General features: G+C 48.3%; 1 protein-coding gene and 2 long non-coding RNA genes across 3 annotated transcripts in view; 1 reads left to right on the forward strand and 2 right to left on the reverse strand.

Moving 5' to 3' along the window:
- Positions 1-1,043, reverse strand: part of LOC136006944 (uncharacterized) — a 5,673-nt gene extending 4,630 nt beyond the window's left edge. The window contains exon 1 of the long non-coding RNA XR_010609352.1: positions 874-1,043. This is a non-coding gene — a long non-coding RNA (uncharacterized LOC136006944). The remainder of the gene's footprint in view (positions 1-873) is intronic.
- A 25,583-nt stretch (positions 1,044-26,626) lies between these two features.
- On the reverse strand, positions 26,627-46,231 carry LOC136006943 (S-adenosyl-L-methionine-dependent tRNA 4-demethylwyosine synthase TYW1-like). The gene is made up of 8 exons (XM_065664954.1): positions 46,150-46,231; positions 44,922-45,082; positions 44,092-44,232; positions 43,260-43,361; positions 42,278-42,472; positions 40,835-41,116; positions 39,474-39,596; positions 26,627-29,407 (listed from the first exon to the last, which is right to left on the reverse strand). The coding sequence occupies exons 2-8, from the start codon at positions 45,066-45,068 to the stop codon at positions 29,174-29,176; spliced, it is 1,224 nt and encodes a 407-aa protein (XP_065521026.1). The 5' UTR covers positions 45,069-45,082; positions 46,150-46,231; the 3' UTR covers positions 26,627-29,173.
- Positions 46,232-69,467: 23,236 nt separating this feature from the next.
- LOC136006942 (uncharacterized) overlaps positions 69,468-71,329 on the forward strand; it is a 2,682-nt gene continuing 820 nt past the window's right edge. The window contains exons 1-3 of the long non-coding RNA XR_010609351.1: positions 69,468-70,278; positions 70,379-70,495; positions 70,572-71,329. The exon at positions 70,572-71,329 is cut by the window's right edge and continues 820 nt beyond it. This is a non-coding gene — a long non-coding RNA (uncharacterized LOC136006942). The remainder of the gene's footprint in view (positions 70,279-70,378; positions 70,496-70,571) is intronic.

Consider the following 71,329-nt stretch of genomic DNA (forward strand, 5'->3'; position numbering starts at 1 on the left):
GGTTAATATGAGGCGGGTGAGACTCTTGACATCATTGGGGAGTAACAACCCCCCCCCAGATATAATCCAACATTTGTTTAGCAGGCTCCCCCTGAATACCACATTCGCTCACTGTCGCTCGCAGCTGCGACAGCAATTTCCAATCTAACGGTGTGATACTAGCTGTAAGGCCACCCTGAGGCCCCTGCTGATAGGTCACCGGGAATGCCTGTAACATATCAGCGGCAGCCTCAAGATCCCCCTCCTGGGCAGCCTGTGCTGCTATCTTTTTCCATGTACGTTCATGATCAATACCCATGCCCTTGTTGCCAACTTGCAGGTTTCCCTCCTCCACCAGCTCACCCACATCCCCAGATTCTGCGCTCCCGGGGGGCAGCTTTTCAGCCGGACCCCGGGAAGCAAGGACCGAGGAGGAGGGAGAGCCGGTGGGCGGTTTTTCAGCCGGACCCCAGGAAACAAGGACCGGGGGGGCGGTGGGCGGTATATAAACCGTATTGGTGAGGGGCAGCAAGGGCCACGGGTCACCCACCCCCCCCCACCCCGAGGTGTTAGAGGAGACAGCGCCTAGCTGCTCAGTGACAGCTTTCGCCGCCTTCTGCTCGGCACGGTGCTGATCTAACGCGTTAGCAACTACCCGCCAGGTTTTTCCCAAATGTTTTGCCGTTTTATCACCGTCAAGGGTGGCTACCCACAGCTTATCTCCTAGTTTCTGCCACTCGTCATGGTCAAAGATCGTATTTGGGTCGAGGAAACAACCTTTCGCTACTCCATAAGTTATCACTCCTGCTAATTCCCTCTTTAACTCCTTCTCCTTAATACCACGCTTTTCTAAAAAGCAATTTAATAAATTCAGGGCAGCTTGCCTCTCCATACCCCCTTTTAAGGTACTCGTGCTCCGTTGCCCTACGGGGCTTCGGCTGCTCCTCCTCCTTGGTGCAACGCTGCCAATGCAGCCACTGCAAGTCCGGCGGTGCCCAGATCTATATGGTAGTCCTTTCGCGTGATGTGCCGCTTTGACCCTCCGGGCCAAGATCGGAGCCAAGTGCCACTTTTTCACGGCCGTGGTGTCGGTACCCTCCGCTCCATGTTCAAATCACGTCGGGGTCACCATTTGTCGTGAAAGGAAGACTTGGACGACTCGATATGAGTTACCAGCAAGCTTCGTTTGGGCTTCTACCTTCGGTTAATATAACTGAATATGCAAATACTAGGCACTTGATTGGTTCTGGCACAAATAAGGCATTGTGAAAGCTCTATATTTTTGCAGCTACACCATGCACCCCCCCACCATCCTCCTTCTCATGCACTTATCACTTAGTGGCCTTGGCTGTGATTGGTCATAGTATGTTGCTATTTGCTGGTGTCCTTCAGTTCCTCATTATCTGGCATGAGAGGTTTGCACCACGTTCTACACAGATGTCTTGTTTCAGCTCGTTGACGGGAACGTGACCTTTTGACCTTTTTCGACAAGCCAATCCTCCACACTCAAGAACTCCAGGTCAGAGAAAACCAGAGACAAACAGAACTCCCAACTACTTTATTAATATAGGAAACTATAGAGATCGTCAAGGATACTTCTCATGGCTGCTTATCTTACCAACCCCAAGGACCCCGTGAAGACCACCAGCAAACCAGCACCAAGAATCATCATGGCCATGCGAGGTGGCACGCTCAACCTTAGCGAGCGTCCCCACGCAGGCATTGTTCACCTGGGTGGGATGAACTGCTGCCTCCCTCACATAGCATGAGGCTTGGGCTTTCATGCTCACCAAAATGCATGCTCATTGCGACACAGGGGCCCAGCCCACGTCGCAAGAAGTGGCCAACAATATCTAGGAAGGTCTGCAAGGCTCAGGACTTTCCCAGGCAGTTCGAAAGCACAACTTCCTGGGTAGGAAACAAAGCTGGACTTGTCTTGAAACAGCCAAAACACCACTCTCTACGAGGGGCCAAAGACAACAACAGCACTTGCCCACCCTTGTGTGTTTCACCACGGAACATTACCTATTTTCCCTGACACAACACCCCAGACTTAAGCCCCACAAATGGCACCTTTTCATCCTGGAATTTAACTCTGAGCCACTACTTTCACTAAAGCTGACCACTCCCCTCCCAGGCACCTCTAAGTGTGTTCTCAGACATTCAGACATTCTGGCTCAGATACTACATAGCAACACCACGTTTCAAACCTCTTCCTGCCATTCTGACACTGTCCCCCACCCTCGCCTCCTGCAGGAGCCCCTCTACTTAGCATGCATATTGCCATGCATCTTGAGGCAGCCTCACTGCTCAGAACTCCCACAGCAGACTCCTGCAGTGTTGCAGCCGTTGCCAAGTTCCTCTTCATCTACCAGAAACAAAGGGGAACATGCCGCGCTGGTTGTCATTTCCACCACCCAGCCATTGAGCTCTGCCTGTTTCTTACCAACCCTCAGCCTCCTTCAAAGCTCCTGAACACTGTCCTCGTATGTCCCAAAGAGATTCCTGTGTCTGACACCTGGCCTCTCCTGCCTTCCATGACCTAGGAGTGCAACAGATGCAAGTGACTATGGTTCTCGCAAAAGTGAATGACTCCACAATCCTTCTTATCTCCCTGACTCACCTCAAGCATTCATTCAGCTCCAAAGGTCGAGGGCAAGACCTGCAATACCAAACACAAATACTGAACCCCTTTGCCATGCTCTTCTCAACACTGAGCTGCCGCACTCACGCACAAGCTTCTTACCTCCTCATAGCTGGAAAAGCAACCTGGAGCAACACCCCAGAAGACTACTGATGAGGCGACTGAAACAGAAGCTCTACTCTGTTTATGCTTATAAATAGTGAAAAGAAATGCCTGATACATTTTTTAAACAACCAACAGAAGCAGTCAGGATATAAAGGATACGATCCGAAAAGCAGACTTCGTACCTTTACTTCAAGCAGTGATGTGGAAGCTCCAATGCATATCACAAGGCAATGCATGCAATAAAACAGTTAAGTTGTACTAACCTGCCCACTGTAAAATAAGGTTATAAAATAGCCCACTTTTTTTTCTTCCTCCCCATGGTACATTCTGAACCCATTCCTGCTAACCTGATGTTGTTCCCCACACCTCTACTGCCCAAAACTTGCCTTTTTGCTTTGTTTTCTGTAGTGCTATAGGTCTCAAACCTGAGCTATTGGTCAACTCCCATACTAGACACTTGGGTACTTACTGCATCCACCCAATTACTTTTCATTATCTGCAATAACAGTGGTAAGAAGAGAAAGAAAAAAAGAAAAACCAAAAATGCAGCTAAACAACAGTCTATAGACAGAGAAATAGAGGAAAATGCCCTGAAGTATTAGTTACCTGCAGACTATAAGGAACAAACTCCTTCTACATTTTAAACTTTTAAAATGAGAAATACACAAGCTGAAAAGTACTCTTTAACCTCTCCCTGCCAAAAAAACCACCAGTTTTTTAACAGCTTTTGCATCCCAAAACAACACTGAAATTATGCTTTGGTCTTCTTCAAATCCAAGCATACAACTTAGTTTTTAAAAGAGCACAGACACAAAGGCATCCTTAAGAAAAACTCCTAGCCACCTAACTGGTATGTTTTTGCAGTAACCCCAACCATGACCATTATATACGAAATTAAACAGAAACAAAAAACAAGCAATGAGAACATACACTAAAAACAATCTTGGCCATAACTTCTCTGACTGAGAACAACTAAAAAAATCTGCTTAGTTCAACACCACCAATAAAAACAGCACCTCAAAGAAAACCACAACACAAAAAAGTTTATTGGTACATGCACATATAAATACTAAAGTAGCTTACAACACTTAGCTCAAAAAAAAACATTTCAAAGAACAAAAGCAGAAACAAAACACAAAGAATCAAAATCACAAAACACACCAAACACCTTACCTTCAAAAGAGACAAACCCTAAAGATGCACCTTGTTAGGAAGCTGTGCCTTATATACCCCAGGACCTACCCACAACCCCTCCCTCAATGCCCTGGCTCAGGGGTGGGACAAACCAGCAGCTGAGATAAAAACAGCCTGACAAGGTACACCTGTGTCTTTTTTTTTTTCTGGGTTTGGTTTCGTGGCTGCTCTCTGGCTTTAACTTTTTGGCTTTCTTTTTCGGGCTTAGATTTACATTCAAAAGTCACACACTGCACAGCTTCACTCTAAAGCAGCTAGACTCAGAATTACATTTGGTTTCAGACCATGTAGGGTTTTTCTGTCTCAGATTCTGGGGCTCAGACTTACAAAGGCTTACTTCCACACAGACTGGCTCAGATTCATGTATTTAAACTGCACAGACACTAAAGCTCAGACTTAGGCTCATATTTACTTAGGCTCAATCTGGTATTGACTGACTCACACATCCACGCAAACCTCAGACTGAGATCTAACGCAGACTCCCTGGCTCAGACTCACTCTGATAATGGGAGGAAATGGTGGAGAGTGATAGGCGACCAATGTTAGGTATCGGCTCCTCTGGGACCCCCTCAGAGCCACTCGTGTCCCTATGGGGGACCCACCCCCTTCAGATGGCTTCGGCTCTGCTCGGTTCCCTTCAGGCAGGGCCGCCCCTTTGGGATCCTCCGGCTCCTCTGGTTCCCTTTGTAACAGCAGCCCCGCCCCAACGGGACTACCCCTCTGCCGCTGCCAGGCTGCACCTGACCCCCTAGGTGCCCGGTTCTTCGGTTACTGCCCTAGCGGAGCCATGCCGTGCCGTAAAGAGCCGTGCTGTGCCGAGCAGTGCGGAGTTGTGCCCAGTTATGGAGGGTAAGGGGAGGACATGGATGGTGATAGCCGGGCAATGTTAGGTGTCGACTACTCTGGGACCCCCTCAGAGCCACTAGGGTCCCTTTGGGCGGCTCTGCTTCCATCCTGTGGATTCGGCATCACTCGGCTCCATTCCGGCAGCTCTGACCCTTCGGAAGGCTTCGGCTCCTCTCGGGTCCCATCGGTCGGCTCCGCCCCTTTGGGCTGCTTCAGCTCCGCTCGGTTCCCTTCGTGACAGCAGAACCCTCCCCGCCGCGACTCCCCCCCTCCTGCTGCCAGGCTGCCCCAGACCCCCTCTGTGCCCCGATTCCTCGGTTCTCCCCCGTGCGGAGCAGAGCTTTGCCGAGTTGTGCGCAGTTGTGGAGGGTAATGGGAAGAAATGGAGGGTGATTCGCGGACAACGTTAGGTGTCTGTTCCTCTGGGACCCCCTCGGAGCCACTCGGGTCCCTTCGGGGTACCCGCATCCTTCCGGTGGCTTCGGCTCCGCTAGGTTCCCTTCGGGCGGCCCCCTCCCTTTGGGCTGCTTTGGCTCTGCTTGGTTCCCTTCGTGACAGCAGCCCCGCCCAGCCGCGACTACCCCCCTGCCGCTGCTGGGTTGCCCCAGACTCCCTCGGTGACGGGGTTTTACGGTTCTCCCCCTGGCAGAGCCGAACATTGCCGAGCCGAGCCCTGCCGTGCCGTGCTGAGTTGTGCGCAGTTATGGATGGTAAAGGGAGGAAATGGAGAGTGATAGGCTGGCAATGTTAGGTGTCGGCTTCTCTTGGACCCCCTCGGAGCCACTCAGGTCCCTTCGGGTGGCCACGCCCCCCCTTCAGGTGGCTTCGGCTCCGCTCGGTTCCCTTCGGGCGGCTCCCTCCCTTTAGGCTGCTTCGGCTTGCCGAGCCAAACTTTGCCGAGCCGAGCCCTGCCGAGCCGTGACGAGCCGTGCCGAGGTGGGCGCAATTACGGAGGGCAATGGGAGGAAATGGAGGGTGATAAGCGGGCAATGTTAGGTGTCGGCTCCTCTGTGACCCTCTCGAAGCCACTCGGGCCCTTCGGGGGAGCCGCCTCCTTCGGCTAGCTTCGGCTCCGCTGGGCTCCATTCCGCTGGCACGGCCCCATTCGGGAGGCTCCGGCTCCGCCCCTTTGGGCTGCTTCAGCTCCGCTCAGTTCCCTTCGTGGCAGCAGCCCCTCCGCGCCGCGACTCCCCCTCTCCCGATGCCGGGCTGCTCCAGACACCCTCGGTAACCCGGTTTCTCAGTTCTCCCAACTGAGCCGAGCCGAGCCGTGCCGTGCCGAGCCAAGCCGTCTTATGTGGAGCCGAAACATACCGAGTTGTGCCCAGTTATGCAGGGTAATGAGAGGAAATGGAGGGTGATAGGCGGGCAATGTTAGGTGTCGGCTCCTCTGGGACCCCCTCGGAGCCACTCGAGTCCATTCGGGTGGCCCCGCCCTCTTCGGGTGGTGTCGGCTCCGCTCGGTTCCCTTCGGGCGGCTCCCTCCCTTTGGGCTGCTTTGGCTCCTCTCGATTCCCATTGTGAACAGCAGCCCCACCAGGCCGCGACTACCCCCCTGCCGCTGCCGGCTGCCCCTGATGCCCTCAGTGCCGCGGTTCTTCGGTTCTACCCCTGGCAGAGCCGAGCTTTGCCGACCTGAGCCATGCCAAGCCGAGCCAAGTCTTGCCGTGCCGAGTTGTCCGAAGTTATGGAGGGTAATGGGAGGAAATGGAGGGTGACAGGCGGGCAATGTTAGATGTCGACTCCTCTGAGACCCTCTCGGAGCCACTCGGGCCCTTCGGGGGACCAGCCCCCTTCGGGTGGTGTCGGCTCCGCTCGGTTCCCTTCGTGGCAGCAGCCCCTCCTCGCTGCAACTCCCCCCCTCCCACTGCCGGGCTGCTCCAGACCCCCTCGGTGTCCTGGTTCCTCTGTTCTCCGCCGTGCGGATCCGAGGTTTGCCGAGCCAAGCCGAGTCATGCCGAGCCGAGCCGAGTCATGCTGTGCCGAGCCGAGTCGTGCCGTGCCGAGCCGAGCCGTGCCGTCTCGTGCGGAGCCAAACCGTGCCGAGTTGTGCCCAGTTATGCAGGGTAAGGGGAGGAAATGGAGGGTGATAGGCGGGCTATGTTAGGTGTCGGCTCCTCTGGGACACCCTCGGAGCCACTCGGGATCCTTCGGGGGACCCGCCCCCTTCGGGTAGCTTCGACTCCGATCAGCTCCATTCTGGAGACTTTTCCTCCTTCGGGAGGCTTCGGCTCCACTTGGGCCCCTTATAAGTCTTCGGCTCTGCTCGGGTCCCTTCCGGAGTCTTCGGCTCCTCACCGGTAGCTTCGGGAGGCTCCGGCTCCACCCCTTTGGGCTGCTTCGGCTCCACTTGGTTCCCTTCGTGGCAGCAGCCCCTCCGCACCGCGACTCCCCCTCTCCCGATGCCGGGCTGCTCCAGACCCCCTCGGTAACCCGGTTCCTTGGTTCTCCCCTCTGTGGATCCGAGGTTTTCCCAACCGAGCCGAGTCGTGCCGTGCTGAGCCGACTCGTGCCATGCAGAGCCGAACCGTGCCTAGTTGAGCCCAGTTATGCAGGGTAATGGGAGGAAATGGAGGGTGATAAGCGGGCAATGTTAGGTGTCGGCTCTTCTGGGACCCCCTCGGAGCCACTCGAATCCATTCGGGTGGCCCCGCACCCTTCGGGTGGCTTCGGATCCGCTCGGTTCCCTTCGGGCAGCACCCTCCCTTTGGGTTGCTTCGGCTCCGCTCGGTTCCCTTCGTGACAGCAGCCCCACCGGCCGCGACTACCCCCGTGCCGCTGCTGGGCTGCCCCAGACTCCCTCGGTGCCCCGATTTTTCGATTCTCCCCCTGGCAGAGCCGAACATTGCTGGGCCGAGCCGTGCTGAGTTGTGCGCAGTTGTGGAGGGCAATGGGAAGAAATGGAGGGTGATTCGCGAGCAACGTTAGGTGTCAGCTCCTCTGGGACCCCCTCGGAGCCATTCGGGAACCTTCGGGCGGCCACGCCCCCTTCAGGTGGCTTCGGCTCCGCTGGGTTCCCTTCGTGACAGCAGCCCCGCCCAGCCGTGACTACCCCCCTGCCGCTGCCGGGCTGCCCCAGACCCCCTCGGTGACGGGGTTCTTCGGTTCTCCCCCTGGCAGAGCCGAGCTTTGCTGAGCCGAGCTTTGCCGAGCCAAGCTTTGCCGAGCCGAGCCCTGCCGAGCCGTGCCGAGGTGGGCGCAATTACGGAGGGTAATGGGAGGAAATGGAGGGTGATAACCAGGCAATGTTAGGTGAGGGCTCCTCTGGGACCCCCTCGGAGCCACTCGAGTCCATTCGGGCGGCCCCGCACCCTTCGGGTGGCTTCGGCTCCACTCAGTTCCCTTCAGGCAGCTCCCTCTCTTTAGGCTGCTTCGGCTCCTCTCGGTACCCTTCGTGACAGCAGCCCCGCCCGGCTGCGACTACCCCCCTGCCCCTGCCGGGCTGCCCGAGACCCCCTTGGTGACGCGGTTCTTCGGTTCTTCCCTGGCAGAGCCGAGCTGAGTCGAGCCGTGCTGAGTTGTCCGAAGTTATGGAGGGTAAGGGGAGGAAATGGAGGGTGATAGGCGGGCAATGTTAGGTGTCAGCTCCTCTGGGACCCCCTTGGAGCCACTCGGGTCCCTTCGGGCGGTCCCGCCCCTTTCGGGTGGCTTCGACTCCAATTGGCTCCATTCTGGAGACGCTTCCTCCTTCGGGAGGCTTCGGCTCCCCTCTGGTCCCTGCGGAAGGCTTCGCCTCTGCTCGGGTCCCTTCCAGAGGCCTCAGCTCCGAACCGGTAGCTTTGGGTGCCTCCGCCCCCTTCGGGAGTCTCCGGCTCTGCCCCTTTGGGCTGCTTCGGCTCTGCTCGGTTCCCTTCGTGGCAGCAGCCCCTCTTCGCCGCGACTCCCCCTCTCCCAATGCCGGGCTGCTCCAGACCCCCTCGGTAACCCGGTTCTTCGGTTCTCCCCTGTGCAAATCTGAGGTTTTCCCAACCGAGCCGAGTCGTGCTGTCTCATGCGGAGCCGAACCATGCCGAGTTGTGCCCAGTTATGCAGGGTAATGAGAGGAAATGGAGGGTGATAGGCGGGCAATGTTAGGTGTCGGCTCTTCTGGGACCCCCTCGGAGCCACTCGGGTCCCTTCAGGGGACCCGCCCCCTTCGGGTGGCTTCAGCTCCGCTCGGTTCCCTTTGCACGGCTCCCTCCCTTTCGGCTGCTTCAGCTCTGCTCGGTTCCCTTCGTGACAGAAGCCCCGTCCGGCTGTAACTACCCCCCTGCCGCTGCCGGGCTGCCCCAGATGCCCTCGGTGGTGGTGTTCCTCGGTTACCCCCCCTTGACAGAGCCAAGCTTTGTGGAGCAGAGACTTGCCGTGCCGAGTTGTGCGCAGTTATGGAGGGTAATGGGAGGAAATGGAGGGTGATAAGTTGGCAATGTTAGGTGTCGGCTCCTCTGGGACCCCCTCGGAGCCACTCGAGTCTATTCGGGCTGCCCCGCCCTCTTCGGGTGGCTTCGGCTCCGCTCGGTTCTCTTCGGGCGGCTCTCCCACTATGAGCTGTTTCGGCTCTGCCCGGTTACCTTCGTGACAGCAGCCCTGCCCGGCCGCGACTACCCCCGTGCCGCTGCTGGGCTGACCTAGACCCCTTCGGTGCCACGGTTCTTCGGTTCCCCCCCGGCGGAGCCGAGATTTGCCAAGCCCAGCCGAGTCTTGCCGTGCCCAGCTGAGCCGTGCCGAGTTGTCCGCAGTTATGTATGGTAATGGGAGGAAATGGAGGGTGATAGGCGGGCAATGTCAGGTGTCGGCTCCTCTGGGAGCCCCTCGTAGAAACCCGGTTCCCCTCGGGCGGCCCCGCCCCCTTCGGGTGGCTTCAGCTTCGCCCCATTACCTTTGTGACAGTAGCCCCGCCTCGCTGTGACTACCCCTGTGCCGCTGCCGGGCTGCCCCAGACCCCCTCGGTGCCTCAGTGCCCCGGTTTTTTGGTTCCTCCCCTGATGGAGCCGAGTTTTGCCGAGCCCAGCCGAGCCCAGCCGAACCGAGCCATGCCGTGCCGTGCCGAGCTGTGCGCAGTTCTGCCCAGTTATGCAGGGTAATGGGTGGAAATGGAGGGTGATAGGTGGGCAATGTTAGGTGTCGGCTCCTCTGGCACCCCCTCAGAGCTACTCAGGTATCTTCGGGCGGCCCCGCCCCCTTCGGGTTGTTAGCATAAGAATAAACATTAACCACCAGAATGGTTATATGAGGTGCTTTATTGCAGCACTGGGAAACCAGGGGCACGCGCCCAAATCTGGCTTTGACCTCGTCACATCGCGTTCGCAATTTATACACTAAAAATTTGGTCGGTAATACATATGCAACACGGATTACATCATTAACTAATACATATGCATCAAGGATTAGCACATCAGTCTATTACGACATCAGCCTCTTCTGCGCTTGCGCTGCCCCCTCTGGTGGTCGCATTGGTGAAGTAAGGAGTCTTCCTCGGATGAAGTAAGGAGTCTTCCTCACTGTACTTTTCACCTTTCCGTTCTTTAGACATATCCCAAACATTATGTGGACGCCAGCATTCTCTTATTCTCACTTGACTACCCTTGGTGTGTCCATAATTTCTGCTTTGATAGACTTTCACAATACTTTCTTAAATCCACCCATATACCCTTCACCATATATGGTTATGTTAGCTCTTGCCACCAAGCCTACCATTGTAACATTGGTTACTGAATAACCATGGTATGAAACTACAAACAATACTGCAAAATTACAGTATTTCCAAAACCACACTATTGATTTATAAATTTCTCAAATATAATCATTTCTACTATTTATATAGTTATCATAAAAATTTCGCCCTTTTCTAACACCAGCAGCCTGGGGAGCACCGTGAGAGGAATTCAGCACAAACAAAAGAATGGGTCTCAAACACAGCAGCACTAATAGATTTTATTTTGACCATATTGAGTTGTACAGCACATTTTGTTTGTCACAATGCTGTGGAACTGAATTTAGAGGTTTTTGGCCAGCAGCATGTGATGCTGAACTCACAAGAGCTAAAAGCAGTTTGGACTAACGGCCTGAACGGAAGGGCTAGGAATACCTAGTTTCTGGCTTCTCCATCGCAGGCAGTCATTCCAAGACGTGCAAAACAGGAGCAAACCCAGTTTCTTCTGCCAGCCCAATGGGCACTCTCCCATGTCTGGCAGTGACTGCATGCTACAAGGCGGGGGAGAATCTGAAGCAAGGTGCCTTCTCTTCCCAAAGCCATCTTGGTTGTTCCCAGTATGGAAAAGAAGCAGAGTCCAAGGAAGTACAGGGTCTTCAGATAATGCTAGCTTTGCTTGCACTATTGGAATTTACAAAACCAGAGTCTGACATATCAAAGTGCAGGAAAGGGTCATTATTCCACTCCCTCCCACAGAGATGACAAACCATTAGCAAAGAATTTGGGAGATCACAACAGCGCAAAGTACTTTGCCTTGTTAGTAGAACCAAACATCCTCACAGGTCCTCCTCACACACACGAAGTCTCAGCTCTTGAGGTGCAGAATTTATCAGCCATTTTCATTTAGCTGGAAAACCCCTCTGGGTTTCTGCAGAGAAATACCCACTTTGAAACTCTTCTTCCTCATTAACACCACAGATCTCTTAGAAAGGAGGTGAGACTGGTGCTGCCTGAGGGATCTAGGGATTAAAAGCCCACCCAAAGCCCACCTTCTTCCTAAACCTTTTTTCTTTCTAAACCCACTCCCTTTTCCTCAGAGTGAGTTGGGGTTCCTGCACTCTGCTTTAAAGAAGCAGAGAGGCAGTTACAAGTTGGCAACTCTAAACTTTGACCACTGAACAGGAAACAAAAACCAGTCAAATTCAAGAGGCATTTTAGGTAGTGCTGGGGCAAGTCAGAGGGGCTGTTTCCAGCACTGAACAGATGCACATGTCCTGTTGATCACTGCAGCTTGGCTGTACCTGCTGAAGCAAAAAGCACAGAGCACAGTGTCTGGGGGCTGTAAAAACTTTCGTGCATGCTTTTAGAGCTGTCATCTTCTCTTTTCTTGTTGCCAAATTGCGCACTATTTTTGAAGGTGGTGGTTAACATCACATCATTCTCTTAAGCTAATGGCTGGGGAGACATCTTGCTGATAGGGTGCTAGGGTGGAAAGGTGGGAAGTAGTTTATTTGATGGATGCATTTTGTAGTGGCTGGTAAATCTCTGTGCCCTCGTGAAGGGCACACACAGAGTGGAAACATAATTCAAAGTTGTGAGATGGGCAGTGTGTGATAATACAGCCCTGGTTCCGCTTGGGAAAAGCTAAACCCGAACAAAAATGCGTGACCTGACCTAGGAAATCCTAAGGCTACCTCTGTGTGTTGCTGTAAGAGAAGGTAAAACCAATTCCTTGTCTCCCCAGTCACCTAGGCACTTGTGATGGCTGGTACCTGAAGTCACCCACCAGCCTCTCTAGGCAGATGTGCCAGATGCTGCTTTCTTTTCCCCAAATGAAAACACAGCAGTAGGAGAGCAGGTGGAATCAGCTCTGCAGAGGAGCTGTGCTGATCAAAGGAGGCTTGGCTGCATGCTCTGAGATCTGAGCTTATCTGTCTATCTTCTGATTTGTGTAGTCAAATGATTCCTACAAAACCTCTGCCTTCTCTGCAGTGTATGTCCCATATGCTACATTTGATGTCAGCTGCTTTGAGAAAGTGACCCTCAAACTCTACATGGTGTTGGAATTACTTTCTGTCTGCTTCGAAAGCTGGTACATGGTGATTGTCACAGTCCAGTGGCAAGATGCTAAGGGAGAGTAATTAAATTCAAAGCCAGCTCAGAGTAACTTCAGGAAAAGGAAAGTTATCCCTTAATCTCAGTGTGTGGTTGAGATGCTGCTTTCTTTACAAATGATGTTCTCATTTAGTACTGTCAGGTTTCTGCATCATTAACCATTAGTCCTGTCACTTCTTCAGGGCTGAGCCTGGTTGCATTATCATGCACCGAGCTCTGCTCTGATCATAGAGCAGCTTTTCTATGTGAGGCTGAAGCAACATCCACCAACACCTCTTTTTATCTCGGCTTTGCAAAATAGCCTGTAATTTTCTGTACTGCATGAGCTCCAGCTTCTAGGCAATACAAGGTGAGCTGAGGACCTGGCTTCAAAATCAAGGCTTTGGTTTCTTTAAAACAGACCAATCCCCAATCTAAGCCCACTGATATTATGTGAGTGCATCGAGGCACGTCTAAGAAATGTGCAGGGACATATTTGGAACAAAAATTTTCCTGTAGTCAGCTGATTTCATATCTGAACATGCGGCCTGGTATAGAATCACAAAATGGTTTGTGTTTGAAGGAACCTTCAAAACTCATCTTGTCCAATCACCCTGCAATGAGCAGCAACATCTTCAAGTAGATCGGGTTGGCAGAACCACATCCCACCTGGCCTTGAATGTCTCCAGGGATGGAGCATCTGGCACCTCTCTGGGCAATCTGTGCCAGAGTTTTCCCACCCTCATTGTACAAAATTTCTTCCTCACATCTAGCCTGAATCTCCCTTGTTTAGCTTGAACCCATCACCCCTCATCCTATGGCAGCAGGCCCTGCTAAAATGTCTCTGCCCATCTTTCTTACAGGCCCCTTTTAGGAACTGAAAGGCTGCAATAAGGTTTCCCTGGAGCCCAACTCTCTCAGCCTGTCTCCAGAGCAGAGCTGCTCCAGCCCTCTGATAATTTTTGTGGCTCTCTTCTGGACCCTCTCCAACAGGTTCATGTCTTTCCTGTACTGAGGACTCGAGGAGGAGCAGTTGCCTCTCCCCTGCCCTCTGATGGGTGCAACACATGTGGCTCAGGTCAGTTAAACCTGCAGACAGCATTTTCACACAGATGCTGCAGTTGAGCTCCTGGTGTTTTCCCTTTGCTCTTGATTTAAGCCTGGTTTTCCTTGTATTTGCAGGCTTCTCAGGAGTACAAGCAGCTCGCTTTGATGAAGAAATGACTGCAAAGCACTGAACACTGTCACTGATAGGAGAGCCCATCAAGTACCTGGAGATCAACCGGTTTGAGAGGCTCCTGCACCAGCACAGCATCTCTACTTTCCTGGTTACAAATGCACAGTTCCCAGATGAGATTAGGGTAAGAGTTGGACAAAATACCTCCCTACTAAAACATTTGAGTGCAGACTTGTGTTTTAATTGCATTTTATGGCTCATCAATCAGTTCTGTGCTGACAATGAAAAAGCCCACTTGGCATCTATTTGATTTTAACCGTCATCTCCCCATGCTCTTTCTCATATCTTTTTCTACAGTTAGATTTTTCCTTTCTGTATCTCTTAGAGTGGGATTACTTCTGAAAAGGAAGAGGATATAATACAGAACCTCCTGCACATGCAGCGGAAGAAGAGCGAGTGAGCTGCGTGTTGGGGATATGGGTAATAACTAGTGCAAATGTTTCTGACAGCCAGAGCAGGAGACTGAGCTTGTAAATTGCCTTTTTAATTTGTGAGCTTCTCTTGCAGATTGATCTTTGTTCTAACTCCAGAAGACAGTTTGGATGGGGCTTGTAGCAACCTGGTGTTTTTGTGGAAAGTGTCCCTGCCGATGGCAGGGGGTTGGAACTGGCTGAGCTTTAAGGTCCCTTCCAGCCCAAACCATTCTATAATTTTAAGACCAGCTGTAACAGCTCAAGCCAAAGATCTATCTCCAGCAAAACCTGGAGTGCAGGATAAGAAAAGGTGAAAAGCAGGTACTCTTCTGCCAAAGTGGGATCAGTAGTTTTTAACTTCCCTCTTGGGTGCATTTGAGCTACAACACTCCAAACATTTTCATGATCTCTGATGAAAGTTTTCAGTCACAGCTGAGCATTGACCTGAAGGCCCAAGGGATCATGACTGCTGCTGTCAGCTCAGAACACAGTCTACCATTTAACAAGCTTTGTAGTGATTAATGAAGCACTCGTGGTCCCAGCATCACATTATTTGCCAAGTGCTTCATGAAGATGTCTTCCATGTCTGTCTTACTGATACTGTGCTCTGATGGAAGCAAGTACTTCTATTTAGTGATTTGGCAGAAGGTGACATGTTACCTGCTGAGATGAACAGACAAGAGAGACTGTTTCATTTGAATAATGAGATTTTCTGCCTTCTGAGATGACAGTGGTGAACCATTTTCTGCCAAATCCACGTTAGCAGACCCAGGAGGCTCGGTGTAATTGTGGGGACACTTTCTCCTGCAAATGCTGAGTAGCTTTACCAAGGTGCCTGCGTGCGCTTAGAATTTAACTTGGCTAGAGATGTTAAGGATAACAGGAAGGGATTCTACAGGTACATAGCAAACAAAAAATAGACTAAGGACAACATAGGCCCCCTGAGGAAGCTCTCGGGAGAACTGGCTACACAGGATTTGGAGAAGGCTGAGGTTCTGAATGACTTCCGTGCCTCGGTCTTCACTGGCAAAGGCTCTGACTGCACCACCCAGGTCTTAGAAGGTAGACACAGGGAATGTGAGAATGAAGACCTTGGGCCCATTGTAGGAGAGGATCTGGTTTACCACCATCTTAAAAATCTGAATGTGCACAAGTCCATGGGACCTGATGAAATCCATCCGCGGGTCCTGAAGGAGCTGGCAAATGAAGTTGCTAAGCCACTGGCCATCGTATTTGAAAAATCATGGCAGTCAGATGAAGTTCCCGACGACTGGAAAAAGGGAAATATAACCCCCATTTTCAAGAAGGGGAAAATGGAAGACCCGGGGAATTACAGACCAGTCAGTCTCACCTCTGTGCCTGGCAAAATCTTGGAGCACATTCTCCTGGAAGGCATGCTAAGGCACATGAAAAACATTGGTGACAGCCACCATGGCTTCACTAAGGGGAATTCCTGCCTGACCAATATGGTGGCCTTCTATGATGGGGATACAGAACTGATGGACAAGGGTAAAGCAGTTGATGTCATCTACCTGGACTTGTGCCAAGCGTTTGACACTGTCCCACACAACATCCTTGTCTCTAAATTGGAGAGATATCAATTTGATGGATGGACCACTCGGTGGATAAAGAATTGGCTGGGTGGCTGCACACAAAGAGTTGTGGTCAATGGCTCGATGTCTGGTTGGAGACCAGTAACGAGTGGTGTCCCTCAGGGATGGATGTTGGGACCGGTCTTGTTTAACATCTTCATCGCTGACATGGACAGTGGGATTGAGTGCGCCCTCAGCAAGTTTGCCGATGCTGCCAAGCTGTGTGGTCCGGTTGATATGCTGGATGGAAGGGATGCCATCCAGAGGGACCATGATACGCTTGTGAGGTGGGCTGATACCAGCCTCATGAAGTTCAACCATAACAAGTGCAAGGTCCTACACCTGGGTCGGAGCAATCCCAGGCACAGCTACAGATTGGGCAAAGAAGAGATTCAGAGCGGCCCTGCAGAGAAGGACTTTGGGGTGCTGGTCGATGAGAAAATGAACATGAGCCGGCTTCAGTGTGCGCTCGCAGCCCAGAAAGCCAACCATATCCTGGGCTGCATCAAAAGGAGCGTGACCAACAGGTCGAAGGAGGTGATCCTGCCCCTCTGCTCTTGTGAGACCTCACCTGGAGTATTGTGTGCAGTTCTGGTGTCCTCAACATAAAAAGGACATGGAACTGCTGGAACAAGTCCAGAGAAGGGCCACGAGGATGATCAGGGGACTGGAGCACCTCCCGTATGAAGATAGGCTGAGGAAGTTGGGGCTGTTCAGCCTGGAGAAGAGAAGGCTGCATGGAGACCTCATAGCAGCCTTCCAGTACCTGAAGGGGGCCTATAGGGATGCTGGGGAGGGACTCTTTGTCAGGGACTGTAGTGACAGGACAAGGGGTAATGGGTTCAAACTTAAACAGGGGAAGTTTAGATTGGATCTAAGGAGAAAATTCTTTCCTGTTAGGGTGGTGAGGCACTGGAATCGGTTGCCCAGGGAGGTTGTGAGTGCTCCATCCCTGGCAGTGTTCAAGGCCATGTTGGATGAAGCCTTGGGTGAGATGGTTTAGTGTGAGGTGTCCCTGCCCATGGCAGGGGGGTTGCAACTAGATGATCTTGAGGTCCTTTCCAACCCTAACTATTCTATGATTCTATGATTCTATGATCTGGTCGATCGGTCCGTCTACGTCTATCTGCACAAGCAAGAAGTCCTTCCTCCTCCTGCGCTTCAGGCGAGTCCTCTTGATCAGGCAGCTATCCCGGTTTCCTGCAAGCGCAGACTGCCTCGCTGAGCCCCTCGTTCTTTAACTGATCAGTATGATGCTTATAAAAAAAAAAAGCATAAAATTTCCTTTTGTGACTCGTAAAGGGCTTCTGACCATACAAGATGCTACCTATTATGGTGACTATGTGTTTTGCATGTATTAATGAATTACCTTAACGATAATAAACAGCAGCTTAATATCAATCATAGCCAATTTCTACGGTGTTGTTTCTTTGCAACATCTGTCAGCAGAATCAAAGCACTGGAGCAGAATTCCCCAATATCATATAGAAAAACAACTTCTTTCCTTTACTTCTAGATTCTGATCCAACAGTTACCTCTGCAAGGAACTACATCTGTCAGTTACATCCATTAGATTACACATGCCTTGGCAAATCTGGTGGTTTATACTCACTATAATTCAGTTGCAGAACTCAGTTCACAGTGAACTCAGGCTCTGCACCTTTAATTAACCTTGGAAATCTAAGACCATAATTGATCATCTGTCGTGAAAGGAAGACTTGGACGACTCGATATGAGTTACCAGCAAGCTTCGTTTATTGGGCTTCTACCTTCGGTTAATATAACAGTGAATATGCAAATACTAGGCACTTGATTGGTTCTGGCACAAATAAGGCATTGTGTAAGCTCTATATTTTTGCAGCTACACCGTGCACCCCCCCACCATCCTCCTTCTCACGCGCTTATCGCTTAGTGTCCTTGGCTGTGATTGGTCATAATATGTTGCTGTTTGCTGGTGTCCTTCAGTTCCTCATTATCTGGTGTGAGAAGTCTGCACCATGTTCTACACAGATGTCTTGTTTCAGCTCGTTGATGGGAACGTGACCTTTTGACCTTTTTCGACAAGCCAATCCTCCACAATTCCCCCTTTTTCTTTATAAAGGGATAAGGACTGAGTCAGGAGTCGTTGTAAACAAGTAGAACAACATTGCAAAGCATAACAAAGTAACAGACCCCTTATAATTATGAGACCTATAACGGCGAAGCAGCTTGTAAAGCAAACGTATATGCAGCTCTATGAAGCGAACCTCGATTTTCAAATAACTCGAGTAATTCAAAATCTGTACTTCTAAAATCAGCTAAATATTTCTGAAGCGCTATAAGCGGGTTACATAAAAGATAATTTGACAGACTATACAAAAAGTCTTTGTTTCAACTAACTCTGGTGAAGATGACTTATAGACTGACAACCACCACAATACAATTCTACTGTAGGGTCACACTGATGACAAAAACGATAAGAGTTATCAAAGCACTTGTTGTATCACCAATCTCAGTTGTACCACTATATGCCTGTGGCCATGGACCGGATCTAGGAGGGCGACCGTGCTCAACGAAAGCTCTGTGTTGATTAAGGAGTTAAGTTCTTCTATTAGTGGCTGTAGCGCTCGGCGCAAGCAACGCTCCTCCCGGGCCTGCGAGTCAGGGTCCATACACTAGCTCGGAGACGCCATCACTGGAGCTTCTGCAGCAGCCGGTCTTAGTCACTTGGATGGTACCCACAAGGGTCCTGCAGGAGCAGAATCACAGGCGTAACCACGCCCAGATATATTACTTCTGCCGGTCCCTGCCACAAATCTGTATTAGGATCTCGATAGTACGCCTTAAAAGAAGGCTTTATATTCTGCGCTTCTGTTTGTACAAAGTGCTTAACAACCGCTGGAGTTTGTTCATCACCAAAGATGCATAAATAATTTAACGTAATTTCACCCATATAATCAGCATCGATGACACCTGGAACAATTAATGGTCCTTTCAACGCAGATGATGATCTCCCCAGTAGCAAGGCTAGTCTCATAGATTCTTTTAACAATTCTGGACCTAGCTGGACTTGAGCCTCCTTAGTGGAGAACTGTCCAGTTCCCATCAGGTGTTGTAATTGCACCCCAATCAGGGGATCTCCCTGGACTCGCTGAACTGCAGCCACCTCTTGACAGGCTTTCTGCCAATACGTGTTCCATAACAACAACTGCGAAGGGGTGAGGATCAATTTCACAATACTTTTAATATAACAGCAAATCTGTTCCCCAAATATATGACAACATTTGCCTAGTGGGTTCAAACTGAATGACTGTAGAAATAACAGTTTGCCTTAACTGAGATAGCAATTTCCAATTTAAGGGAGACATTTCAGCATTTACTGCCTGACCTTGAGCATTAATCTGGTACTTAACAGGAAAGGCGAGAATATTTTCCTGCAACGCCTGCAAACAATCAAAATCATTGCTTGACAGAGACTCTCTCTGAATAGATTTTCAGTCTATCACCTGGATACGCATTTGTTTACCTGTGCTCTGCAACTTTACCTTTTTTTTCTTCTCTCCTTTTTTTTTTTTTTTTTAATTTGTTCACCCTGCTTTGCACGGCTACAAACAGCAGCCTGCTCGGCAGCAGCTACAGCTGCCTGCCTGCTTCAGCAGCAACCATAAATACCTGTCAGCTACCACACTTTTGCATTAACCCTTTCTTGCCTGAAATGTTAAACCACTACCTGTTAAAAACTTTTACATGAACACGATAACAAAAAAAAAATACATAGAACACCATCTGCCCTCATCACACACACATGTATGCATATGGGATCCCGCAAGCACATTTCACACAACTACAATATTTGAAACACAAAATCCAGACAATCATTACTCGCACTACACAGTCCCACGTACAGAACGTGGCACAAGGACCCTGTGAAGACTATCAGGAAACCAGCTCCAACAAGCATCATCGCAGTGTGAGGTGGCAGGCTCAGCCCTAGCAAGCGTCCCCGCAGAGGATCTGCCTCCCTCACATCGCATGAGGCTTGGGCTTTTATACTGATCAAAATGCACACTCATTCTGACACAGGTGGCCAGCCTGTGTCAGAAGAAGTGTCCAGCAATATCTATAAAGGTTTCCAAGCATCAATAGAATCATAGACATATTTGCCAACTTCTAGTACATGAGTATCACAGACAGACTGTATCAAATGAGTTGTATATGGGGCCCCAAGTCCACGGTCTGTCACAGTCCGGCACAGTCCGCCCGATACCCCTGATAAGGGCATACAAGTGACCTTCCCACCGCGGGTCTTGATCCAGCACATACATCATAGGGAAAGCACACAATACATCTGCATCCCACACCCATCTCGCTTCTCTCTTTACAGCTGCCCATTTATCATGAGGATCTGGAGGATATAAATTAGGCTTCTTTTCCGGCTCCATGTCAAAAGGATCATCCAGGTCAGCATCAGAATTAACAGGCGTCAGAACTTCAGAAGCAGCAACAGCAGCCTGATGAGCACACACAGGCTCTTTCTTGGGGTCAGTAGGGTCCGGGTCAAAAGACTGTCTTCATCTCTGTCCTCAGTCTTTGCAGACGCGGCAGCAACTGGCAGAGGCTCAGGGGTGGCCAAGGGTGGGGGGAAGCAATGTGGGGGGCTACTTGTGTCATCACGCGGGTCCCCCTCGCGTTCTGTCCTCCGTTTCCCTGTAGTCTTCGGCAAGCGGCAGGGCAGTGTGCAGCAGATTGGCATTGAGGACACCAGATTGCTCCGGCGGGGCAGTTTCGCCGGAGGTGGCCCTGCTGGCCGCATCGGAAACAGCGGACTCTCAGAGCTTTTTGCTGGTACTGCTTGGCTGGGCGAGCGGAGAGGAGCGAAGGCTGCGAACACTTGGGTTTGGGATGTTTCTGCTTGTTCTTTCAATCCCTCTCCTAATTCTTTGATGTCATTCACTAACATAGCCTGATTACCGGTAGGGACTTTCGCGGCACGTTCTAATAACTCCTCAACACTCCAATTCCCTGGCAGTGTCACTATAAGATTTCGAACAAAGCTGTTTCTGTTTTGCAATAAATTATTTTAACACCTGTTAGCACATGCTTTCATTAAAAATCCTTGTTATCTGAGAAAAGAAAAATAAGACTGTATTGCTGTCTATACTGACCACTCTTTTGTACTGATTGTTAAAGCTGTTGTACTGTTATTACTGTTCTTGTAAGCAATCAGTAAACAGCTCAGTACAGTATTTTTTCATGCACTACAGGCCAGTGAAATTAACTTGATGTGGCAGCACAACTGGATTATAAGCAGCAATCCAAAACTCAAAACCCTAAAATGGAGTTTCAGGATTGTCATGGCTATTAGGTTCATAATTTGGTTTAACAGGTTTTTTTCTTGATTGGTAAGATATTTAACAGTTTGAACATCATTTGGCACCAATTTTAATCCCATAAAAGTTTTGTTTTAATATCTGCAATAAAGTCAGATTGCTGCGTCCCTTCTGCCAAGATGGCACTGAGAAGCTTTCCATAAGCTATACTTTAAGAAGATACACGCTCTGAATAATGCGCAGCCACTCATCCACTCCTTTAAAATTGCAGTGTCAAAAACTTAACAAGCATAGATCAATCTAATTCACTTGTACCAGTAGAGGATTGAATTCAAAACATGCTTGTACAAGGATTAGACTAAGCGGATAAAAATCATTTAATCTTATCTATAAATACACCTTTATTTTAACTTTTTCATGTATATATTTGCCTTTTTTTTTTTTTTTTTTTACAATTAAATTTCATTACTATGTCTTTACCATGCACTTTCTAGCAACTTATTCTGTTTACTCTGTTTGGTCTTTTCTTGATTGATTTGCACTTTTGAGATCAAATTATGGACTATCATGGAACACAAGTTACACAAGCATAAAAACAACACAAATGGATAAACACAGTAAATAAACAGAAATCATTAAACAGACACTTTAATTTGCACCACATAAATTACGTACAGAGATCTAAAAGTTAATTAAAAATGTTGATTGGTGAGATGAAGACTTACAATTAAAGCTGCTTTTCATGAGTGGCATAGAGAAGAAATTTTAGTACAAACATTTTTACTATTTTCTGTGTAAAGATGCTTTGTAGCATGCACATCACTTGAAGCTGATCTGTTACTGAACTGCAAAAAAAAAAAAAAGGATTATTTAATCTTAATTTTATAACTTTAAATTTATAAGCATAGCAGTCAAGTATGGCAACTTCTGTATTCAACCCAAACATAAACAATTCTGAACTGTTAAAATGCAAACTGTGTCATGGTGCTCTCAGCATTTTAAGCAAGAGGGTATCTGTGCTGTACTGTACAACAGAAGACCAAATTCTGTAATGCCTTATATTGTTTGAAATGGTGATTGATAATATCGCGACTGTCATTGGTGCCTCTGCTTCGTTTTGCTCAGTCCTAAGCTTAAAATTTTTTATTTTCAGAAAGTACGGCCACAATCTAGACACATATTACTACATAAATAACCTTTTTGTTTGTTTGTTTGGGTCCTTAATATTATATTTCCCATTCCCTCTTTTAATTGTAGCTCTCAACTTATTAACAGCTATTATGACCACCCTGTAGAATATCACAGGAATGCCCATGAAGACTGATTTTCGCAAAGATGATCCCTATTCCCCCTTTTAATTATTTTCAGAAAGTTGTGTAGTATCTTCAGAGTTTTGGGTCAGGTCTGTAAAGTGTTAAGAAGAATGAGTGTTAGCATGCAACTTCTCTGTACAAGAATCACATGGTTTGGATCCTAGTGGTGTTAATTAAAAATGCTGAATTATTTATCCTAGCATGTCTCCTTTTTAAAAGACAAAGAACGCAGAGGCATGCATTCCTTCTTTAGCCACATCTCACTGATGTGTGCCATTGCCGCGGTTTAAACCCAGGACAACCATGTTTCTCAAAAGCTTGCCTCACCATCTGCCCTGGAGCCAGGGAACACTGAGTGTAATTCTTACAGGATTTACTACAATGACGTATTCTCCATGACTACCCTTATGGAAAATATAATGTTCCCTCACATAAATTGGACTTACACAAGGTTGTGTGCTTGTCCTGGTAATCCTATTGTGGCCAAGTAGAGATATTCACATAACTCACTTCTGCAGTAATTGTGCAGCATGAATGAAATACAGGTTTTGAAGACTCTGAAGAAAATGTAACTCTGACTTTATGTATCTTTGCCACAGGAAGTGGCAATGCCCTAGTGTTAGGATCAGTGTTATCATTTCCCTTTTTACCTTTTTTTGCTTCCCTAAAATCTTAACCAAATAATTCTTCTATTAACAAGCTATCCAAGAAGGTCATTTGTTTTGGAGCTAAATTATGGGGGAAGAAGAACACTGATGATATGTTATTTCTTCATAGTGTAGGAGTTAATCTGTTATTAGTACAATGCAGTGACAGATCCTGTTTAGAGCATGAATGCAAGAATTTAAAAACTAAAGCATCAGTAAGCGCATCAGACATTAATTTGCTGGAGTAATTGATAGAGTATATAAGCAATCACTCATTGAACAAAATGTTTTGGCCTAAAAACAATGTGATTTACAAATGTGTTTGTAATGCTGTATTTAAATGGGCAAAGAAAAATTAAGCCAATAGGAGGCTAATTAAATTGAGACTATTAGAGGTTTCAAAATGTGCTTGGTAAGTAGCTGAAAAAGAACAAGAGACTATATTGAAGGGTATTTTTGTCTTTTTGCAACATCATCAAGTAACAGATTGTTAACTAATAGGACAACTCAGCCACTGCAAACGAAGAGCGGATCAGTTGCTTGAAGAAGTGGAAAGCTGCATGTGGAGAAAATATCGTAACCTGTTTAGAAGTATCATGTAAAATCTGTATCGTTTAGTGCAGCCTTAGCTAGAACGAAGACTGAAATTTTTACAATGGCACTTCTTTACTCATAAATTTCTTATGAGATAAGGCAAACCACAAATAATGTACCAGCAGATTCTGATCCCCAAACCTTGCTCAAGAGCAAATATTATCTGTGAGTCTGCTCTTTAACTTTTTAATATCCACAAGGAGCACTAAAGTTATTGTCCATGGACAGAGTCAAAAAGTTTTCTGAAAGTGAAACTCTAGAATGCATGAGTCTGTGTTTTTCTCCTACATTTTTTTTTCCTGTTGAAATAATTAATTAGCAAACCCTACTTTCATAGAACTCATATCCCCATTGACTCGTCAGTGTTTTGAGTCTTACATAATTAAGTCTGCTGTGAGGACTGACTTATAGTGTTCCAGATGGAGTTTCTCTCTTTGATTTAGGTAATCTGAAAAATGTGAATGTTGCATATAAAGGATAAAAAGGGCAAGCTGCATGGACGTTCTGGGTACTAGACCTACCACTTGTTCTGATGAATTTAGATGAGAAACACTGAGAATACAGTCTTACAGAAGTGTGAATTTAGTGAGTAGTAAAAAAAAAAAAAAAAAAAAGAAATTATTAATTATTATTTATTAGTGTACATATGTTGGAAAAAAAGTAATTTTCTTGACATTACAATGAAGGACAATGAATCTAAAAGTACTGACAACTACAAAGGAAAACTGAAATTTTCCCATTAAGGAAAAAAAAAAGGCCTGGAACTTACAGTTCTCACAGTTAAGAATAAATGATATAGAATCAACACCACCTCATATGAGGAGTACATAACTAAATAAGCCACTGGGTTTTCTTTACAAAATATACAGAATCAGTAAAGGGCTCAAGTAAAGGAATTTTTCCCCTTTGAAGTTCACATTTAACATATCCACTTTTCCAAACTTATGCATCTCTACTATGTTTAACTATTTGATCTTGAAGAAAAATTGTCTATTCATTACATAGATAGAAGTCATGCTACAGAATGCTTGACTAGAATTTGCTTGGATACTACACTATGTAGTGCAGTATCCTAAGCTGCATAAACTCAAATTAACTTTGATCTTCATAAACTGCACAAAGTGCAGTTTTCTCCAGAATTTTCATAGCATAGTGACTTCAATGAAACAACACTTACCTACAGTATTTAGCCAGTACATGGCTTTGTGACTAAATGCTTGCCATTTTTTGTTATTTACAAAGCAGTTTCTAGTAGTAGGTTGTTCAGAATATAGGTTAAGACTTTATGTCGTAGTGCAACAGAGGTTACGGATGACCAAGTTGCATAATTGTAAAAGTTAAATAACCTAAGACAGGTCAGGCTAATTTAACTCCACTCATTTCCGTACTAATTCATCCACAGCTATTGTAATCCTTTGTACACAGTACTGAACATGTAGAAAACACATGTATCCCTTACAACTCAGTATGTTTCCTAAGGAGACAAACCTAACTCTTATACAAGGTATTTTGGTACTAATTATAAATTTGGAACTCTAAAGTTCATTCTGTTCTTACTTGGTGTATAATGCAGGAAAATGGGGAAGTCTGATGTGTACCTCAAGGGGATTTGATTTTAGGGGAAAACAGCCAATGAACTCAATTCTGTGTTGTTGCCTGCTATGTAGCACTTTTATAGCCCACCAACTAGATGTCCTCAGGTCACCAGGGACTGGCCCTGACTTCCCTGCAACAATCATCCCCATAAAGAATGAACTTGGACGAAATCAGAAGAGCTCAGTAGTGACTAGACAAGTCCCACGTTGTCATCAGCAGGCAACAGTCTAACACTGCACACCATCTCTCCTGCTCTGAAAGACTGTTACAAGAAATGGAGCCTGACATCATGGACTAGATTAATTCAGCAGTTTTTAGGGATTGGTCCATGCACTAAGGAATGATATATCTCCGTTTGTGTGGGGGTGTGTATACATATATAAATATACGAGATAAAAGTGATAGTATATTGAAAAATGTGGGATCTGAGCATGGTGTGAATTATATGGAATAAGGGGTGGATACTTTCCTGAGTCCATCAGTAGCAGCCACTTTTCTCCTTCTTAGTAGCTGGTGCAGTGCTGTGGTTTTGACTTTCAGCCTGGGAACAGCGCTGATAACACCGATGTTTTTGTTGCTCAGTAATGTTTACTTTGACCAAGGGCTCATGCTCTGCCAGGCAGGAGGGGAAGCCACGAGGAAGCACAGACAGGACACCTGACCCAAACTAATCAAAGAGGTATTCCATACCACAGCATATCATGCCCAGTACATAAACTGGGGGCAGTTACCCGGAAGGGCTAGATCACTGCTGGAGTCAGGCTGCGTATCGGTCAGCGAGTGGTGAGTAGTTGTATTTTCTTCCCTTGTTATTTCCCTTATCATTATTATTATTGGTGGTAGCAGTAGTGGCTTTGCATTATACCTTAGTTACTGGACTGTTCTTATCTGAATCTGTGGGAGTTACATTCTTTCAATTCTCCTCCCCATCCCTCCTGCAGTGGGGTGAGGAAGAAGGGGGGAGTGAGTGAGGGGCTGCATGGTTCTGAGTTAATTTAGAGCCTTTTTTTTTGATTGTATTTTGCTACCTGCTGCAATCTCTTTACACCAGGAAGTAAAGGAAAGCCACCTAAAAAACTACATTAGTAGAAAGTATTTGAGAAGGGCTGTTTACTGCTGACTAAATCTGGAACAGCGAGGCTTGGGAAACACTTGTGAGATGACTGAAGTGACGGTGATGCTGAATATAAATTTTCTGTAGAGGGCTTGGGCAAGTGAATGAAATATTCTCAAAAAGGGACAACTAGGTAATTTTTGGGGCTGTTTCTGCTCATATTGAAAACACAGACCTTCACAAGCAACACAACGGTGTTGATGAATGGGGTGGGGGAAAAGATATATTTGGAATCAAATCTGTATGACCACTGCAGAGGAAATGAGCAAATAGCAATACATGATTGAGAAAGACAGAAACTCAAGCTCCAGACACTATTTGCAAGAGAAAAAGACTTCTAAGGAGTTTCAAGTTACAGTGTTTGCAGCAGTTACGTGCTGTGTGCACTGAGGCAGTGAAATGGGTATCTTGGGTTATGCATATGGCTTTATATAGATCTGTATGTCTCACTCATTAACTGAAGAGAGAAAAAGGCACCTAAAAGTCCTCAACAGCCTTCTCTACTTATTAATTTTTTATCCCTGCAAACCTGGAGTACCCAAAGTGTGATGTAGTTAAAAGATGGAGAGGTGAGATAGACATCAGCACGTGTTCTGTGGGTTGATGCCACCTGGTCCACATAATCATCCTTCTGTGGTGAGTTAACAAAAGGATATGTGCTGTGACTGTGCCAAGGAACCTCCCAGACCAAAGGAAGCATGGGAACACATGTCTAGAGTAGCAATAATCAAATACAGCAGCCAAGTGAGCGCCCAGCTATGCAGGGGTGATTTAAACAGGGCTGTGCTGTATCTGCAGTAGTTGTCCAAGATCTTATTCAGAGTCTGCATAGAGAATTGTTTAATTTGACTAATTTCCCCTTTATTACAGTATAATTTTCTTTGCTGTGTGAAACTTTCATGTTTCTTTACAGCTAAAACCCATCTGATCTGAAGTGAGTTATATTTTCCTGAGGAAATAGGATGGATTTCTTGTCACTGTGGAGTCTACCAGTAACATACTATTTTTATGAATAGTGTGTAACAATCTGTTAGCTTGAAGAGCAGTAGTTTTTTTATACAGAATATTACAGTTTAAATTGTTCTGAAGCCTGACTTGCCTTTGCAGAAATCAGGCAATTACTGTAATTCTGCTACTGAATATTAGTAGACAGTATAGAAAAAAACCTGCTGCTGACTTTGCTGAAAAAACTGGGAGAAGCAACCAGTTTGGGGCTGGGGGGTGGGGGTGGGGGGGCTGTGGGGGGTGGGGCATCAGGGTTCCTCTGAAGATGATAAAATGACAATCTGTGAACTTCTGCAGGGAATTTTCAGTGATGATTACAATGAGATAAATTCAGACATAGCCTAGGTGTGTAGCTGTTTCTCTACCTGCTCTCCTGGAAGGATGCAATCAGGATTTAGTGTTTCTGAAGACACTTACAAATACAGCCTGAAACTCAGGTGAGATAATAACATGTATATTAAACTTCTAGGTGGGGTTTTGTTGGTGGTATTTTTTGTTTGTTTTTGTTTTAAACAAAATGATTTGTTTTAATAGATTGTTCTCTTTCACAGACTAATTGACACTGCTGAAAGGGCAGCTTTAAGACTTGACCAAAGAGTCTGGTTCACGCTAAAGTAGAGGCATAGCTTATAAACTGGTACCATGCAAATGGGTGGCAAATACAGAGCATAAGGGTGAACTGAAGAGCTTCACTCAAGAGAACTGTGGGGACAAAACCTGTCAGCTGAAAGGGTTCCCACAGCATCTCTCTGCTATCCCAATGAATGAGACAGGCTAGTGAAAGGCACAGACCAAAGAGCGAACTGAGATCAAATAAGAGGTGCTTGCAAATGATAAGTCTGTGCACTGCTGATACCTTGAAATCAAGTGATGATAGCCTTTTAAGTAATGTAAGGGAAAAAAACACTTGCATTATGAAGAGGTGGCTGCTAATGCCATGAGGCCTGGAACAGGCACTGGCACAGTGATACTGGGATGCCCTACCCATCTATCTGTGTGTACCCTTAATGGAGAGAGAAACCACCTACCCTGTGCTCATCCAAGACCCATGGACTGCAGTCATTAGTTCAGTCCTTGCTTCAGGGTCAGATGAGAGGGTTTTGTTCCTTATCCTGCTCCAGCTGCTCTGAGCAAAAACAGAGCTTCTGGTAGGCACCCCCATACACTGTCCTCACAGCATTTCCATACCTTAGCATTCTTTTCCCCTTTCTTAGCCTTCCTTTTTCCCACCATCTTTGTATCAACCTTTCTCCTCCCAATTTCCCCCCATGTAAACAACTCAAACCATAACTTTTTTTCCCACCTGCTCCTAGTTTTGCTTCATCCATTCCCAAATATGTGATTTCTGATCCTCTTACCTAAGCAATTTTGCCATTATATGGTATTACTGATGGTTACCTGGGTGTTGTTTGCCTTACAATATTCTATTCCCCCAAAGGTTCACAATACTCCCCTCCAATTATCTGTGGAGTCTGATGTTTTCTCAAACACCTCCCGCTTAACCACCTGTGAGATTCAGCCACCCCTCACAACTATAACTTTTGCTGGCTTCCCACGCAGCTACTTGTTATGTTCAGAAGTTTCTGGTGTCTTGTTCAGCAGATTTCCACCTCCTGCTCAACCACTTACCCTGAGCCAGGGCCTCCTCAGCAGCCATAACAATATGCCCACAGCAACTGATGTGAGCTGTTCTGGTCTAGTCCATTTCCCACTGCTTGAAGAAGGCTCAAAGTTCGGATGAGCTGTGATGGTGGCTGGCTGAAATCCTGAAGAACTTTTCTTCCATTCAACTCTCAGGTTAAGCATGTATCCTTGCAAGTTGGCTGATAATGGGAAAGCCATCTCATCGCCTCCTTAGTTTACAGAAGTAATTGTAAGACATATTTTGATATCAGTGATCTCGTTAGTCGTTGACTTGTCTGGTGGTTGGTTGTGATGGGTTTGTAACCTTCAGTTCTCTGGAGAGATGGACCATTTGTTTCCTTGTGGTTGATGTTTTGAATTTCTTCTATTCTCTGCAGGCATACATAGACCGCAATGTCTTCCACAAATTTATGATGAGCCTTTGTAACTTCACAAACCATCCTATCTGGCTGCACAGCAAACAAAACAACATGCAGTTGCGAAATACACTTGGTTTAGTTCTATCCCTAATGTACAGCAATAACTAAAAAAGGCAAAACACATGTATTTATGATTGATATCATAGCAGTTACCAGAAGACGGTATATTTTTCTGAATTTATAAAACCCCAAACACTGCCCACTCATTGCTTCTGCTTGCACAGTCCTCCTGTGAATTATAGTTAAACAACACCTCTCACTCAGGCTGATATCCATGGTGAATGCCTTTCAGTAACACGTTCTTGAAACAAACTTTTCCTTAACAATCTAGAAAACAGAGGTAGCCAAGTGAACAGTACATTCTGATTAACAGCGAGAAAAAGCCAACACAGAGAAATCAAACTTATGAGGTGACAAATGCTATGCTTAATTGTGAAAGAGATTCTCTCAGATCTTTGGTATGGCCTCCTGCTGCTGTGCAGCAGGTAAATGGCATGGACATCCACTCTGATTTCCCTTTACTAATTTAGCTCTGTTTCTGATATATTGTCATAATTTTCTTTCTTCCTCAGTAGTTTTACTTTTTAAGGAAGGACACCTAAACAAGCATTGCTGCATCCCTTATTCTCAGGCTTTTCTATTTCTAGCTTTGCTCACTGCACTCCTTTGTGCCTTAGATAAATATTCCAGCCTCTCTTGTGTCCTAGTTAGACGTAATAAAAGCACCAAGTAAAGATATCTTCAAATCTGGCACTAAGATGACTCATTCAAGAAGCGTTGTATCGCTAAGTCAAATCATGCAATCTGGTGTTGTGTTAAAGGGGCTCATGATAATCGTGTGAGGAAAAATCCACCATCTATGCTAAAATTGTCTAACCCAAAGACACATTTTTACACACACACAAAAAAAGTGTCAGCTGTCTGTCGCATCTGCCTCTCAGTGCACTCTACAAATGACAAGAGACACGAAACTCCTTCCCTTTCATTGCTGGTAGAACACTCCACACCCAACCCTCCCAGAGGGCTCATCGACTCTATGGCTTGACTTAATTCCAAGTTTTCTTTTTCCCAGATTTTCTTGATGTATTGACATACAGTTCCTTGTCGGCAGTCAGACAAATCTACACTTTGAAACTCTGCATCCTTCTTAGTCTTCCAAGTACGTAGGAAAAGCGGCATAACAGAACTAGAGTGTTCCCCATGCTCACTGAACACAGGACAAGAATCACAGAATCATAGAATCACAGAATAGTTAGGGTTGGAAAGGACCTCAAGATCATCTAGTTGCAACCCCCCTGCCATGGACAGGGACACCTCACACTAAACCATCCCACTCAAGGCTTCATCCAACCTGACCTTGAACACCGCCAGGGATGGAGCACTCACAACCTCCCTGGGCAACCGATTCCAGTGTCTCACCACCCTAACAGGAAAGAGTTTCCTCCTTAGATCCAATCTAAACTTCCCCTGTTTAAGTTTGAACCCGTTACCCCTTGTCCTGTCACTACAGTCCCTGACGAAGAGACCCTCCCCAGCATCCCTATAGGCCCCCTTCAGGTACTGGAAGGCTGCTATGAGGTCTCCACGCAGCCTTCTCTTCTCCAGGCTGAACAGCCCCAACTTCCTCAGCCTATCTTCATACAGGAGGTACTCCAGTCCCCTGATCGTCCTCGTGGCCCTCCTCTGTTCTTGTTCCAGCAGTTCCATGTGCTTTTTATGTTGAGGACACCAACAGAAAAAGCAACAGTCTTATTTGCTTTGCAGCAAACGGTATTTAGAAGTCTGACAGGTTCATGGCATAAGATTAAAATCAGACATCTTATTTCCATTTACCTTAATATAGTGGACGGAATGCTGTGGTAAGACAGAGGTTGATCACTTGTGGTATCACGCATCCCTACATTAACAGACAGAGGAAGAGACAAACAATTCAGCATTTTAACAGCTTCACCTATTTGATTTTGTCTGCTGAGGCAAATCTACCAACAGCCCTTAGTTTAACAATTAAGGTGAGATGTAGCAGTAAATACAGCCAAACTTTGGAATAATTTGCCAAAGATATTAGCAGAAAATATATCTTAAAACCTCTTTAAGAACCAGGTTAGGTGAATATCAGGTTAGGTGAATAACCAGGTTAGGTCAGGAGTCTTTGATCCCAATATAAGACACGCAAGGGAAGACAGGGTTTGTCTTTCCAGTAAACTCACAGTCCCCCTTTCCCCTTCTACTTCCTGTGACCTTCTGAACAAATTATTTCATCTTGAAAAACTATCATATAATATCTGAGCTACCAAAGAGGTCTACAACAAGCAATGAACAGAAGAAACAAACCAATATGTTCCGAATGTTTAATTAAGGGCTAAGACTCTTTCTCTAACTCTGGTATTTTTTCTTTAGACCATCTTCAAGACATGAGGACCTCTGTTTTACCTTTTGAATGTAAGGGGTACCTTGAGGGTACTCCTCGATGAAGAAAGTCCAATATTAAGAAGTGAACATGAATATTCAATCCAGGTTTTCCATTCTTATACATTGTTCCTGACCAAAACAAAATAAAGGAGGACTTGTTTGAAAAATCATGGCAGTCAAGTGAAGTTCCTGACAACTGCAAAAAGGGTAATATAACTCCCATTTTCAAGAATGGGAAAATGGATGACCCAGGGCATTACAGACCAGTCAGTCTCCCCTCTGTGCCTGGCAAAATATTGGAGCAGATTCTCCTGGAAAGCACGCTAAGGCACATGAAAAACAACAGGGTGCTTGATGACAAGCCAGCATAGCTTCACTAAGCAAGAGTACTTACTCCACAGTAAGAGTACACCCTCAGCCACAGCAAGAACGGCTTTGAGCATTTGCAAGTGAGCACAAAGATGAATACTGGAACCTTCAACTGAGTAATCTGTGAACAAGCAAACACCCCAACAGCAAGAAAACCTCGTTAGAAGTAGCTGCTAGAGTCAACAGAAACACAAGCTCCATACCCACTCCAGTTAAGCACAAAAGCCTGAAGCAAAAAGCAGACAACAGTTGAATCACGACAGCTGAGAGATGGGGATCTTGGGAATCCATTACCCCTCAGGACTGCCAGAGGAAGTGTCCTGATCAAGAGCAAATCTCATGGCATGTATTTTCAGGAAGTGGCCCTGAAATGGGGAAGGCCCCGGAGAAGCTCTCTCAGAAGTGAGACTTTTATTCCTGGAACAGAAACCTTTGTGACTATGCCATAACCAGATGAAAGGAAGTCTCCATCCACACGTATCTCCCCACGCGGCAGAGTAACAGAAGGTCCCTCACGTTATGCTGAGGCAGCAGGTACTAGCTGCCAGCCAAAGGAAGGATGCTATTCAAGCAGACCTGCAGCTCAGCCTCCACAGGGCGAATCTTGCACTGTCTTTCCTTTGAAAAGTCAATGCGGAGGGATTTGGACATATATAACAGCATCTGAAAACCCAAATGCATGCAGACACGTAATAAGGGAAGACTTCTGCTGCTATCCAGCCACCTCAGTCTGCGAGGGTACTGCACATCTGTGAAATACAAGTGGCTAAATGATCCTACCAACATCCCATTTTCCTGTAGTTCAACATCAGCCAGAATCCTCATGGATAAAACAACTCCCAGATCACAACTCTAAAAATACATCTGCAGGGCTCCAGAGGGCTTGAAGGTTGCTTCCCTGAGCTATAACATCCCTGTTGTGCTGGAGGGAAAGCTTTACAGCAGCTCATTAAACCACAACTCCATCTGCTGCACAGTTCTGCCAACGTTTGTTTGATTTGGGAAACTTCCTTCAATTCACCATAAAGATTGATTCCCAAAGGAAACAAAAGAAAACTAACAATGTGCCTGTCTCCAGCCAAAAGTCACCCCCTTAGAGTTGAAAATTGGGCCATACAGTCACACTTTTACTCCTTTCTTCTGTGCTACAGTAACCAGAACTAAAATTCAGGTAAATGTGATTTAAGCAGCAAACCAAAGCCCCACTTGCCAAAATCACAGGCCAGAAAGTCTGAAGTAATTAGGGGGACACAGCCCAGTTCCATGCACACAACCACACCAGCTGCTTTGCCAGCAAAGCCTTGTGCTTCACACCTAGGCTTCTCCTGCATGTTTGTTCACAGCAGATGATACATAACACTTCTCTTCCTTTAAAACCTACCAACCCATCCTTGTTTGGGCACTGCTGATGGGTCACTGGGACCAGCCCAGCTGAGCTGGGTCAGACTGACCCCTACACAGGGAGCACAGATCCAGCCCCAGGCTGCCACCAGACACTGGCAAAGGCTCTGCCAGTGGCAAAGAGGAACATCATTTCCTTGTGCAACAGCTTCACTGCATTATTACAAGAAAATGTTTTTCACAATTACATTGAAAAAAACCCAGATGGTTTGGAACACATGTTAGTACTCCATGCAACACAGAAACAGTTCAATGCCGTGTTATAGCATCCACCTCCTTCTGCAGAGCTGAGAGAATGCTACTTCTATTCTCTTAGTGCCACTCTCTTCTGTTGAGAAAGCTTTTTGGAAAGATTGCATCTCATCTGCACATCCACAGCACCTACCAAAATCCAATTCCCATCTCATGCCAAGCCTCTGCAACCCAACAGCAAGAGAGGGATGTCAGAAGAGCACCTCTGACACATGAACAAGGACAGGGGAATACTGTGCCTGCTTTGGCAACGCAAGTATCAGCAAAGGAAGCAAAATTGTGGCTCACCTTGTAACAGGAAAGAAACAGCAGCTCCCACTGTCCAAAGCTGCTCTTCACACAGAGCAGGGGGACACTGGACAAGGTGAGGATGTGTTGGCACTTGAGAGCCACCTACAAACTGCACTGACCACTGCAAGCAAGAACCTGGAGAGCTGCTGCAGCTGCAGGCCCAGCCTGTGCGGCTTGTCCCACAGAACACGAGTGCAGCCAAACACAAGGTCCAGCCTGGGCTTACTTTTAAAGTAACTTTTCCTTTTTCCACCCTTATTTATCAGGGATTCCCAAGTCCTACCCAGATAAGACAAGTCTCAAGAGCTCTTGTAATATTATTTATGAATTATAATCCTTTTCAATAGACAAGATTTAGAGAAGAAAGATTTGAAGGAAAGGGTGAAGTGTCCCTGTGACAAATCCAGATTTTAATGCTAGAACTAGTTGCCAAGCAGTTAAAGGATATTTATCAAAGCTTGTTTTAAAATGTAGGCTCACACTGAATTCTGAGCCACAGCAGCAGAGATCAAAGCCCAGCACAGCCAAATGAGCTCTTGCAGATGAAAGCAGTGTTCCTATAGGAATCTTTCACACATTAAAAGTTCCAGGAAGTTTTTGGAGAGCTCTAAACCTCTATATCAGTTTTAGTTGATTTTAAATCTGACGGTTAAGTACCCCAGCCTCATGCAGGTAGCTTAAAATACAGCTAACAATTCTTGGAGACTCCAAGAAGTTTCTGCCTGCAACTCAAAGTTGCAGACAACCCTTTTTCTGTAAGCCTTATACCTTAAGCACCTTATATCTTAACACTCACTGCCTCATTTCAAATAGAACTTCACCAGAAGTTTCGTCATCCAGTGTCAGCAAGGTTTGATCTTCCACAGCCCTCACATGCTCACAAAGGGGGTGATGGACACTCCCAGTGCTGGTGAACAGTTTCCCATTCAATGGCTTTTCAGGCAAGAGAGCCAAAGGGGATCAGGAAACATCCCCCGTGGCAAATGCACACAAAAGGAAACAAACCTCTTGACCATATATTGTTTCCTGTAAACCCCATCTCATTCTTGCTCTCTGTCCTGGGTTTACCAGGAGTCGTTTTGCTCCTTCTTAGTAACTGGTGCAAGCTCTGTGTTTTGACTTCCAGCCTGGGCAGAGAGCTGATAACACCGATTGTTTTTAGTTGTTGCTAAGTAATGTTTATTCTGGCCAAGGACTCTGCGAGTCTCATGCTCTGCTGGGGACGAGGGGGGCCGGGGGAAGGCGGAGGCAGGGCACCTGACCCAGGCTGGCCGGGGAGGTGTTCCATACAACAGCACGTCATGCCCGGAGAGGTAACTGGGAGTTACCCGGAAGGGCACGCTCTCTCTCTTTGGGGGGGTCGAACTCGTTTGGCGGTGGTATCGTATTCTCTTGTTATTTTCTCTTATCAATATTATCATTGGCGGTAGCAGCAGTGATTTGTGTTATACCTTAGTTACTGGGCTGTTCTTATCTCAACCTGTGGGAGTTACATTCTCCTGATTCTCCTCCCCATCCCTCCGGGAATGGGGAGGGTCGGGGGGGGGGGGGGTGAGTGGACGACCTGTGTGGATTGGTTTAAACCACGACACTCTCTCTCACACACAGACACACAACCCCCACCCCCCCCACCCCCCCTTTTTTATTTACATTGCAAATGTGACTCTCAGCATCACTAAACTTCTTGTTTGGGAAACCAAGAACATTAATCTCAAAACTGTGTCAAGAGAACATGCCCATTTGATTGCTTCCCAGCCCATCAACAGAAAATTAGGGTATTATCATCACTATTACTCATGCCTGCAGTTTAGAAATACAAAGGTTAATAAAGCCATTTCATTCCCTGGGAACAAGTCTAGATTGATCTGTCTTTCCAGTCCATCAGTCTCCCAGCTGTGGGAGACAATCCACCTGAAGAAACGGTATCCCTGTGATTAACAGCAGTCCTGCAGGCCACAGACACACCCATTAGATTTCATATTTGGTCTGATAAATACATTTCAGGGGAGTAACTTTGGAGGACAGGGAAAACATGCCACAACTGTAGAAGTCCACTTAGTTACTAAATTCACTAAGAACCACCATTGCCTTCTCCTGGTGCATAAAAGCCATTTGGAGAATAGGTACTAGGCCTAGAAATAAGCAGCTGGAAGGGTGGTAAATGCAGAGAAAGCCCAGACCTTCACCCACCTACTTCTGCATCATCCATCTCTGCTTGGCACCACAGCCTTGGCTCACCAGGCATCCAACAGAAGCAGCTTCAGACCTCCCCAGGCCTCCTCCAGGCCGCAGTCCTATCACCCACTGGTGAACTTCCACCCCCAGCTATTCCCCTTCATGAAACCACAGGCATTATCTGCACTCACATCAAAGTCTGGGTCCAGCTCAGAAACCTGACCAGCATCATCTGCCACTATATCCCCTGCAGCAAGTTCCAAAAGTTGAATTAGTTGGCAAACAAAGGGCTGGCTTTTAGCAGCTCTGAAGCAGTCCCCACCACACAGTACGTGATTTGGTAAACCGAGGGTGGGATTTACTTTTGTATCAGCCACCATTTTATGTATTTGAATGATTTCCTGTTGCCACCCAACCTCCTGCCAATTTTTGTGCTCAGACTCAGTGTGCAAAAGGCACCAGCACCTTCAACTGTGCGCCTGCACCTTCAGGAGCTCTTTGAAACTCCACCTCTTTCCCAAGGGAGAGTAGCTCCCCGAGAGTAGTTCCTAAGTAGAATAGCTACGACTGACAGGAAAAGAGCTTCTGGCATTCACCTTGAACTATTGAAGTCATCTGCCTCACCCAAACGACTGCAAGAACCCAGCATCTGTCTCAAGCCCTTTGATGATACTTCATGAAGTGCAGGGAAGCACAGGGAAAAAAGCAGGAGAACAGAACTCAGCCTTGACTACCATCAGGTCAGGCAACAGGAGATGAATGCAAAATTAAATTAAGATCACCTGCAGAGATGTGAGGAAACGTTTATTACATAAAACTCCACAGCTTCACTCTGCCAGCCCATAAAAAGCAGGACAACAAGGAATTCTGACCATCTGTGACTGTACATCTGTCTTATCCACGAGTGATTTTCACTAGAGGCACTACTTGCCTGCAGAAGAGATCAAAGCTGGACCCTAAACTGCTGCAAACTAACCATATTGCACAGGCAGAACCTGCTATTCCATCTCCTATTTGCAGAGGAGTTAACAAATACCACTGACATCCACAGAATCTCTGCTCAAAACTGTTTAGGAACATTTCAAACCCAAGTAACTTGGTGTATGAAGAAGCACCTGATACAACCCTGAAGTGCACCGGTTCTCTTGAGACTTGTTAGCTTGTGTGTGGATAGTTCAGCTACAAAAACCCAAAGCATTGCCTGTGCTGGGAGGGATTACTGCAAGACAACAGATGGTGTCAGACTCATTTTACATAGTTCAGCATTCTGCAGGAGGAAAAACGGCTGAAGGGACAGGGCAGCTCATGTGGAAAAGTTCTTGTTGCACAAACTCATGCCACTAAAGTGAGGACGTGACTTAAACTGAGATTTAAACAACTAAATCTCCTTGCCTGGGAGCACGAGAGCCTGATCATGATAAATTACTTTCATAAATGCAGATCATCCTGCTCTTTCATGTCAAGTCTTCATTTATTTTAATTATAGTAAATAACTGCACCTATGGGGCCATTTTACAGTTCAAGTGTTTGCATAAACCTGGTGCAGGTCAACACGCACATTCCCTGGGAGATTCGACGCCCAGACACGGTCATTCCTCCTCCAGCTAATGAAGGACGGCCGGCAGCTTGGGCTCCTTGGGATATACCTACAGACCTAACTCCTGTCATTGCCCCACTCAAGAGAACTGAGGACTTACATGAAGTCACTGCTGGAAGCCCTTTCACCTCTACTTACTCTGGTTACAAAAGTATGAAACTAGAAATGTAGATTACAGCTAGGCTCATCAGCCATGCAGAACAGGAATAGAGGAGCCAGGAATGAGAAATACATCCTTTAAAGCTTCAAAACTAACCCAAAGTTCTAGACATGACTAGAGCAGTGGCATCAGTGACACAGAAAGGACGATCCATGGCTTTAGGGCCTCCTGTCTCACCAGCTGATCACAGGGCATATACAAAAGGGCCAGGACACTTCCATGCACAAGAGTGTACTTCCGGTCCCTCAACACCTGCACTCTCAGGATTTCACCATTTGCAGAAGCAAGAGGGCAGCATCCAGCTGCACACGAGTGTCTTTGCGTGGCAGCACTTGTCACTGACCGCTGGTGACGAGTACACACAGGCAGGAGAGGAGAAAGGACTACAGCGCAGCCACACAGGGAGAGATTGAGCCCTTCTCCCTCCAATCGGTTCATCTTCTTGTGCAAGCTGCAGTGCACCAGGTCCATACAAGCTCAGGCGCAGGAGCTCTCACACAGCAGCCTGCCTTGCCCCACATCACTGGGGCAACTCTCCTCACAGAGCTTGTTACAAGCAGTGGGGAGGATTTTACTTCCTTTCCCCTCCCTAAGGTCAGGAACAGAGATCCCGTGCTCTCTTCCAGAGCACGCAGCCTCCTGTGATCTAAGGCCTGGACTTCGCAGAAAAAGCTGTGAGAAGTCCACAGTGTAGAGCAATGCAAGACAAGGAAGGTGCAGTTACAGACAGAGGTAGGTTTGTTGAGGAAGGGGTGGAGAGCAGCTCAAGGATGCACAGGGAAAGACCCACCACAGAAAGATTGCTAAGGGGGAAATAGTCAGCAGCTGGCAACAGTCATCCCAGGTCCCTCCTGGTCACACCCTTCCCATCCCAACTGCCAGCTGCTCAGCTAGCAAAAAGTGCTGGGAACACAGGAAGGTTTAGCCTAGTACCGATGCGTATTCTCACTCCTTCCTCTGTGCTAACCAGATAAAGGAGTCTGATGTATTCTGTTGGCAGACTGCACACAGAAAATGAAACATGAACAGACCCACACAGGAAGGGAGACAGCAACACCCTGGCATAAAGCAGCATTATGGTTGTCTGCCAGGCTCAGCACAGGTCACATCAAGCTCCCACAGGCAGATTTGTGTTTAGACACTGGACTGTGAATCACAGCAACAGAGATGGATATTCAGATCTGAACAGTGGAAGTCATTTTCCCTCTGACTCACAATAAAAGGTTACCACTGCAGTATTTGCTCAGTGAACACGTCCCAGTTAGCCAGGAAGTATATCCAACACACCTCCAAGTTTAATCTTGTCTGGGGACAGGTTCTCCAACAGCTCCTACTTTACTCTCCCTTTAACTAAATCCAACCAATTCAAATCCAGCAAGCGTATTTTAATCAATTCAACTGACAAAGACCCGATAGTTCCACACTCGCTGTAACAGCGGTACCTTTGCTCCCTTCATGTGCCTCATGATATTGCCAGGATCTTCAACATCAAGGACAGAACTTGCCCCTCCAGCTTCCTCAGCATCAGCCTCCTCCTCACTACTGCTTTCAAACAACTCTTCTGCCTGTGTAAGAGATCGGACAAAAATCCAAATGAGAAATGTATTTGAATGTTAAACATTAGATCTTCATCTATGCTAAACAGTGAAATCAGCTCTCACACTCGGAAAAGATAGTGAAAAACAAGGAACAGTCTACCAATAACCTGTATAATGTGTACAAGATGAATAGACACCAAAGAAAGCCCCAGGTTTAAATGCAAGAGTTCAGTAGCAACAGACTGCCTGAAGCTCAGCCCAGCTTTCTTGCCTCCAGATTATTCCCTTTACCTCATGCGCCCATCTGATCCCATGACAGGCAATTGGAGAAGTCAGACTCCCACTGTGTACTGTGATCATCCGGAAGGATAAAGCCCTTCAACTCCCCCAAGTGCCCCTTGGCATCTGATGAACAGGGAGTCAAAGATCTGCTTTCCAAGTGAAACTCTTCACACAGCAGAAACATCGTCTCCCTTTTTGTATGCAGGCAACGTACAACAGAAGAGCACTGGTGGAACAGCAATGCTTATTCCTCTTGTTCCTGCAGCAAGCAGCACCCTCAAACCCACTCAGACAGAAGAGACCTTGTTTTCCTACAAAATTCAACATGGCCATCATAGCCATTTCCAACTCGAAGCAAACGCCTTGCTGGCAGGATTCAAGTGCCACAGCACTTCTGGGTCTTGCATTATAGAGCAAGAAAGAGGATTTCTTATTTAAGCCTGCAATCAACAAACACTCCAGAAGACACACAGATGATTACAGACACACATTCAGAGCAAATACAGGACTTGCTCAGATAACACTCCCCCAGCTGCCTTTGGAAAAACCTTGGGATTCAGGCAAAGCACCTAAATTTCCCCAAGCTGAAATGGAAGTGGGTTAACTGCTCACAGAGAACTAAACGTAAACTTGGCCATGAGACAAAGCAAATGCTCTGAAAAGAGCCCAGGCTGGTTCCCTGCAGCACGCATCACAACATATACCCCCCCCCCCACTCAAGAGGAAGACTCCCTCATCATACATGCCATACATGCCATCTAGCCTAGGTCCATCAGCCATCATTAATTCTTCGGTCCTTCTTGGGTGGCTTATTCTAATTGCTATCTGCCATGGGATCTCATCCCTCTTCCCCCTCTGCTCCAGAAAAAAGAGGTATCAAGCTCCCAAGGAAACCCTCTGGACTGTAGGAGAAAGGAGGGAAGTGAAACAGTGCTACAAGGGGTACTAAACCAGAAATAAGGTCCCACTGATTTGGGCTTTACCTCGGTATTCTCATATTCTGATGCCCCCTGTTCATGATCTGAACTCTCCCTGCTCTGCTTCCCTGGAGATTTGCACTTCCCTTTCTTGCACTTCCCAATGCAGGGCTTCTTCTCCCCTCTGCAGAGGGCCTGAAGCTGACTGAGGAACTTGGCTTTCCAAGCTTCAAAGTCAGTCTCAATGGTGCCATGCTTGCTCTGGGCCACGTTACAGTCCCCCTCAGCACGAGTCATGATCTGGCTGGCGCTGAGCATCCACAGCCACCTGTCAGTATTTCTTTCAACCTGGGATAAGATCAAAGTTAGAGGGAAATTAAATGAAGGCCAAGTTAAACAAAGCAGGCAACTAAGAAAGCAAGGACCAAGCCTGGAAAGAGGGCTGCACAGGACTGCAGGACTGGCACTTCTGGACTCTCCCTCACCTGCCGGCTCAGAGCACACACAGTCTGAACACCACCACACCTGGATTAGACATTACAAAAATAATGCTTCCCTGTGAGGGTGCCGAGGCGCTGGCACAGGGTGCCCAGAGAAGCTGTGGCTGCCCCATCCCTGGCAGTGTTCAAGGCCAGGTTGGACACAGGGGCTTGGAGCAACCTGCTCCAGTGGAAGGTGTCCCTGCCCATGGCTGTGGGTTGGAACTGGATGAGCTTTAAGGTCACTTCAAAACCAAAGCATTCTATGATTGAAAACACCTCTGCTATCAAAACCCATGTGGTAGGAAGTGAGCTCTGGAAACAAGCTCCGTTATGCTATGCTTGGTCAAAATGGCCACATGCCTAACACATTTCCTGTGGCTCCAGTTACACAAACATAACAACCACGTGACAAGTCGTGCCATTTTTCTGACCAAGACGAAACTCACTACAAGGCTCAGATACTGCTGCATGCCCACTTCTATGGGCAACCTGTGCCAGCGGCTCACCAAAATCACAGGGAAGATTTTTTTCCCTATTGGCCATTCTCAGCCTCCCGTCCATCAGGTTAAAGCCATTCCCCCTTGTCCGATCCCTGCAGCCCGTTATGCAAAGCCCCTCTCCAGGTTTCTCATCAGACCCTTTAGGCACTGGGAGCTGCTCTAATGTCTCTGCAGAGCCTTCTCTTCTCCAGCCTGAACCAGAGCAGCTCTCCCAGCCTGACTCCAGAGCAGAGCTGCTCCAGCCCAGGCAGCATCTTTGTGGCTTGATCCAACAGCTCCACATCCCACGTGTTGTTGTCCCAGAGCTGGATGCAACAGAGGGAGGGTCTCACCAAAACAGAGTAGATGAGGGGAACCACCTCCCTCAACCTGCTGGCCACACTCTTTTTGGTGCAGCCCAGAATGCCATTAGCTTTCTGGGCCAATTCTCACACAAACTACCAGTAACGGGCAGGTATGTAGCATTTATGATAGCTCAGCCTTTCAGAGGAGCAGAAGTCAAAGAATGGTGCACAGGAGATACTTACTGTGTTGTAATGATCAACATACACAGAGTTTCCCAAGCCAAGCACAGCATATCTCGGGCCCTTCAGATAGGCTTTCCCTAAGCGAAAGTCACTTGCAGCCTCTTCTAACCACCTCCAGAACCAGGCTGCACTCTCGGTTGGCTGCTCATCTGTGTAGGTAGCCACCAAGAACACACAGATGTTCCGGCTGGTTGTCTAAGAACAGAAACAGAACACAAGAGAAAAGATCACTCCGTTTTTCTGAGCACTTTAGGAAGAGAGCTGGAACATGCGGGCACCCGAAAGAAGTCAAAAGATGAGATTTTTCCTGACTGGTTGAATAGTTTTTGGTGCGGGAAGCTGCAGGTGATAATCCCAACAGTGGTGGATGGCCATCCTCCCTGCAAAGCCATCTTAAATTAACCAAAAGAAAACAAGCTCTCTTTCCCCTGCTTAATGGAGTGGTAAAACAGAACGGGACACCTACCTTAACCACCCCAATCAACAGCTTCCAAAACATGCTCTTGCAACCATAACGCCCCCCATACATTGAAAAAGCAATTATCAATATTGACAGAAGAAAAAGCCACCAAGGATTCCCCAGCTCAAATACTGCTCACAAGAAGTTTCTAAGTCTAAAAGCTGCAGAAGAATCACCATCTACTTACTCCAGGTTTGAACCCTTCCCAGGCGGACACTGTCACAGACAGAACAGGGGCCCTGGTGCAGACACTGTCCACTACTCACAGCTGAGTTACAGAACTGGCTTGTACAAAGCCATGCTCAGCATAACACGTCCTACACGAGCCTTTCCTCACTACTTTCAGCATTTAGCTATTTGTTGCCAGGGACTAATGGACTGCACTTGCTTCCATGAAAGGAAAGCAAATTTCAACACACAGCTTTGGGGATTTCCAGGAGAACTGGAGAGAAATACAAGACAACAGCCTTCACAACCCCAGGGAAAGCTTGCATTTATTATTGCCATTTACAACATACCTACCTCCCCTAACAAACAATCGTCTGGATCATAGTCTCCCATGCTAATGACTTCCACTGGCACATTAAAGGAAATAACTGCTTCAGCAAGAGCTCTGGCAAATCTCTGAAAAAAGAAACAGAGACTGTGACCAAGTGCTACAACCCAGGTACCTCAAAGGTCAAACAGCCCTGCTGTGCCCAGAGACAAGACTTCTCCCAGCACAGCAAGAATATACTGGCTGGAAGAAGAGAATCACATGAATTTTATGATTAATGAGTTTATATTTACACACACAAACGAAATTTCTTTTTGAAGAAGCACCTGAAAGAGCACTTCTCTCTAAGGAGACCAGCTAGCAAATTAAGAGTATATTTGAGGCCAGGGTGGATGGGGCTTGGAGCAACTTGCTCTAGTGGAAGGTGTCCCTGCCTGTAGCAGGGGGTTGGAACTGGATGAGCTTTCTGGTCCCTTTCAACACAAACCAGGCTGGGCTTCTATAATACTCTTAAAATAATAAAATAATAAATAATAAATAAAATAAATAAATAATAAATAAAAATAAAATAAATAAATAAAAATAAAATAAATAAATAATAAATTAAAATAAATAAAATAAAATAATAAAATAATAAAGAATAAACTTTAAGCTTCCCCACATGCATACCCCACATGAAGGCAGTAGTAAAGCTCTTATTTTTATATACTTTTCACTTATCTTTCCTGTTGGGCAACAACTTCTTATGACCTAAGGAACTCTGATTTTTACACACTGTAGTGTTTCTAAGGCAAGCAACATACTCGAAGCTCAACATTTCAACTCAACATCACGCACATGGAAAAAAGCACCTTATACCTTTGCCGTGCCAGTCTGAGACCCATAGAAAACCTTTACCCCCGCAACATACACCTCCTTTCTCTGTGGGGTGGCACGCCCATTGACTAGCTTGTCTTCTATCCCTTTAGAAGAAGCAGGATTCCCAGTGGGTTTTTCACCCTGTGGAACAAGCACTGTGTCGCGTTCCATCCCTTTTCAAAGCGATGGCAACCCCATTTTTCCCAAAAGCATTGAAAATTCCAGTCCTCTGACCAGACTCTCAGCACCATGCAAATGGAACAAAGCATTTGAGTGTCTCTCACCCTACACAAACACACAAGTAGCTATCTCCGAACTAGGCCACGCTACAACACGCTCATCTCACACACTGCTGACATAACAAGCTCCAGCTGAAGCCAAGAACTTCCCAACTCATGCAGCAGAACTTCACTCACCTGAAGGAGAAGGATTTAAATTCCCGAGTGGCCTAATCCTACTCTGCTCCCCAAACCAGCACAACCTTATCATTAACATCACAGGCAAAGTAAGAACACCGTGCAGAAGCAGAGTGATTTGCCTGAAGTGACAGAGCAACCCAGGCTGACACACTCCCTCAGTAACAAATGGGAAGCGTTCAGCTGAGCTCTGCTGTAACAGCAGAGCAAAGAGGGCGTTCAGCTACCCACAGACATAAAACAACCCAGACTGAGGATTACAACCACCAGACACACTGAACTACAGCTGGCACGTGCAACAACCCAGGTGGGCCCACAGTGAAGTAGCACATTTCACTGCACCAGGGGGTGCCTTTCCCCAGCAACTGCTCACTTCCACACACGGATTTTTTTGACTCTTCTCAAAGCACTTACATGCTCTGTCACCTTCTTCTGGGGTTTGGAGGTGGAGAACTGAATGACAATCCAAATGCTGATCCCAAGAGCAACCGCAGAATAGACGTAAAGCCTGTGCAGCCGTAAGGACTCCAGGCAAGTAGAGAAGAAGCTCCACATGTCCATTGAGACATCTAAATCTAAAACAGATCACGCATTTAGCAAGAGTGGATTCTACCAGCACAAACTGAGAATGAACACAACAAACCCAGCCATCCCACACCTGCAGGCTCAGGCCAGCGGCCTGATGCCAGGCGCTGCAAAAAACAGCCTTTGTCTAAAAGCAAGGCACTACAAGGAGCCTTCACCTCCTCAGAGGTGCACCAGCTGAGCTCCACCTCTGCTTACACTGTCCTGGGGAATCTCTGGCTTCTCCTCAGAGAGCACCAGTTTTGCTACAGGCAAAGGCAGAAAACACTTGATCTGTGCAAGTGTCTGAAAGGAAACAGTCCCTGGGAAACATCCAGGGTATCATCCTGGCCTTAGTTTTGCACAGATCCAACGCCTGCAGGTCTCGAGCTACAAAGCTCCATGGCAAGGGGCAAATCACTTCCAAGTGCTCGCTGCTGAGCACAACCCTTGCTCGGACACCTGAGGTGCCACGCTGCTTACGAGAGCTTTGACGCGCTTTCGAGGCCAGCCCAAAACCTCGATTCAGGCCGCAGCCCTGACGGGAAGCCCTTCCCCAGCAGCACTGAACCTCCCAAGGAGCAGAGCTGGGAGCGCTGCGGCTCCCCCAGCGAACCCCTCGAGGGGCGCTCCGGGCACCGGCAGCACCCCGGGAACCCCGCTCCCCCCCCGCGCAACCCCTGCAGCTCCCCACGGAACACCCCCCCCTCCCCCGTGCCTCACCGCCGATGGAGCTGTGCCCCCGGCCCTCACCCCTCTGCCTGCCCCACACCTGCCCCTCCGCACGCACCATTGCCTCCTGCCCCGAGCTCGCCCAGCACAGGGCACCACGGCAGATCCTCACGCAGACCTCTCGTCCCCTCGCCCCGACACCACCTCACGGCTGTTACCCCACACCCGGCCCTTCCCCACCAGAACACCCTCCCCGCTGCAGCTCCCTGCCACACACCCCCGAGCTCCGGCACGGCCAAGCCCGGCTCCGCCATTCCCGCTCCCTCCCGGCCCCCGCCCGGCCCCCGCCCGGCCCTCGCACGGACACCCGCCTCCCTCCGCTCCGCTCCGCTCCCGCGGCCCTCACCGCCACACAGCTCCCGCCTGCGGCCGCCGCGCGCCCTCTCCCCGCGGATACAGCCTGCGGAGCCACAGGGAGGCGGGGAAAGCGCAGGGACGGCCACAGAGGAACCACGGCAAAGCGGAGCCAGCCAATGACAGCACAGCGCTGGGCGGCCCCGGCCAATGGGCAAACGGCGCGGGGCGGGCCGGAGCGCAGCCGCCCGCCCGTGGGGCAGCCGCGGCCGCGTCCCGTCCTGCCCGCCCGCATGGGGTCCGCCCCCCGCATGGGGCCGTGGTGCGGGGGAAGCGCTTCGAGATCGCCGCTACCGCAGCAAAGCCCTGGGCAGGGGCAGGGGCAGCGCAGCGCAGCGCAGCGTGAGGGCCGGCCGGCGCTGGCAGGGCCGGGTGCGGCTCCGGTCTGTGGTGGGGGGATCCGGTGTGTTCACAGCCTCTGCTGCACTCTGGGGAGACATCCCCCACCCCCGCCCCTCGCCACAGTCCTGCATCCAGCTCTGGGGCAACAGCACAAGAGGGACATGGAGCTGTTGTAACAAGTCCAGAAGAGGCCACGGAGATGCTGCGAGGGCTGGAGCAGCTCTGCTCTGGAGCCAGGCTGAGAGAGCTGGGCTGGGTCAGCCTGGAGAAGAGAAGGCTCCTGAAGGGGAGACCTGAGAGCAGCTCCAGTGCCTAAAGGGGCTGCAGGAAAAGTGGAGAGGGGCTTGGGACAAGGGCCTGTAGGGCCCCATCCTTGGCAGTGTTCAAGGCCAGGTTGGACGCAGGGGCTCGGAGCAACCTGCTCAGGTGGAAGGTGCCAGGGATGGGGCAGCCACAGCTTCTCTGGGCAACCTGTGCAAGCGCCTCAGCAGCCTCACAGGGAAGAGCTGTTAGAACCACAACAGGAAGTCTAAACCTTGCTCCTAATAGTAGTGGACAAAGAGGACTCTTTGTCTCTTACTGCAGAAAGAAATAGCACAAAAAAATTATCTTTTATTCCTGAACTTCCTTTGAAAATGCTGCAGCAACTCATCACCAATGTGCCACATGATGCCATCAAATCACACTGGGAACAAATCATTATTAAATTCACTCCTTTACTAAAGGCTCAAGAACTTTGGGCAGAACTTCAGTTAAAACCCTGAAATCCATTATCAGTTTAACTACTTCACTAAGGCAGGAGATATGAACCTTATCTCTTTGCCTAGGTCCTTCCATTTCTATTCCTAACAAGTATCAACCTGCTTTTGGGTGGCAGGAAGATGTCCAAGGAGGACAGCCTTATTCTTTTCTCACCTAAGAGTGTGTCCTCTCCTCTTCTTTTTTCCCACTTGTCTGTCTCTATTATCAACATTTTGCAGCAGAACCTATCTTTAACCACCAAGCCTGAAACCCCAGGAGACACACAGGCAAGCCTCCAAGTGCAGGACCAGCACTTCCCAACCACCACAAAGGCAAGCCCAGCAAAGTACAACTTGTGCTTGTCTCAGGACAACAGAATACATCTGGATGGTTTGTCAGGCAGGGTGAAAACATGGGACTTGTATTTTGTTTCCAGATACATTGGCATCACTTTCCCAACACAATGCATCAGCACTTGCCCACTTATTCTGAAGCAGGAGCTGTGTTTCTCAAGAAGCGCCAGCTTTTACCACTTTTCACTTATCACAGCCCTAGTAACAGCTCATGTGAACACCAAGCAACGTGCTCTGGATGAAAACAGAAAGATGCTTCTGCCAGGAAGCAGTTCAAGATAATTTCTGGGTACCAGAATCTTGCATAACATTAAGAGAAAAGCCTAACACACAGCAGCTTCTTGCTGTCCCCTATTTGTGATGGGGAAATACACAGCTGAGCAGAATAAACCAATGGGAGCAACTATCAATGGGCTCTTGTGCTGTCAGTGTTTCCAGGACCCTTCAAAGTGCAGTTGCTTTGAGGAGAAGAGGCACCTTCTACTGGAGTTTCTCTTTCCCCTTCCCTTCACCTTGACCAGAGTATTTTTAGCTGTATGGACAGACTTGCCAACACGTTCACCTGCAATTCTTTGCAAGGGAATTTCTGACAACACACAGCAATTAATGAACCGTATCTATACAGGGTCAAGAGAGACAGAAGGAAAGAAATGATGGGCAAAAGCAAGATCCCAAAACATGTTTTCAGTATTTTTACCTTCACTATTTAGCTCCCTATTTTTCCACAGCCTCCTCTACTCATACAGAGAATTTAGAAAGCTTGTACCTGATTTCAGTAAGCTCAGAGTTTCTCCTGAGATGTTGCTTGAGAAGATCAGCCAGCCAATCATAGAATCATAGAATAGCTAGGGTTGGAAAGGGCCTCAAGATCATCTAGTTCCAACCCCCCTGCCATGGACAGGGACACCTCACACTAAACCATCCCACCCAAGGCTTCATCCAGCCTGGCCTTGAACACTGCCAGGGATGGAGCACTCACAACCTCCCTGGGCAACCGATTCCAGTGCCTCACCACCCTAACAGGAAAGAATTTCCTCCTTAGATCCAATCTAAACTTCCCCTGTTTAAGTTTGAACCCGTTACCCCTTGTCCTGTCACTACAGTCCCTGACAAAGAGTCCCTCCCCAGCAGCCCTATAGGCCCCCTTCAGGTACTGGAAGGCTGCTATGAGGTCCCCACGCAGCCTTCTCTTCCCCAGGCTGAACAGCCCCAACTTCCTCAGCCTGTCTTCATACAGGAGGTGCTCCAGTCCCCTGATCATCCTCGTGGCCCTTCTCTGGCCTTGTTCCAGCAGTTCCATGTCCTTTTTATGTTGAGGACACCAGAACTGCACACAATGCTCCAGGTGAGGTCTCACAAGAGCAGAGTAGAGGGGCAGGATCACCTCCTTCGACCAGCTGGTCACGCTCCTTTTGATGCAGCCCAGGATACAGTTGGCTTTCTGGGCTGCGAGCGCACACTGCCGGCTCATGTTCATTTTCTCATCGACCAGCACCCCCAAGTCCTTCTCTGCAGGGCCGCTCTGAATCTCTTCTTTGCCCAGTCTGTAGCTGTGCCTGGGATTGCTCCGACCCAGGTGTAGGACCTTGCACTTGGCATGGTTGAACTTCATCAGGTTGGCACGACTTGGCTCGGCAAAGCTTGGCTCTGCCAGGGGGAGAACCAAAGAACCGGGTCACCGAGGGGGTCTGGGGCAGCCCGGCAGCAGCACAGGGGGAGTCGCGGCCGGGCGGAGCTCCTGTCACGAAGGGAACCGAGCAGAGCCGAAGCAGCCCAAAATGGAGGGAGCTGCCCGAAGGGAACTGAGCGGAGCTGACGCCATCCTGTCGTGGTTTAAACCGATCCACACAGCTCGTCCACTCACTCCCCCCCTTCTTGCCCTCCCCCTGCTCCTGGAGGGACGGAGAGGAGAATCGAAAGGAATGCAACTCCCACAGGTTGAGATAAGAATGGTTTAGTAACTAAGGTATAACACAAATCACTACTGCTACCACCAATAATAATAATGTTAAAGGAAATAACAAGCGAAGAGAATACAACACCTCAACACCAGCCGACCAATAACTCACCCCACTACCCCAGCCAAGCACCGACCGACTCCTCGTCCAACCCTGCAGTGAACCAGCCCTTCCGGGTAACTCCCAGTTACATCCTGGGCACGACGCACTGTGGCATGGAATACCTCCCCGGCCAGCCTAGGTCAGGTGTCCTGTCTCTGCTTTCTCCCAGCCTCCCCTCCTACCAGGCAGAGCATAAGACTCACAAAGTCCTTCGCCAGACCAAACATTTGAGCAGCAACTGAAAACATCGGTGTTATCAGCTCTCTTCCCAGGCTAAAAAATGAAAAGATAGCACTGCACTAGCTACTAAAAAGGAGAAAAATAAGTGCTACTGCTGAACCCAGGACACACCCGAAGGGGGCGGGTCCCCCGAAGGGACCCGTGTGGCTCCGAGGGGGTCCCAGGGGAGCCCACACCTAACAGTGCCCGCTTATCACCCTCCATTTCCTCCCATTACCCTCCATAACTGCGCACAAGTCGGCATGGCAAGGCTCAGTTCGGCTAGGCAAAGCTCGGCTCTGCCAAAGGGGGAAAAGAAGAACCGTGGCACCGAAGGGGTCTGGGGCAGTCCGGCAGCGGCAGGGGGGTAGTCACGGCCGGGCGGGGCTGCTGCCACGAAAGGAACCGAGCGGAGCCAAAGCAGCCCGAAGGGAGGGAGCTGCCTGAAGGGAACCGAGCGGAGCCGAAGCCAGCCGAAGGTGGTGGGGCAGCACGAAGGGACCCATGGGGCGCCGAAGCCTTCCGAAGGGACCCGAGGGGAGCTGAAGTCTCCCGAAGGGGGCAGAGCCTCCCGTAGGGACCCGAGCGGAGCCGAAGCCTTCCAAAGGGACCCGATTGGAACCAAAGCCTCCTGAAGGGAGCCAACGGGAGCAGAAGCCTTCCGAAGGGACCCGAGTGGAGCCAAAGCCTCCCGAAGGGGGCGGAGCCGCACGAAGGGACCCGAGGGGAGCCGAAGCCTCCCGAAGGGACCCGAGTGGAACCAAAGCCTCCTGAAGAGGGCGGAGCCGCCCGAAAGGACACGAGGGGAGCAGAAGCCGCCCGAAGGGGGCGGAGCCTCCCGTAAGGACCCGAGCGGAGCCGAAGCTTTCCGAACGGATCCGAGGGGAGCCAAAGCCTCCGGAAGGGGGCGGAGCCGCACGAAGGGACCGGAGGGTAGCCGAAGCCTCCCGAAGTGACCCGAGTGGAGCCAAAGCGTCCCGAAGAGGGCGTAGCCGCCAGAAGGGACATGAGCGGAGCCGAAGCCTCCCGAAGGGAGTGGAGCCACACGAAGGAACCCGAGGGGAGCCGAAGCCTCCCGAAGGAACCCGAGGGGAGCTGAAGCCTTCCGAAGGGGTCTGATGCGCCCGAAGGTACCGGTGCGGAGCCGAAGCCTCCCGAAGGGACCCGAGCAGAGCCGAAGCCTTGTAAAGGGACCCAAGCGGAGCTGAAGCCTTCTGAAGGGACCTGAGGGGAACCGAAGCCTCCCAAAGGAGGAAGAGTCTCTGGAATGGAGCCGATCGGAGCCGAAGCCACCCTATGGGGGCGGGGCCGCCCGAAGGGACCCATGTGGCTCCGAGGGGGTGCCAGAGGAGCCAACACCTAACATTGTCCACCTATCACCCTCCATTTCCTCCCATTTCCCTGCACAACTGGGCACAACTCGGCACGGTTCGGCTCGGCACGGCACGACTCAGCTCGGCTTGGCAAACCTTGGATGCGCATGGGGGAGAACCGAGGAACTGGGTCACCGAGGGGGTCTGGAGCAGCCCGGCAGCGGGAGGGGCGGAAGTCGCGGCGAGGAGGGGCTGCTGCCACGAAGGGAACCGAGCAGAGCCGAAGCAGCCCAAACGGGCGGAGCCGACCGCTGGGACCCGAGCGGAGCCGGAGCCTCCCGAGGGGGGCTGTGCAGTCGGAATGGAGCTCAGCGGAGCCGAAACTAGCCGAAGGGGGCGGGTCCTCCGAAGGGCCCGAGTGGCTCCGAGAAGGTCCCAGAGGAGCCGACACCTAACATTGCCCGCCTATCACCCTCCATTTCCTCCCATTACCCTCCATAACTGCGTACAACTCGGCACGGCAAGGCTCGTCTCTGCCAAAGGGGGAAAAGAAGAAGCGTGGCACCGAAGGGGTCTGGGGCAGCCCGGCAGCGGCAGTAGGTAGTCGCGGCCGGGCGGGGATGCTGTCACGAAGAGAACCAAGCAGACCCGAAGAAGCCCAAAGGGAGGGAGCCGCCCGAAGGGAACCGAGCGGAGCCGAAGCCACGCGAAGGGGGGGGGGGGCGCCCAAAGGGACCCGAATGGCTCCAAGGGGGTCCCAGAGGAGCCAACACCTAACATTGCCCACCTATCACCCTTCGGAAGGCTTCGGCTCCGCTCGGGTCCCTACGGGAGGCTTTGGCTCCGCTCGGGTCCCTTCGGGCGGATCCGCCACCTTCGAGGGGCTTTGCCTCCACTCAGGTCCCTTCGGAAATCTTCGGCTCCGCTCGGGTCCCTACGGGAGGCTCCGCCCCCTTCGGGGGGCTTCAGCTCCCCTTGTGTCCCTTGTGCGGCACCGCCACCTTCGGTTGGCTTCGGCTCCATTCGGTTCCCTTCGTGACAGCAGCCCCGCTCGGCCGCAACTACACCCCTGCCGCTGTCGGGCTGCTTCAGACCCCCTTGATGCCGCGGTTCTTCGGTTCTCCCACTAGCAGAGTAGAGCTTTGCGGAACCAAGCCTTGCCTTGCCGAGCCGTGTCATGCCGAGTTGTACGCAGTTATGGATGGTAATGGGAGGAAATGGAGGGTGACAGGCGGGCAATGTTAGGTGTCGGCTCCTCTGGGACCTTCTCGGAGCCACTCTGGTCCCTTCGGGCGGCCCTGCCCCCTTCGGGTGGCGTCAGCTCCGCTCGGCTCCCTTCGGGAGGCTCCCTCCCTTTGGGCTACTTCGGCTCCGCTCGGTTCCCTCCGTGACAGCAGCCCCACCCGGCCGTGACTAATCCCCTGCCACTGCCCTGCTGCTTCAGACCCCTCGGTGCTGCAGTTCTTCAGTTCTCCCCCTGGCAGAGCCGAGCTTTGCTGAGCCGGGCACTGCCGAGACGAGCCGAGCTGTGCGGGCCGTGCTGAGCAATGCCGAATCGAGGGCAGTTATGGAGGGTAATGGGAAGAAATGGAGGGTGACAGGCGGGCAACGTTAGGTGTCCATTAGAATGGAATTTGAGGTAGGAAAGTGAGGTGAGACAGCACTGTGTGTGTCACACTTCAAACCTTACTGTGTGCTGAAGATGCCCAGCAACAACTTTCAAACCTGGCTCTTTTCCTGTGGGAGCAGTGTTCAAACCTTCGTGATCTGTTCTGCTGTGCTGAGCCTGCACCAGGCACCAGAGATGTTGGATCCAAATGCACTTTGAGATAGGAAAGTGAGGAGAGACAGCAATGTGTGTGTCACCCTTGCAAAGCTCACTGTGTGCTGAAGATGCCCAGGAACAACTTTCAAACCTGGCTCTTTTCCTGTGGGCAAGGGGGACACACACAGTGCTGTCTCTCCTCACTTTCCTACCTCAAAGTGCATTTGAATTCATCGCCGATGCCTGCTCTCGGCTGAGCACAGCAGAGTAAACCACGAACTTTTGAACTCTGCTCCCACAGGAAAAGAGCCAGGTTTGAAAGTTGTTGCTGGGCATCTTCAGCACACAGTGAGCTTTGCAAGGGTGACTCACACAGTGCTGTCGCTCCTCACTTTCCTACCTCAAAGAACATTTTAACCCAACATCTCCGGTGCCTGGTGCTGGCTGAGCACAGCAGAGTAGATCACGAAGGTTTGAACTCTGCTCCCACAGGAAAAGAGACAGGTTTGAAAGTTGTTCCTGGGCATCTTCAGCACCCAGTGAGCTTTGCAAGGGTGACACACACATTGCTGTCTCTCCTCACTTTCCTACCTCAATGTGCATTTGAATACAACATCTCTGATGCCTGCTCTCGGCTGAGCACAGCAGAGTAGATCACGAATGTTTGAACTCTGATTCCCAGAGGAAAAGAGCCAGGTTTCAAAGCTGTTGTTGGGCATCTTCAGCACACAGTGTGTTGCCTTTGGGTGGTGTAGCAACCTATCTAAGGAACGGCACGGCGACCAACCCCAGGCCGCTCTGTCCATCTGCTCACAGACACCAATGTGGTGGACGGCAAATGGTGTTTATTGATAGGTGACACAGCATTATATACCCTGAATTTACAACGTCACTTCCATCTACTTACATCACAAACCAAGTATTATTGGCTCTAGGGAGAAGGGCCTTATCTTCTTATCTTTCCGTACAGCACGACATCTTCCGACTGCCAAACCCTAACTACCACATTTTCCCCCACCCTATGCTCAACTAAATAAGCCAAAATATAAAAGTATAAAAGCATGCACCATAATCTCATAATAACAACAAAATTAACTAAAATCTAATAAGTTCTAGAGGAGGTATATCATTATCTACTTATCTTGAGGTATGTATCACAGAGAAACTTAAATATAAAACAAGGCACGTAGAGCAAAAAGTTCCCTGAGGGTAACTAGAATCAGTGAGGTATAATTGAAGATGATGAAAAAAACCTTCAAATAAGAACACTTTTAAAGCAGTTGTCGGCGTTCTATCAACACAATGTCGACTCGTTCTAGCCGGCTCTTGACAAACGACATAAGCTTGTTCAAGACACAGGGTCCAAAAAGCAGTGTCATCACGATCGTTACAATAAGCCTCTCCAGGGTAGATATCAGGGTGTTCAACCATGGTGACTGATTAAACCATGTTTCATACCACCCTTGTTCGGCTTCTCCATCCCTTTTTCTTTTTTCTAGACCTTCTCTAAGTTTAGTCATGGTATCTCTGATGAATCCAGTGTGATCTGCATATATGCAACATTCCTCTCTAAGCGCTACACACACCCCTCCTTGCTGTAAATACATTAAATCTAATCCTCTCCAGTTTTGCAGCACTACTTCGGACAGTGATCTGACGGATTTTTCTAAAGCAGTTACTGATTGCTCAATTCTTACCAGATCCTCATCTACAGCTGTCCTTAGTGCTTTAAATTCTTTGCTCTGTTGCACTAACGAGGTTACTCCTGTACCTACTCCCACACCTCCTAAGATCATTAACGTAGCTACTGTTAGTGCTGCAAAAGGTTCTCGTTTGGATAAATGATGTTCTGAAGTAATCTGTGAGTGGTAAAAAAACTTCAGAATGATAGAAAATTCTAGGAACTATTGCCACTTGTACATAATAATTTGAAGATTCATTAAAAAGTTTCAATAACAAGATGTGACTCCTATGGTGGAACAAACCCACTTGGTATCACTAGCCGGTAATAACCATCTTGCTGGTCTTTTAGATGACAATGGTCTCTTTTCCTTATTGACACACAAAACGTCTTTTGTGTTCAGGAACTTTCCCTACACACATACCTCTTCCTGTCACTTGAGTTAATTTAATTCCTTGTTTTTCTAAACCCCATGTACACTGCGCTGGATTAGTGGCATTTGAGAGTCTGGGTTTTTAAATGACTCCTACAGCCTCATAAAAGGGCGGTCTTATTCCATAACACAACCAGCAATGTTCAGTAAAATTTGGGTTAGTTCTATTCAATACCAGATAACTGGCTTGCATCAATTTCCAAAGGGAATTACCCCCAAGATATTAGTTTTGAGTGGGGGTGGGGATATTTTTGGTATCAGTCATTTCAGAAACTATTGTTACATCATCCGATATTTCTTCGACTAAATCATAAGTCAATACTAGGTTGGGGCCTACTGGTAACGGATCATTTGGAACCATTTCCTTTTTAATAAGAAATAATCCACCTCTATCCACTCCGGGTTCCCAATACCTAAGGCCCCAAACTCTACCTATTAACCATCCTGGATCCTCAGGCTGCAAAATGGCGACAGTCTTATATGCCGACAATTACTATTCAGGACGCCTCCAAAAGAATCATGTTTAGGCAGCTTACATCCATCAGGTCCCCAACTTGTTTTTAGGAACTTATCTTTCATCAAAGGAGACCATGAGGAGGCAATTGTTTCACAACCCCAATAAGCACAATAGTAGTGATTTGGATGATTGCAAGATCCTTTTCCAGGGTTGGAAGCAGGGCACATATAGTAGCCTATTAAGTCTAAACATGGCTCTATAGGTGCTAGCTGGCACAAAGTGGCTGTAAAACTGGGAGCCCCTGGAGCCATGATAGTTTGTACAACCTTAACACTTTCTCCTTGATATAATGTCCCTTTAAATGGCTGGTGAGCTTGATGACTCGCCCCCTGTTCGTGATGGCACCAAGAACAAAATAATCAGGATACACCAGAAAGGGTACAACTTCCTTCCCTTTCCCAAGGCAACCTGGTTTGTACTTATTTTCTGTCCAGAACCTTGAAGTCGTTTCAACCAAGAGGTCCCCAAATCATCCCGTATCCTGGCACATTTCCCTTCTCTGGATTCTGTCAAGCTGTCATTCTTTCTTGCCAACAAAGAATAGGGGTTAGGGGAACGACCGATGATGAGATCCTGCAGATAAAAACTCACAGTTTTCGTTAGTTTTATTTTGAAGGTCTGGTTTAATAGACTTAAGTGGACACCACTTAACCCTGCCATCTTTTTTAACTGCAGCATACCCTCGCCCTGTGAGGACTAGCCTTCATTCTTGTTCCCATTCTCCCAACTCATTTCTAATTATAACTAATGGGCTCTCATCTAGTACTCGAGTGGACCAATGTTTTTGTGAGGGACTATTTACCTCGTCTCCCCTGGGAAATTGATTTCATTATAACCAGGCAGTCACTAGCAAGCGTGCTTGGTCTCCCGAGGGAATGGTGTTGACAAAACCTTCTGCTTTTGCCAACACCTCTAACTTGGATTTCAAAGTTTGTTTCGCTCGTTCAACTATGGCTTGCCCTGTACTATTATACGGAATCCCATGTGTTAGAGTAATACTCCATTTAGAAGCAAATGCCTGTACTGATTTGGAGACAAAATTCAGACCGTTATCTGTTTAAATCTGATTAGGGACGCCAAGCCATGCCATAGCTGTCAGCCAGTGTTGAATAGTCACTTTAGAATCGATTCTGAGATGTTGCGTAGCCATAATCACTCCACTATATGTATCTACAGTCACCGCCAACCACGCTCGAGGTTTCAACAGCTGACAAAGCGTAAAATCCGTCTGCCACACTTCAGAGGCCTTAAGACCTCTGGGGTTGACTCCACTGGACCACAACGGTGTTTTCTGACAGTGGGGACACGTGGCAACTACATGCTTCGTGTCAGCAACTGAAATCCCAAATTTTTTTGCTAGCGCTTTGGCTCCAATGTGAAGAGACTCATGTAGCTGACGGGCATCTCTTAGCGTCCACAGTCCTTTTGCGGCAGCGTCTGCTTTGTTATTGCCAACTTGGAAGAAACCTTTGATTGGATCACAACTGTTAACATGGATGACCGATATAGTACCCTTTTGGGAAAATAGTGCTTCTTCTAGCATCAAAGCTACTGTAGATGTTGACACACCGAGACCTGACATGGCCAAGCAAAGCTTGGCCACAAACATCAAATCGGTCACTAAGTTAAGATGTTCCATTGGGAACAGTCCACACGCCAGTACCACTGCCATCGCTTCCAGCAGTTGCACTGAAAGCGTGTGGTCAGTCGTTTTAATGCAGTGCCATTCTCCTTCCGATTGCCATACAGCCGCTGCGGTTGAAGTCACCAAAGATGCATCTGTAAAAACTGTTGGTCCCTGTTGAGGTCGATCCATGACCTTCCATGGGAGGTCAATATCGACAAGTGCCAACATTTGAGTCCAGGGGGGCTTTGTAGCGTACCGGACTTCTCCAGCATGGTTCCCATGGATTCTTCCCTTTTAAAAGACCATGCAAAGGGGCCATGGTTTCAGGAGGGACCAAAAAATATTGCGGAGCCATTGAAAGGACCCTACTAACTGTTGTACATCATGGAGTGTTTTAATATGCCGATGAATTTTTACTAGGGGAGGGGTTATGTAAGAACCTGTAATCCCCACTCCCAAAAAACTCACACATGGTCCTCTTTTAATTTTCGTGCTCGCAATTTCGAACCCGTTTGTTTTCAAAGTCTCCGAGACCATTGATACTAACTGGTCCACCTGATTTCCTCATGGTGCAGCAATCAGGATATCGTCCATATATTAAATGATGGTCGCGGTCAGGTCACTACGCCGAACCGGTGTCAACACCCAATCCACTGTAATCTGGCAAATAGTGGGTGAGTTGATCATTCCTTGAGGTAGCACTTTCCATTGAAAACGTAAGTTAGGATGCTGGCTATTTGGAAATACAACAGAAAAAGCAAACCGGTCTTTGTCTTCCTCATGCAGAGGTATTGAAAAGACACAGTCCTTAATACCAAGGACAGCACAAGGTTGTCCTTCTGGTATCATAGAGTTCATAGGCAACAACATTTGAACAGGACCCATTGGCTCAATTCTCTTATTTACTTCACGCAAATCATGGAGAAGACGAAATCCCTTACCATTTCGCTTGGGTGTAACAAAAACCGGAGTGTTCCATAGGCTCGTGGAAGGTTTATTATGACCTTGTTGTATTTCGCGGTCAACTAGCTCAAGAACAGCATCAATTCGAGGCTTAGATATGGGCCACTGCTCAACCCACACTGGATCAGACGATTTCCATGACAATTTAATTGGTGGAAACGGGTGTGTGGCAGTGGCCCTTACTATAAATTTGTCACCTTAGCTTTTAATAGGGCTAAAGCGTCCCTCCCCAGCAGGGGTGGGACTCATGACATAACATATGGAAAAAGGGTAATTGTTTTCTCCGGTCCTTTTTCAGTATGAAGCGTAATTGCTACCAGTTGGACACTCTTCCGAGCTCGAGATAATCCCCCCACTCCACCCACCCTAGGGGCATCTTTCAATTTCCAACACGGGGGCCAATTCGTCTCAAGGTTAACGGTAACATCTGCTCCAGTATCGATCAAAAAAGGAACAATAATGGTAATACCATGTAAGTCATTATGGAGGGATCAAATCCCCCACACCACTGGCGGGTTATCACAATTCACGGCCAGGGCCACCCTGGGGTACCGCCCCCAGGGGTTGGTCCTTGCTGACCCTGAGACAGGGACAGATTCGACTGAATCATCGGTTGGACCATAAAACTTGTCGCTTCTCGAGGGGGTAGTGAGTTTAAGAGTGCCTCGCCCCATCTGGGGTTGGCATAGTTGGGCCGCCTCATTTCCCAAAAGGGAGAGGAATGTGTGCGGCCCAAGTGTCCTCTTCCCCCCCCCCCCCCCGTTTCCCTGGATTTTAGATCTGCATTCCCGCAGGTCCAACACGGTCCTCTGGGTTGGTTCCGAGGCAGGGGAGGCATTACTAGTGACTTTTCCAACTGAGGACAGCTTGATGCAATGTAGCCCACCTGGCCACACTTAAAACATGTCATCATATTAACTATGGCAGTGCTGACAGCCACCTGAATCGGGGCAAGTTGCTCTTCTTTTGTGACATGCTTAATCATATCCGCAATACTTGATCCCACTGGCAATGATCGTAAAATTTCTTTGGTTGTCGAATTACATTGCTGACCTAAGCATTCTGCAACAACCACACCTTTCGCTTCCACAGGCAGGGACGAAGACTCGATTGTCGCCTGGACGCCATCTACAAATTGTGTAAAACACTCACTTTCATTTTGTTTTATTGTAGACCATGACAATGGCTTGACAATGACTCTAGAAGCTTCACGAGTAGCTTTTCCAGCTGCACGGGTAGTTGTCATTACTTCATAAGGCCGCAGGCCCGGGGCCTGCACCTGAAGGGTCATCATTGCTGGATATGTACCCATTAATCGCTGCAGGCTAGAGCCCTGTAGCGGATGATCCACCCAAGTTACTTGAGCTAATTGCCCTATACAATTATATTCCCATTCTTTTTTAAAAACAATCATCCCTGCCCCGTCAAAAATCATTCGACAATTTTGTTTTATATCGAACGGGAGCATATCATCTCCCCCAAAAACACCATCTATGAAGGCGGAAACCATGGCAGAATTAAGTCTGCTCAGCAGAGAGCAGGCACCGGAGATGATGGATTCAAATGTATTTTGAGGTAGGAAATTGAGGAGAGACAGTACTGTGTGTGTCACCCTTGCAAAGCTCACTGTGTGTTCACCATGCCCAGGAACAACATTCAAACCTGGCTCTTTTCCTGTGGGATCAGAGTTCAAACGTTCGTACTTTGCTGTGCTCAGGCGAGAGCAGGAACCAGCAATGATGAATTCTAATGCACTTTGAGGTAGGAAACTGAGGAGGGAAAGCACTGAGTGTGTCACGGTTGCAAAGCTCACTGTGTGCTGAAGACATACAGAACATCATTCACTCCTGAATCTTCAGCTCTGGGAGTAGAGTCCAAACTTTTGTAATCTACTCTGCTGTGCTCAGCAGAGAGCAGACACCGGAGATGTCGGATTCAAATGCACTTTGAGGTAGGAAAGTGAGGTGAGACAGCAGTGAGTGTGCCACCCTTGCAAAGCTCAATGCGTGCTGAAGATGACCAGCATCAACTTTCAAATCCGGCTCTTTTCCTGTGGGAGCAGAGTTCAAATGTTCGTGCTTTACTCTGCTGTTCTCAGCCAGCACCAGGCACCGGATATGGTGGATTCAAATGCACTTTGAGGTAGGAAAGTGAGGAGCGACAGCAATGTATGCGTCACCCTTGCAAAGCTCACTGTGTGCTGAAGATGCCCAGCAACAACTTTCAAATCTGGCTCTTTGCCTGTGGGATCAGAGTTCAGACGTTCGTGCTTTACTCTGCTGTGCTCAGCCGAGAGCAGGCACCGGAGATGCTGCATTCAAATGTACTTTGAGGTAGGATAGTGAGGAGAGACAGCAATGTATGTGTCACCCTTGCAAAGTTCACTGGGTGTTGAAGTGGGCAAGAGATATCTTTCACTCCTGGCTCTTTTCCTGTGGAAGCAGAACAGAAACGTTCGTGCTTTATTCTGCTGCGCTCAGCAGAGACCAGGCACCGGAGATGTTGTATGCTAATGCACTTTGAGGTAGGAAAGTGAGGAGAGACAGCAATGTGTGTGTCACCCTTGCAAAGCTCACTGGGTGCTGAAGATGCCCAGGAACAACTTTCAAACCTGTCTCTTTTCCTGTGGGAGCAGAGTTCAAACCTTCGTGATCTACTCTGCTGTGCTCAGCCAGCACCAGGCACCGGAGATGTTGGGTTAAAATGTTCTTTGAGGTAGGAAAGTGAGGAGCGACAGCACTGTGTGAGTCACCCTTGCAAAGCTCACTGTGTGCTGAAGATGGCGAGAGAGATCTTTCACTCCTGGCTCTTTTCCTGTGGGAGCAGAGTTCAAATGTTCATGCTTTACTCTGCTGTGCTCAGCCGAGAGCAGGCAGCGGAGATTCTGGATTCAAATGCGCATTGAGGTAAGAAAGTGAGGAGAGACAGCAATGTGTGTGTCACCGTTGCAAATCTCACTCTCTGCTGAGCATGCCCAGCAGCATCTTTTACTCCTGCCTCTTTGGCTCTGGGAGCAGAGTTCAAAAGTTCGTGCTTTACTCTGCTGTGCTTAGCCGGCGCCAGGCACCGTAGATGTTGGATTCAAATGCACTTTGTTGTAGGAAAGTGAGGAGAGATAGCAATGTGAGTGTCACCCTTGCAAAGCTCACTGGGTGCTGTAGATTGCGAGAGATATCTTTCACTCCAGACTCTTTGGCTCTTGGAGCAGAGTTCAGACGTTCGTGATTTACTCTGCTGTGCTCAGCCGAGAGCAGGCACGGGAGAATTTGGATTCAAATGCACTCTGAGGTAGGAAAGTGAGGAGAGACAGCAATGTGTTTGTCACCGTTGCAAATCTCACTCTCTGCTGAGGATGCCCAGCAGCATCTTTCACTCCTGTGGAGAAGTGGCTAACAGTTAAAGGTCACGTTCCCATCAAGGAGCTGAAATAGAACCTTTGTTTAGAGAATGGTGCAGACTTACTAGCACCAGATAATGAGGAACTGAGGGACATCTGGAGGGAAGCGCCATGGTCTGGCCAATTACAGACAAGGACACTAAATAATAAACAAGATAAGCACATAAAAATAAAGAATATAAGAGTACACAGTTTAACTGTAAAAATAATGAGCATACGCAATGCCTTATTTGTGCCAGAACTAATCAAGTGCCTAGTATTTGCATATTCACTGTTATATTAACAGAAGGTAGAAGCCCAATAAACGAATCGTGCTTATTGATCACAATGGTCGTGTTGATTCCTCCCTGCTGCAACAAATTGGCGCCCGAACAGGGACCCTCTTGCTGTTGCTTGACTGAGCGAAGAAGACAGCTGGAATAGGAGGGGAGTGGACCGATTGGAACAGGAACCCAGGTACCTTTAAAGGCTGGGAAGACAGCAGGGATTGGGAAAGCTCCAAAGAATGCAGCCTTCGGAAGGCAAAGAACGCTTCGCTGCTGGCAGCGTCGGTTTCGAGAGCCTGAGCAACATTTTACTTGGCTCGCCGCCCGCATTTCTTCTGCCTCCTGGTGAGCTGCACTGGCGCCAACGTCTTATGAGTTGAGAAAAAGTTGAGTAATAATTCAGTAATAATGGGTAGAGAGAAAGCCTATGATTTATTTATATGCTTCTTAGAGAAGCAGGGAGTGGATAATCATAGAATCATAGAATCATAGAAGAGTTAGTGTTGGAAAGGACCTCAAGATCATCTAGTTCCAACCCCCCTGCCATGGGCAGGGACATCTCACATAACACCATCCCACCCAAGGCTTCATCCAACCTGGCCTTGAACACCGCCAGTGATGGAGCACTCACAACCTGCCTGGGCAACCGATTCCAGTGTTTCACCACCCTAACAGGAAAGACTTTCTTCCTTATATCCAATTTAATCTTCCCCCGTTTAAGTTTTAACCCGTTACCCCTTGACCTGTCACTACAGTCCCTGACGAAGAGTCCATCCCCAGCATCCCTATAGGCCCCCTTCAGATACTGGAAGGCTGCTATGAGGTCCCCACGCAGCCTTCTCAAAGGAATTGGAATAATTAAGGAATAATAAGGAATTGGACTTAACAAAGGGAATAAAGGCTCTGACAGAATACGCGAGAGAGTTAGGTTGTTTCCGAGATCCTAACGATGTATTTGATCTAAACGAAAGGAGGAAGTTTGGGGATGAGCTTTGGAATAGAGTGATTGATGATAAAAAGCAAGGGGGGGGGGAAATGTGCTAAAGCCTGGAGGACAGTTATTAATTGCCTACATAATTATGCAGTACTTCAACTCTTCCGACATATCCTCTCTGCAAGAAGGATATCGTATGATGAAGCTATGCTGAAAAGATTGTTGCTCTGGATTAAGGAGAAGGACTTAATCCTGTGGGTTGGAGAAGCCTTTGAGCTTGATACTTTGGAAAAATCGCTAAGGTAGAAGTCTTTGTTTTTTGGATGTTTTCAGTTCTTAAGGTGAAGGGAGCAACCTTTAAAGAGACAGATTTAAATTTAATGTTGAAATGGTCGAAGACACATTATCCAGAGGCTGATGAGTCTACTGTATCTGAGGTCTCTTTGTGGAATGGTGCACGAGTTAAGTTGTGGGATGCAGCCACAAAAGGCAGTGACACTGTGAAACATTCGTTAGTCATTTGGAGAACTATTTTAGAGACGTTAAAGTAAAAAAGTGAGATCGTAGAACCCAGTGTCCCCCCTCACCCCTGGCCACCCCTGAGCCTCTGTCAGTTGCCGCCGCAGCTGCAAAGCCTGAGGACAGAGATGAAGACAGTCTTTTTGACCTGGGCCCTATTGACCCCAAGAAGGAGCCTGTGTGAGCTCATCAGGCTGCTGTTGCTGCTCCTGACGTTCTGACCCCTGTTAATTCTGATGCTGACCTGGATGATCCTTTTGACATGGAGCCGGAAAAGAAGCCTAATTTATATCCTCCAGATCCTCATGATAAATGGGCAGCTGTAAAGGGAGAAGCGAGATGGGTATGGGATGCAGATGTATTGTGTGCTTTCCCTATGATGTATGTGCTGGATCAAGACCCGCTGTGGGAAGGTCTCTCGTATGCCCTTATCAGGGGTATCGGGGGGACTGTGGCTGACAGTGGACTTGGGGTCCCATATACAACTCATTTGATACAGTCTGCCTGTGATACTCATGTACTAGAAGTTGGCAAATATGTCTATGATTCTATTGATGCTTGGAAACCTTTGTAGATATTGCTGGCCACTTCTTCTGACGTAGGCTGGCCACCTGTGTCAGAATGAGTGTGCATTTTGATCAGTATAAAAGCCCAAGCCTCATGCGATGTGAGGGAGGCAGAGACTCTGCGGGGACGCTTGCTAGGGCTGAGCCTGCCACCTCACACTGCGATGATGCTTGTTGGAGCTGATAACCTTCACAGAGTCCTTGTGCCACGTTCTGTACGTGGGACTTTGTAGTGCGAGTAATGATTGTCTGGATTTTGTGTTTCAAATATTGTTCCAAAAGATGTGTGAAGTGTGCTTGTGGGATCCCGTATGCATACGTATGTGTGTGTGTGAGATGAGGGCAGATGGTGTTCTATGTATTTTTTTTGTTATTGTGTTCATGTAGAAGTTTTTAACAGGTAGCGGTTTAACATTTCAGGCAAGAAAGGGTTAATGCAAAAGTGAGGCTGCTGGAAGGTATTTATGGTTGCTGCTGAAGCAGGCCGGCAGCTGTAGCTACTGCTGAGCAGGCTGCTGTTTGTAGCCGTGCAAAGCAGGGTGAACAACAGAAAAAAAAAGAAAAAAAAAGGTAAAGTTGCCGAGCATGGGTAGACAAATGTGAATCCAGGTGATAGACTGGAAATCTATTCAGAGAGAGGCTCTGTCAAACAATGATTTTGATTGTTTGCAGGCGTTGCAGGAAAAGATTCTCCCCTTTCCTGTTAAGTACCAGTTTAACCCTCAAGGTCAGGCAGTAAATGCTGAAATATATCCCTTAAATTGGAAATTGCTATCTCAGTTAAGGCAAACGGTTTCTTCTACAGGCATTCAGTCTGAACCCACTAGGCAAATGTTGTCATATATTTGGGGAACAGATTTGCTGTTAACCGAGGATATTGAAAGTATTGTGAAATTAATCCTCACCCCTTCGCAGTTGTTGTTATGGAACATGTATCCGTAGGAACCTTGTCAAGAGGCAGTTGCAGTTCAGCGAGGCCAGCGAGATCCCCTGGTTGGGGTGCAATTACAACACCTGATGGGAATTGGGCAGTTCTCCACTAAGGAGGCTCAAATCCAGCTAGATTCAGAATTGTTAAAAGAATCTATGAGACTAGCCTTGCGAGCTCTATCACAGATTAAAGATACTACTGCAGCTCCTGCCTACAAGAAAGTGACACAGAAAAAGGACGAGCCCTTCAGTACCTTTGTGGATAGGGTAGCTGATGCTATAAAGAAGTTAGGTACTCCAGAATAAATGCATGGTATTTTACTGCGTCAGTGTGCAATACAGAACTGTAATGATGCTGTAAGGCAGATACTTGTTCAGTTACTTGCAAATGCCACTGTAGAAGAGATGTTAGAACATATGACATGGGTACCTATGGGGCATCAGGCAAAAAAAAAAAAAGAAGAAAGTCAGTCGCAAGTATTAGCGGCCTTGGCAACTTTGCAAGCCACCGGTATGGTCAAGGATCCTCGATGTTTTAGATGTGGTCAAAATGGGCACATGAGAAAAGATTGCCACCACTCGGTTTGGTGCCCTAATTGTCAAATGGATAACCATTGTGCTGCTACCTGTCGACGCAAACAGAACCGGTTGGGAAACAGGCAGTGGAGCGCTAAGACCCGTCGCACGATGATTCCAAGTATGGGTCCTACAGCCCCCGCGCCTCAACGTGTGTACGCAGCAAATCAAACTCCATTGCCCTGCAACCAGCCACCACCGGCAGCCTCGGAATGGACTTGGCAACCGCAGCAGATACTACCTTATATGATAAGACCGTGTCATTGCTCTCTACCGGAATGTATGGTCCTCTGACTTTAAATAATAAGCCCATAGGAGCCTTGCTACTGGGGAGATCATCATCTGCGTTGAAAGGACTATTCATTTTTCCAGGTGTCATCGATGCTGATTATATGGGTGAAATTACGTTAAATTATTTATGCATCTTTGGTGATGAACAAACTCCAGCGGTTGTTAAGCACTTTGTACAAACAGAAGCGCAGAAGATAAAGCCTTCTTTTAAGGCGTACTATCGAGAACCTGACACAGGTTTGTGGCACGGACCGGCAGATATAATATGTCTGGGCCGTGGTTACGCCTGTGTTTCTGCTCCCGCAGGACCCTTGTGGTTACCATCCAAGTGACTAAGAACGGCTGCTGCAGAAACTCCAGTGATGGCGTCTCCGAGCTAGTGTATGGACCCTGACTCGCAGGCCCGGGAGGAGCGTTGCTTGCGCCGAGCGCTACAGCCACTAATAGAAGAACTTAACTCCTTAATCAACACAGAGATTTCGTTGAGCACGGTCGCCCTCCTAGATCCGGTCCATGGCCACAGGCATATAGTGGTACAACTGAGATTGGTGATACAACAAGTGCTTAGGTAACTCTGTAGTTTTTGTCATCAGCGTGACCCTACAGTAGAATTATATTGTGGTGGTTGCCAGTCTATAAGGCATCTTCTCCAGAGTTGGCTGAAACAAAGACTTTTTGTATAGTCTGTCAAAATAACTTTTATGTAACCCGCTTATAGCGCTTCTGAAATATTTAGCTAATTTTAGAAGTACAGATTTTGAATTACTCGAGTTATTTGAAAATCGAGGTTCACTTCATAGAGTTGCATATACGTTTGCTTTACAAGATTCTTCGCCATTAGAGGGCTCATAATTATAGGGAGCTTGTAGCTTTGTTGTGCTTTGCAATGATGTTCTGCTTGTTTACAATGACTACTGACTCAGTCCTTATTCCTTCATAAAGAAAAAGGGGGAATTGTGGAGAAGTGGCTAACACAGAAAGGTCACGTTCCCATCAACGAGCTGAAATAGAACATTTGTTTAGAGGATGATGCAGACTTACTAGCACCAGATAATGAAGAACTGAGGGACATCTGGAGGGAAGCGCCATGGTCTGGCCAATTATAGACAAGGACACTAAATACTAAACAAGATAAGCATGTAAAAATACAGACGATAAGAGTACACAGTTTAACTGTAAAAATAAGAAGCATACGCAATACCTTACTTGTGCCAGAACCAATGAAGTGCCTAATATTTTCATATTCAGTGTTATATTAACCGAAGGTAGAAGCCCAATAAACGAATCGTGGTTATTGATCAGAATGGTCGTGTTGATTCCTCCCTGCTGCAACACACTGCTGTCTCTTTGGCTCTGGGAGCGGAGTTCAAACGCTCGTGGTTTACTCTGCTGTGCTCAGCCGGCACGATGCACCGGAGATGTTGGATTGAAATGCACCTTGAGGTAGGAAAGTGAGGAGAGACAGCAGTGTCTGTCACCTTTGCAAAGATTACTTTGTGCTGAAGATGGCGAGAGAGATCTTTCACTCCTGGCTCTTTTCCTGTAGGAGCAGAATTCAAATGTTCGTGTTTTACTCTGCTCTGCTCAGCCGAGAGCAGGCACAGGAATATTTGGATTCAAATGCACTTTGAGGTAGGAAAGTGAGGAGAGACAGCAATGTGTGTGTCACCCTTGCAAAGCTCACTGTGTGCTGAAGATACACACCAACAACTTTCAAACCTTGCTCTTTCCCTGTGGGAGCAGAGTTCAAACATTCGTTCTTTACTCTGCTGCGCTCAGCCGAGACCAGGCACCTGAGATGTTGGATTCAAATGCACTTTGATGTAGGAAAGTGAGGAGAGACAGCAGTGTGTGTCACCCTTGCAAAGATTACTGAAGATGGTGAGAGAGATCTTTCAAGGGCTGAGGCTCTGCAGTCTCTCCTTTCCCCTGCACCACCCTTGGCTTTCAGCCCCACAGCAGAGCCCTTCTGCAGCCGCTTCTCAGCTCCTGTTTTTCGCTGGCAGCTTCCAAAGGCACTTGTGCCTTTGCCGGAGCCAGAGCAATGGCCCAGCCCGTGCTGCGGCTTGTGGGGCGCTCTGATGGCACCATCAAGTGAGTGCAGGGCTCGGCAGCGCTGGCAGGGGCAGAGCTGTGGGGCCTGACCCTGCTCCCGGGGTAGACGTGGGTGAGCTCCAGCGCTTGGGGTTTCGGGGCGGGAACCTTCGCCTTCGAGAAAAGGAAAGGGCGGGGTGGAGCCGGGATGGAGCCGGGATGGAGCGGGGTGAGCGGGACGAGCAGGGCTGTGGCAGGGATTGAGTGGGAAAGGCAGGGGTTGGGCTGGGCTGCAGCCGGGGGCAGGGGGTCGGGAGCAGGGATGCAGTGGGGGGGTCAGGGCAGTGGGGCGGCGTGGAGCGGGGTGGGCAGGGGGCACAGCAGGGGTGCAGTGGGGTGAGGTGGGCTGGGTTGTGCCAAGGGCGCACGGGAAGCGGGGCCTGACCCAGCAGGGGAAGTGCAGGAAGGGCTGGAGCCCACGCTGCGCATGCTGGGGATGGCGGCGGGCCCATTGTGTCCCAGCAAGGCTGGGCTAAGGAGCCCCCGTCGTCCTGGAGCAGGGCTGTCTGCGGAGGTGAGCAGTGTAAAAGATGTGCGTGGAGGATTAAAGGGTTGGTGACAGAAGGAAACAGTTGCGGTGCAGACTAGTTTCCTGGCCCAGAGGTTCCGTTCCCGAGTTGTGGAGTACATCTTTGTGCGTTGTAAAATGTTGTATCCAAATGCAAGTCGTCATTCTTGAACTGTGTGACACGAAAATGACTATGGAAATGATGGAAAGTCAAGTTTAAGCGATGGCTGTCTTGCTTTAGCCCTTTGCAGGACATCTTGCATCTATTCCGATGGCTGCAATGAAACAAGAGGCTGGCTGCAATGTGCCATTCGGGTGGAGAGGCTTTCCTGCGACTGCCTCGTACCACGAAGCATTGATGTGTGATGCTAAAGCTGTTTCCGTGGAGAACATGGGAGCCAGAGGTAAGTGAGGAAGGTCAAAGTGTTATGAAAGCAGCAGTGCTCATCTCAAGCTAACCCCGAACTGGGTGTTTCCTGGCATTCCTGAAGCTGGTGCAAAGGCAGCCCTGAATTATTTGGTGGCAAACATCAAAAGAGCAGACTCGTGATTCTCAGCTGTGGTGAGATCTCGCTTGTGAGTTACAGTGACTGTGCTCGGGTACATTCAGGGCAATGAGAACCATTTTCCTTGCTGATACCTGACTTGCATTTTTGTGTGAGTGCAGTGAGTAAGCAAACTGACGCTAGTCTATAGAAGCATCTGCAGGTATTGATGCTGGATCTGCTGAGGGAGGTGTACCATAGTTGAAAATTAATTGGCACCAATATCCATGGATTTGTGATGGGCAAGCACTATGGCCTAATGTCCTGAGTTCAGCTGTAGCAGTCATTTTTCTCCTTCTTAGTAGCTAGTGAAGCACTGTGTTTTGATGTTTTGGACTGGGAACGTTGTTGATAACGCCCATGTTTTTAGTTGCTGCTCAAATGTTTGGTCTGGCCAAGGACTTTCTGAGCCTCATGCTCTGCCAGGGAAGAGGGGAGGCTGGGAGGAAGCAGAGACAGGACACCTTACCCAAACTAGCCAAAGAGGTATTCCATACCACAGCACGGCATGCCCAGGATGTAACGGGGAGTTACCTGGAAGGGCTTGGACTGCAGGGTTGGAGGAGTTATCGGTGGGTGCTTGGCTGGGGGGAGTGGGGTGAGTTATTGGTTGGCTGCTGTTGAGGTGTTGTATTCTTTCTTCTTGTTATTTCCTTTATCATTGTTATTATTGGTGGTAGCAGTAGTGATTTGTGTTATAACTTAGTTACTAAACTGTTCTTATCTCAACCCGTGGGAGCTGCATTCTTTTCTATTCTCCTCTCTGTCCCTCTGGGAGCAGGGGGAGGGCAAGAAGAGGGGGGAGTGAGAGAGCGACTGTATGATTTATGGGTGACTTTGTTTAAACCACATGTGTGATCATTTTGTGGAGTAGCCTGCCTGTCAGCTGAACACTTGTGTACCCAGCAAGTTCCCTGGGACTCTTACAGACAACAGGTCCTGCTGCATTCCCCAAGGTGGAACTGGACGTATGCAATAAAGGAGCTCCCATGTACAGGGTGGAACCAAAAGCAGCCTTGGAGTAGACAAAACAGGGAAGCCAGGGCCAGCAGACTAGCGCCCAGGAAAGGTAAGGCAGCCTGCCCACCTATCCTCCTCTGCTTTGCAACTACCAGCCTTTCTGTTTTCCATCTGTTTTTCCTTTCAGTTCTACCACCCTCCCTGCTTTCTGTTGGGGCATAACCCCAGTTTGGCTGCTATGACCCCTAAAGCACCCCCAGAACATCCTTAGGAGCCCCGGAGCATCCTGGGGATACCCCTAGAGAATCCCAGAAAAAGCCTGCAGCACCTCCAGAGCACCCGACGGACCCAGTCAGAGCTCATGCATCACAATGACCTTGGAGACATGGGACCACAGGGGTGGCTGATTCTGGAACGCTCCGTGTTCAGGCGTGCATGGCCACAGAACCCCATGGAACCCTTTAGCAGAGGCACTGGGAGAAGATAGCTGTCCCATGGAGCACAAGCTACCGGTGGAAGAGGCAAGAGCAGATCCTCTGGTGGTTCCCATCTTGGTGTCTTGGAGCCACCAAGATGCACGTTGTGGGTGAGTGATGAGATAGAAACCTTCCTCCTCCACAGCCAGAGAGCTTGAAGGTGCTCTTGGTCTGACACCTGGGGAGCTTTGAACGCTTTGAACTCCATGTCTCCCAGAACCACTTTCCAAGCCAAAAAACTGAGTGCAACTCCTCCGTGAAGGTAGCTTTTTGCTTGGAGGGTGTTTGGGGGAGTTAAATTCAGTCTGGGTGCAGACACTGTGGATTCTTTTCTGCAGAGATGCAGCAAATGTGGTGCTGCACATGATGCTGACAAGCATTGCCGTGGGCTCTCTGGCAGGTGAGTGTTTGGCCTGGCTCTTGCCCTGGCTTTTTGGTCACTGCAGTGAGTGCTGAATGCGAGGAGGGATGTGGGAAGAGGCTCTGTGCTGACTGAGGTGACATGGTCACGCTGGGACTTGGGTTTCCCCCCCGGGAACCCTGTGGGCATGGACTGGGGCTTTGCCACTGCTGTCCTTGCAAAGCAGGGCATCCCCTGTCCAAGGAGGTTGTGTTGTTCTCTGCTCCTTTCCAACTTCTGCCTAGGACAGGCCTTAGCTGCAGCCCAGCAGTGCTGCTCTGCCTTCTCTTTTGCTGCAGGGACTCAGTCCAGCGTTTCCTATATTCCAGACTGGGAAATGCTCTGTGTGCTCTGGGAAAGCCTGAGAGTCCCCTTTCAATCCTCCTTTCGAGGTCATCATGATTCTACAAAATCTCGATTTTTAGATCAAACTCTGTCTCTCAGCTGAGAAATGACGCTGCAGGAAGGCAGTGTGTCTCCTAGCTGAAGGATGGAACATCGGTGCTTTTTAAGGCATGAAAGCATGATTACAGTTCTTAGTGAAAAGCAGAAAAGATTTATTAATTATGCTGGCACCTATTGGATAAGCTTTTCTGAATGAGCATCTATACTCCCTGCTGTGAAGGGTGAAACCTAGACAGATAAGAAAAAGGCAGTAATCAGCGTAGTTTGGCCCAGTTCCAGAGCTAGGAACCA

Source organism: Lathamus discolor, unplaced genomic scaffold (genome assembly GCF_037157495.1).
Source record: "Lathamus discolor isolate bLatDis1 unplaced genomic scaffold, bLatDis1.hap1 Scaffold_82, whole genome shotgun sequence".
NCBI lineage: Eukaryota > Metazoa > Chordata > Aves > Psittaciformes > Psittacidae > Lathamus > Lathamus discolor.

What these genes read in the sequence shown, in the direction of transcription:
- LOC136006943 (XM_065664954.1), bottom strand. Translation starts at nt 45,068, where the DNA reads ATGGACATGTGGAGCTTCTTCTCTACTTGCCTGGAGTCCTTACGGCTG. An exon ending in AGAAGAAGGTGACAGAGCAT is followed by an intron (nt 44,233 to 44,921) that starts GTAAGTGCTTTG and finishes CTTGTTCCACAG; the next exon opens with GGTGAAAAACCCACTGGGAA. An exon ending in CTCAGACTGGCACGGCAAAG is followed by an intron (nt 43,362 to 44,091) that starts GTATAAGGTGCT and finishes TTCTTTTTTCAG; the next exon opens with AGATTTGCCAGAGCTCTTGC.